Source organism: Cricetulus griseus, chromosome 3 (assembly GCF_003668045.3).
Source record: "Cricetulus griseus strain 17A/GY chromosome 3, alternate assembly CriGri-PICRH-1.0, whole genome shotgun sequence".
NCBI classification, from domain to species: Eukaryota; Metazoa; Chordata; class Mammalia; order Rodentia; family Cricetidae; genus Cricetulus; species Cricetulus griseus.
Window position 1 is genome coordinate 273,237,325 of NC_048596.1, and position 72,089 is coordinate 273,309,413.

At 48.6% G+C, this 72,089-nt stretch overlaps 1 protein-coding gene and 1 long non-coding RNA gene across 4 annotated transcripts; one reads left to right on the plus strand and one right to left on the minus strand.

The window, feature by feature from the left end:
* Positions 1-29,017: 29,017 nt before the first annotated feature.
* Positions 29,018-30,094, plus strand: Hrh2 (histamine receptor H2). The gene has a single exon (XM_035442976.1). It carries the CDS (start codon positions 29,018-29,020, stop codon positions 30,092-30,094), a length of 1,077 nt encoding a protein of 358 aa, XP_035298867.1.
* Positions 30,095-37,849: 7,755 nt separating this feature from the next.
* LOC118238476 lies at positions 37,850-51,341 on the minus strand. Of its 3 annotated transcripts, none has more exons than XR_004768908.1 (3): positions 51,193-51,341; positions 40,239-40,296; positions 37,850-38,493 (listed from the first exon to the last, which is right to left on the minus strand). It is a non-coding gene; the product is annotated as an uncharacterized LOC118238476 (long non-coding RNA). The 3 variants fall into 3 exon arrangements; XR_004768909.1 differs by having other exon boundaries at positions 37,850-38,504; XR_004768910.1 differs by lacking the exon at positions 51,193-51,341 and adding an exon at positions 50,542-51,166.
* Between the last annotated feature and the right edge of the window lie 20,748 nt (positions 51,342-72,089).

Sequence of the window (72,089 nt, forward strand, 5' to 3'; positions counted from 1 at the left end):
ATATCCCTCCCATCCAATCCATGAGCTGACCTGCTCCAGAAAGTCACCTCCTGGCTTCCTCTCCACTCCAGGCTGAATCACTCCATACCCTGAGTCTTCACAGAACAGTCTGTTTCACCAAGAGAAGCAGTGCACTAGGACAACATATGACCTACAAGTAGGGGTGTGTGCGGATGAAACCCTAGTTACAGAAGTGAGAAGTGGGAAGACCTCCATAGTTTCCATTTCCTCTTCTGCAGCCTGCAGGAAATAATAATACTTACCTTACGGGGCTCTGAAGAGAATCAGTTGAGATGATGTAAGCAAAGAACCCAGAACAATATGCAAACTTTGCACATGGCGTGCCTTCCTGTCTTGTGAGCCAGAACTGAGCATCATGTGAATTTAGAGATGCAGGGGAACAGCCAGGTCTGGGCCCCACAGCAGTTTGTAGGGTAGGAACTGGCTCCACTCCTTGAGGACACTCAGGGCTGAGACCCTCACCACATCTCAAGACTCTCTGTGCATAATGGCCAGTGAAGCCTGGCCACTGCCAAGCACACTCTCGGTCCTGCACAAACCCCAAGCCACCGATAGGAAATAACCAGTGACAAAACCCAGCTGATTCTCAGTGCAATGTTCCACAGGCTACTCCATTAAGTGTTACCACCAAAATGTGTCATTCCATGTTTTAATTGTCGCATTTGTTTGCTGGTTTTTCTCTCTCCCCTTCTCTCTCAATTTCTAACAGTCAGACTCAGCAGAGAGTACAATATCCAAAGCAGGGGCGGGGGGACCTTTTTTTCCCCCTTTCTATTTTTGTCAGCAGTGGTTTGGGTTTCCTTAGAATAAGAGGCTTCTTCCGGTGCCTTTGCCGGAAGAAGATGGTGTTGACACACTCAGAGTAAGGGGGATTGGAGCAGCAGCCTCCACAGCCCCTGTCAAGTGGGACTGTGGTCTTGTTAGCATGGGTGCCTCTACTGCATAGCTTAGCCACTTTCAACAGTGTCCCCATATGGGATGGAGCTGGGGAGCTTCAGAGCTAGGAAAAGTTGCTGTCGGGTGACTGGTTGAGAATTGCAACAAACTTCCCAGCAGGCCATTTCCCATTCCACCCCCTCCAGTGACGATGCTCCCCTGGAGGACAACTCTACTCACCCAACTTGTTAACCCCATTCTGACCAGCACCCTTGTCCCTCACAAGGTCAGCCATGCCAGTCTCCTTTCTGTCCCCTCAACTAGACCACAATCCCTACATCTAGACACTTGCTGCTCTTCCCATGGGGACATTGTTCCATCCTCTCTTATTGTGTCCAGCTCAGTTTCAATGCCAAACACACCACGCATGGTAAACACTGTTGTCCCAGATATTCCAAGTCCTATGAATCATTTAAATTCCCTTATTGGAACTTCCTGGAATGTGTGTCTCTGAGGGGTGTAGTGGACCCTTGTCTGTCTTGTTCAGCTCTGTATCCTGACACAGAAGGAGTCCAACAGACTTCAGTAGACATTTGCTGAGTAAATAAGTGGATTTAATACTCCATTTATTTATTTATTATTTTTGAGACAGGGCTTCATGTCATTCAGGCTGGCCTTGAACTTACTCCAGAGCCAAAGACAACCTTGAACTCCTGATCTTCTGGCCTCCTAGGTGCTGGGATTACAGGTCTGAATGCCATGCCTGCTTTTCTCTTCCCTTTCTTCTCTTAACTTGGGTCTCACCCAAGCTCTTTGCAGCAGACATGACTTTTACAGGCTAGGAAATGGCCTCAGAGACAGAAGCTGATCCCCTGCGACTGCTGATCTGTTGTTCCTTGCTGTGTGACAAAGCACAGCACAGCACACTTGCCTAAAACAAGGCCCTGCTCTCTCTGTGGGCTGATGTAGTTCTTACACCGCTCTGGCCCGAGCTTGCTCTGCCTTCACCTGACAGTTCTAGGCCAGGTGAGCGTCACTCTCCAGCTTTTCTGTCATCTTAAGCATCTGTACACAGTGCAATGGCTGGAACACCACAGGGGTTGCAGAGGCAGAGCTCAAACTGCACAGCTCCTTGATCCAGATCCTAGAGCAGGGTGGGAACATGGGAACATGCTTCACTGCCCACTGCACAGAAGCCTGGGCCAGACTGTCATGGTCATGTTGGAACAACCATTCTTCCTAACCACCAAGTGCTAGAGCCAGCCTGACTCTCCCTGTGACTCTAAGTACTGAAGGGACCATGACTGTCCATCAAGATGGGATGACCTGGGTCTAAAGAATTGGCTCAGCAGTTAAGAGCACTGGCTGCTCTTCCTGAGGACCTGAGTTTGAGTCCTACCACCCACACAGTGGCTCACAACCATCTGTAACTCCAGTTCCAGGCTATCCAATGCCCTCTCCTGGTCTCCATGGACACCAGGCACACACATGAGATAAAGACATACATACAGGTAGACCATTCCAGCATATAAAAATAAAAACTAATATCTTAAAAGAGAGAGAGAGAGGTCAGATGACCTCAGGAATGATAAGGGCTTTCAACAGGCTTAGTTCTTTCTAATAGTACTTGTTCTCTGGGGACGCAGGTATGGAAACAGCCTCTTCCAGAACGTTCTTCTAATGGTGTCCTACAGACGCCAGAAAAGAGACAAAGAGACAGGGGATTCTAGCCAAAGCCACTCCCACCAACACATTAGTACCCGTACAAGTTACAGACCATTATGGTCTTGCTGAGAGGGGGCACTAAATGCGTGTGGGCGGTGGCCTCAGTCATCACGGAGAGGCAAGCCTGCAGATCACTGGGGACCGGAGGAGCCTGGATTTGAAAGTGACTACCACAGGAAGTGTGGGCGGGTTGGAAGCCCAGGAGAAGAGACACCTGATCCTACTTGCACTTTTTAGAGATGGCCTGGGCTACTTTGTAAATGATGAGCGAACAAGAGAAGCATCGGTCCAGAACGCCACCTTGGAGCCAGGCTGGTTTGGCACAAGGGGACTTGGCAAATCTATCCCTAGTGAGCAGACGACATACAAAAACTTCCTCTACTTTCCTGCCACCGCCCTGGCAGAGGCTTTCTCCTTTGCTTTCCATGCCTCTCTGAGGTGAGTAGGACTCCTTAGAGTCACTCACAGAGGAGGAAGTGGGCTTATAAATGGAGACACCTGCCCGGTGCTCCCCACAGGACCTCAGTAGAGGTGACCACGGGGCTGTGCCACCAGCCTAACAGAGGGAGGCAGGTGGTCCCGGGTATCTGGGGCATCTGTTGTGAGGCCGGCGCCTTCAGAAGTTAGACAAAGGGAAAGAAGGTTTTCCTATTTCAGATACATACTACTGCCTACTCCACCTTAGGCTGCGTTGGCTTCCTATGTGCACAGGATTTGCTTACCCTACCCCCAAAGCCCCACCCCGTCCCTATTCTTTCCACCAGAACCCAGGGCTGACTGGGCTCTTCCCATGCTCCGTTCTCAGACCTCTGCCTTTCCAGGTCCCACCATCCTCCAGGATTTTCTCCCAAAACTGGTTTTTCTGTCACATTTTTCAAGCTTGGAGAGGTCAGCTCCTGGGAACTGGGGTGAAGGAGTGGGCCGGTTTCTGGCTTAAGAGTTCTCAAGCCAGAGTGGGCCGTAGGTGGGCACCTCCTCTCACACCATCAAGGTGCACACAGGTGGGCAGGGTCTCAGGCCAGGGAGCTGCCCCAGGTAAGGGCGGGAGGAAGCCATTGTGTGTGTCGGGAGTGGGGGCAGGATGGATGACCCTGTGAAAGAAGGAAAGAGGCAAGGGAGAAAGTGTCCAGAGGAGGAAAGGGTGGGAGAGGAAAGAAGGAGGGAGAGCGGGAGAGGAAAGAGAGAGCAAGAGATGGAGGGAAGGAGGAGAAAGAGAGGAGGAAAAAGAGGAGAGAGGAAGGGATGAATGTGGGAGAAAATGCTGAGGGAAGGAGCGGCTGTCAGAATAAGGAGGAGCGAGCTGGGGGCGGGGACGAGGAAGTGGGTGTTAGGCGCACGCCACCAGCTCCATCCTTGCCCCAGCCAGTGCAGGCGCGCGCGCAGACCTAAGCGACCCGGTGCTGGCAGCGCACAGCGGCAGCACCAGGTAAGGTAAGGTGGCCGCCGCCTCCCGGGAGACATCTCCTCGGGATGGGGACGGGGGCGGGGGGGGGGTGGCGCGATGACCAGGCTGTGGCGTGGCCGCTTTAGCTGCCTGCTTCAGAATCCTCTGGGTGCATTGTGACCCCGTGCCCAGTTCGACCTCAGGTTGCAAACAGCAAGCACCTGACCTTGAGCTGGCGCCTCTACCTGGGTTTCCTCTCTGTAACCCTCAAGGGTCATACCCACCACCAAGGGGCATTAAGAGCTAGGTTTGCAGCCCCATCCCGCCGAGAGAGGGATATTGGGGCAGCCTCACACGCCCCTAACCGTAAGGGTGGATTTGAAAGTCTACCTGCGCCTAAAGGGTCGCTTTGTCCCTCGGTCTGGGCGATGGGGGTTGCGTTGCTGCCCTGATGTATGTGTGGGAGCTTGGAGAGACTTTCGGATCACGGAGCACCAGTGGAGAGCCTGGAGCCGACAGGAAGGAGCCTCTCTAGTTTCTCAAGAACAGGTCGCCTTGCCTACATCCTCCTGGGGCTGCTGCCCCATAATGGGGAACGAGGACCCCGCCTGCACTAGACTGGGAGGGACTCCTCCATCCAGGACATCTGGTAGCCGTTGTCTGGTATGGGAAGTGGCCTTGACTCTGGCTTTGGCCTCTTGAGCAACCCAGTGTGACCTTGAGCCCGGAATCCTCAGTTTCCCAGTCTGTCACTCACTCTGACTACAGGGTGATATCAGCTGCTGGTGCTATGCTGGCCCTGGCCATAAAAATATGACCATGAGATGCATAGCACAGGGCCCGGCATCCAGCATGTATCTATTCCTGATCAGCTACGGTCCCCTGTTTGTTCTGTGTGTAGTGGAAGAGTAGCTACACACTTACTGGAGGTGACTGATGACTGTCGGTGAGAGTCGGGTACCCTTACCAAGCATGGCCTCTAGGGGTGAGGAAGGAAGGAAGGTCACTACTAAGTGTCCCACAGAAAGCTGACACCAGGCTGACTGGCCTCCTTTCCATGCTGTATCACCCTGTTCCAGTCAACCTCCCCCGCTTTAGTCTCAGCCCAGACAGTTGTCCTGGTTCTGAAGCAGGCAGGTCCCCTCTGTCCTGGACTAATAGTGAACTGCACTAACTGCACTGGCTCAGGTCTATAGTAACCAACTGACATGTAAGAAGGATGCGTCAGAATTGGAAGGACAAGACAGAAGTCAAAAATCTGACAGATGCAATCTGGCAAACACTCCTTGTAGGAAGTCTCTCTCTCCAGAAGAGCCAGAGACTCTCCCAGCTGTCATGTCCATGGGGAAAGCAAGCCCAGCTGTGGCCCCACCAACACCCAAAGAAGTAAAAGCAGGATTAAGCTGCATTCTGAAGGATTTAGCTCATCCTTGGAGGAAAAAAGAAATCCCTGATAATGGGGTAAGGGTCTTGGCAGGCCAAAAAGGATCTTTGCCAAAAATGGTTTTAAGCAGGAGTACATCCACATGAAATGATGGGGATGAGAACAGAGAGTCTATCAATCCCCAAGATAATCATCAAAAATCAGAGTGTCTAAATGTCCCACAGCAGGGGTTGACATGTCTTTACTAAAGGCAGAAAGTTTTGAATAGATGGCAACAGCCTTATCCATTGCAGATACAGATATGGCATGGCCCCAAATTTGTGGCAAAAGCTTAGGCAAACGGGGGGGGGGGGATCAAAAGAAGGTTAACAGCGTTTGCCCGGGGAGGCAGGATTGGGTGTAGGGTTGGTCCTTGGGCTTTCCTGATTTTATGCAAGGGGCACATACTCCGGTAATAGGCACAGGGACCGCCGTGGCTTCCAGAGCTATAGTCATGCTGACAAAAGTGGGGGAGAGAGTGAGGATGTTTCTGGTGTGGACCTATGAATGGATGCTCTGCCCTGAGGCTCCCAGGTCCTCTGCAGCAGGTGTCCCTAGAAGCAGAGTTTGCCAGATTGAGTTTGTCACCATCTTTTGTTTCCCTATCTTCTATCTGACCCCCACTGTCCCCAGTTCTCGTGTGCCCTTTATCTCATTGTGAGTTGGATAATACAGATCTGAGAATTTACTCCCCTGCTCACAAACAGGTCCAAAGTCCTCAGACTGGCATGCATGGTTCTTTGCTTCATCCTTCTAGATGTGCACCTCTCTATGGACCCCTGAGGATGGAGACTATGGAACCCTAACCCTAACCCTACCCTGCCTTTTCTCACCACTCCCTATACAAAGCTAGTGTGAGCATTTTTGTCAGTGACAGAACACATGCTAGCCTGTGTGGAGACTTGTCAATACCACAGAAGGAGAAGGATCACTAGTGTCAACAGCACCTGACACCCTGTGTGCTCCCCAACACCTGAGTGGCCATCCCACAGCCCTGTGAGAAGCAATGTCCTAGCCCACATAGGTTATAAAATGACTCCCAAGTGACTACAAAATGATAATCTCTGTGCTGGACTCCAGGGACCCAGCATAAGGCACCTTCTCTGCAGGGAATGCACAGAGAATGGAAATGGTATCCCTGGAGTCTGTTTGGAGAACTTAGGAAACTGGAGACCCCAGGGAGGGACACTGAAATGATTCTGCAGGAGTCACCAGCAAGGAAAGTGGAGACCCCAGGGAGGGACACTGAAATGATTCTGCAGGAGTCACCAGCAAGGAAAGTGGAGACCCCAGGGAGGGACACTGAAATGATTCTGCAGGAGTCACCTTAGGAAAGTGGAGACCCCAGGGAGGGACACTGAAATGATTCTGCAGGAGTCACCTTAGGAAAGTGGGGACCCCAGGGAGGGACACTGAAAGGATTCTGCAGGAGTCACCAGCAAGGAAAGTGGTTCTTGACTGAGACCATTTTGCACTTCAGGGGACCTTTTCAACAACTGCCAGTTTTGAGTGTCACCATGTCAGGAGGGATGCTCTGGCATCTAGCTGTAGAGACCAGGGACTCTGCTGAGGAGTAGTCCACAGTGTACTTGCGGTCCTTCGGCACAAAATGACCTTGACCCAAATGTGGACCATGCTGGGGTCCACAGACCCTGGGGTGGAAGAGATCACTCCTGAACAAGGATCAGCACCTGCAAGATGTCCACAGCACACCAGGAGCCCTGTGTGCTGGCCACTCCCATCTAGTGTCTGCTCTGCTGGCTGCCTAGCTCCCATGCGTCCACTCCATGCCTCCAGAAACCAGGGTGGGTGGTCTTTTTGTGTAAACTATAAACTTTTACACTGTAAAATCCACCCATTTAAGCTGCACAAGTCAAGGGTTTGAAAGCAGGTACTCAAAACCTGACCCATCATATAGATGAATAGTATTGGTATGTCCATAGTTATCAAATTTTAAACATTTTCACCGTCACCGAAAGAAACATGTACACCTTAACAGTCACGGTCCCCTCCACTCTTCACATACTCCCCACCAGACCCAGCCACTAATCTGCTTTCTATCTCCATAGACCTTTCTGGTCTGGACATCTCAGATCAATACTCTCACAACATGTGACCTCTTGTGACTTGTGGCTTCTTCTACCTTGTGAAATGGCTCTGTGTCCATCCTGTTGGAACGTGTAACAGTCATGAGTGCCTTTTCAGAGCTGACTAATACTCCCTCGTATGGGTGCCGCCTTCTATTCACCGGCTGATGGGAAGTTGGGCTGCACCCACTTTAGGGCTGTTTCGATCCGTGTTGCCGTGAGCACTTGGGTACAGGCCTTTTGGAAAGACACAGACTTTTTGCGGAGTGTGTACGTGGGAGCAGAAGCATGCACTGATTTGGGACTGAGCTCCCCTGAAGCCGTTTGTGCCTGCTGTTCAGTGTCTGTAGGAACATTCAGGAGAGTCTTCTCACTTCACTGTCTTCCTTAGACCTCACGGCAAACTCCACGGACATCTGGCTACCGGGCAGCCCGTGACCTTGGCTGTGTCTCTCCTCTCTCTGCTGGCCTCAAAACCAGCTCACTCCTTCTCCAGTCTTTGCACCTCTGTCCGTGTTGCCCCTTGTCCATGTCCCTCTACTCATGTTGCCCCAGGGGTAGCCGCATAGAGGCCCTGCCTGGCATCTCAACCTCCAGGCTAGCCCAGACTCCCTAGCACGTCTCAAACTTTCCTTTGCTCATTTCCTACATGATAAAATCTCAACGAAGTGCTTCAGGTGTGAGCACACATTTCCTCCCTCTCTGTGATTCTGGGCAAGTAGATGTTCCTCTCTGGGCCTCAGGTGACCAATCTGAAGAAACCACAGGGACCTATCATTGCCTGCCCCAGAGGGGTTTTCCAACTCAACCCTTATTTGACAGTGTAGTGAGAAAGGTGTGGGCCTGCCAACAAGGAGAGAAGGCTGGGTAGGCCCACGTTAGTCATGGATTGGAGCAAGCAGAATGGCAAATTGCTACCAGACTCGTGGGAGCATTCCCCTGGAGTATATGGGAACTTTGGCCTGGTTTCCAGCCTCAAAAACCAGCAGGGGTAACCATAAATACTTCTAGCTCCAGAACAAACTTAATGTCATCATGGTCACTAACTGCCAATTCTAAAACTTCCCACTTCTCCTGATAGAATGGCCTCCAAACGGCCAATCCCTCCCTGAGCATCAGGGCTATCCATTCTTTCACTGAGGCATTCAGGTGGCACTCTCCATGGTTGCCATGTGACCAACCCTAAGCAGTTCACAGAAGACAGAGATGGGTGAACATGGCACCTGCCCAAGGATGCCTGTTTAGCGGGGAGGACAGGGGCAATGATAGCAAGGGACAGTGCAGTTCTTCAGGCATGCACAGCACCCACACTTCAGAGGAGTCACCTCCAAAGATTTCTAAAACTGCCCTGGAGGTGTAGGGAGTGCAAAGAGTGGCTGGGTAATCTACCCAGGCAGAGACAGGGAAGGTCCAGAGCCACTGGGCTGCAGAGTTTCCAGGCATTCTTAAGGCAGCTAGAACAGCTAGGCTTCATCTGATGTCCACAGGGGGTGGACAGAAGTCCACAGGACATAGATCACTCACTGCTGAGTAGGCTGTGGGAGCCACGTGGGAGTCTAGGCTCCCACAGAAGTAATCAGGTTTGCATTTTCCAAAAGGCCATTCCTCCAGGTAGTGTAGAGGAAGGTGGGCTGGAGGAGGGCACAGACCTGGTACCCACTAGGATGCTCTGACCCTCGACCATTGATGAGGGCCAGACAGGCAGCCAGAGAAGAGAATGGATTCAGAAGCTGCTTGAGAGGTCAAATCACCATGGGGGGTTATGGGTAAAAGGAAAGGAAGGAATGTGGGCGGAGAGCAACAGCAGGGGGAACAGGCCAGGCCCCTGCAGTCTGGGCTACCACGGAAGCCCTGAACACAAAATTCCAGATTTTTGGAGATGGGGATGAAGGAAACCTGAGGGGTAGTTCAGACCCAGGCATCTGAATGGCAAAGAAACAGGAATGAGAATGCAGAGAACAAAAGATGATGGAAGCCTTCTGGGAATCGGAAGGACAGACAGTGTCGTGGGAAGGTGGGGGTGGGGTGGGGTGGGGGGAACTGAGGCCTCGTCACAGCCAAGAGCAGGAGGCCTAGCTGCAGAGCTACTATGGGATGTTTCCAGAAGCAAAAGTACTCCTTACCCAGGAGAAAGCCCCTGGCTAGAGTCAGACACCACTCGCCTCAGCTCCCACGCCCAGAGAGGAGCATATGCTATCTTGCTACTCTAGCAGAGGGGGATGTCAGCCTCCCAGAAACTACTGCCAATGAATCTGGCCCCAAGCTGAAGTGAAACTCTCAAGCAATAATGACCTCTGAAGAGGCATTTAGAAAAGGGAGGTGTCAGCCAGGGAGCCTTCCAGACTCTGCAGGACACAGGAGGACATGCAGAGATCACGTGTCCAGGGGACTTTCACACAGCCCACGAGATGTTTGTGTTATTTTTTTTGAATGAGCCAAATGTTTCATGTTTACTAGCAGATATTAATTATGCATAACAATGGGTTTTATGGCGACTTTTCCATGCGTGTGCATGCTGTGTTTCAATTATATTCACACACCCATGACCCTCTTTCTGGTCCCTTTCCCACTCTCACTAATCCCCTTCCTCTTTCCGACTGGGCCTTCTTCTGCTTTCACATTTGTGATTTGGTGTGTGTGTGTGTGTGTGTGTGTGTGTGTGTGTGTGTGTGTGTGTGTCCCAAATACATGTCCCAGTGGTTTTCACTGGGGTTGTTTATAGGAACATGGGGAAGGGTTTGTTTACGTGGGAAGCTTGCCAGTGGTTATACCACGGAAGAAACGGTTCCTTCGTACCAAGTAACCTTAACTGTGCAGGTTCTGGGTGCTGTGGAGCCCTGTGTGCCCCTTCCATGACAGACAGCCAATGGCTCAGTCCTGTATCTGTCTTGTATCGATAAGCCTGGCTACTGTGATTTCAAGAGTGCAACAGCCACACCATGCCTGGCACAGTGCTCGGCACCTCCCTGCTCTCCCCACCCCTTGCTTGGGCTCTTGCATTCTTTCTGCCCTTTCTTCCAAGAGGCACCCTGAGCTTTGGGGTGTTATAAACGCCTCCTTTATGGTGGGACATTTATCTGTTGTTTAGTCTCAGTGTTTCAACATTACGAGTCCCTGTAGTCACTGTCGGCTGTGCAGGAAGAAGCTTTGCTGACCGAAACTGATAGCAGTACTCGTCTACAGTATGAGCACAGCAGCGCACAGGCATTTGTGTGGGCACACTGCATCCATTCAGCAAGATTAAGCAACTGTTTCTTCACTGGGACTTATGCCTTCCCCAGGCACAGACTTTTGGTGGGTTTATAGTAACAGAAGTGAATTGCCTCCTGTAGAGTGGACATCTAACCTAATCAAAAGTCTGTTAGTTCCCTTCATAGCAGCCTTGCCTCTAAGCCACCTGGGAGCTCATCCTGCCTGCCTGGTTATGTTGTTGCACGAAGGGTCCACAAAGGATGCTGATGACAACATTCCCCCGGTGACCTGCACAACACCTTCCAACACTGAGGGCTAGCACAGCGAGGAGGAAGCTTCCAGACTAATTCCAGCTTGATTTCTCTGTGTCCTGCAATCGAGGCATGTGTGAGCCAAAATTTTAAAGGAGAATTCACTGGAAATTAAGGCATCTTGTTTTAAAGCCAAAAGATCTGAAATCGTGTCCAGTATTCTAGCTTCTTTTGAAAAGTGTAATGAGGCAACTCTGGGCCCAGAGTGACCATAGCTGTTTAGGGGCCACCCCTTTGGACACGGCACCCCTATCCCCCCTCCCAGCACACACAGTGGATGTGAAGGTACACAGCCCACACACAACCTATGTGGACTCTATGGACAAAAGGATTAGAATTGATCCTGGGCAGGACTGATGAGGTTTTTCACGCAACTCATAACATCATGTCATTTTTCTGCTGTTTGCTTTTGAGACACACTATCTAATCCAGTGTGGCCTCAAATTTGCAATTCTCCTGCACAAGGCCTCCAAATACTGGGATTACAGGTGTACACCACAATCCCTGAATTAACAAGCAACTAAAAATCACAAGACTTGTTTACTTCCTGAATTTCTCGTTAATATTTTCAGGCTGTAGATGATCACAGGAGAAGGGGAAACAGGACAGATAAAGGGATCCACTGTATTTATTTAAATTATTATTAGATTCATATTATATATGTTTTCATATTTTTACCCAAAGGGAAACAAGTATATGCTATCCTATAGTGCATGTATTCGCTAGCATTAACTCTCAATGGAGAAAGACAATATTAATTGCTATCAGTAACCACCCTTCCCCCCAAAACAGTTACTATACTCTAATTTTTCTAGGCATTAGTTTGGTGGCATTCTCCCCTGCTTCACATTGACAGGACAGAAATTCATAGAATCTTTACATGTCATTTGAATCCTGATGAGTTTTTAAAATCTAATTATGAGGGTTTCTCCCTTATTATCATAGTTTCCAATATGTGAGAATAGTAACTACAGCATTTCAGATGCAGCATGATTGACTCAACTATTCTTCAAGTTTCAAGCATCAAATATCACTTTCAACATTTTTGTGATTTTTTATTTAAATGAAAATCAAGCTTATTTTACATGTCAATCTCAGTTCCCTCTCCCTCCTCTCCTCCCCTGCCTCCCACCAACCCCTATCCCATCTCCTTTCTGCTCCCCAGGGAGGGTGAGGCCTTCCATGGGGGATCTTTAAAGTCTGTCATGTCATTTGGAGCAGGCCCTAGGACCTCCCCCATGTGTCTGGGCTAAGAGAGCATCCCTCTATGTGGAATGGGCTCCCAAAATCCATTGGTATACTAGGGATAAATACTGATCCACTGACAGAGGCCCCCATAGATTGCCCAGGCCTCCTCGCTGACACCCACATTCAGGGGTTCTAGGTCAGTCCCAGCTATCAGTCTGGGGTCCATGAGCTCCCCCTTGTTCACTTTCAACATTTAAGCCATTGTCAAGAGTACAGAACTCTCTAGGGCATGTCCAGAAAGCAGGTGTCAGGATCAAGGCAGAAGCATGCTTTCTGGCCCTCTGAGGTGGTAGACCAGGAGCTGGAGGGATAAGAGCTGTTAAGTGAGAGGACAGAATGAGATCCCAGAGGAGAAACAACAAAAGGTGGATGGGGAGCTGAAGAAAGGCTGGCACCCATCTGGACCAGGGATTGGACTGTGTGTCAGCAACCCACACACTGATGTACTGGTGGATGCTCGGAGATACTGACCCCTTACAAGTCAAATGATGTGATGGTTTGAATAAGTGTGGCCCCAAGAGGCTCATATATTTGAATGCTTAGTCAGCAGGAAATGGCACTGTTTGTTAAGGATTAGGGGTGTGGTCTTGCTAGAGTGGGTGTGGTCTTGTCAGAGGAAGTGTGTCACTAGAAGTGGGTTTTGTGGTTTCAAAAGGCCAAGCCAGGCCCAGTGGTTCTCTCTTCCTGCTGCCTGCAGATCTAAATGTAGAGTGCTCAGCTGCTTCTCCAGCACCATGTCTGTCTGCATGCTGCCATGCTCCTCCCCACCGTGCTCCCCTCCGTGCTCCCCACCATGATAATGAACTAAACCCCTGAAGCTGTAAGCGAGCCCTAGTTAAATGCTTTCTCATGTTAGAGTTGCCTTGAGTATGATGTCTCTTCAGAGCAACAGAACACGGACTAGGACAGGTGGCGTTGCACAGGGACAACTTCTGTTCTTCCAGGTGACAGGGGAGAGGTAGGGAGACCTGAGCTGTCCCAGCCAGAGAGAAGGTGCAGGTCCGGGGAGTCTCGCTCTCAAGCCTTAACCAAGAAGCCTCCTAACATTTTCTGAGTTTCGGGTTATCTCACCCCTTTGCAGGAGGGGAAATGGAAACACCATTGCCCCCAAATTGCCCACACCTGCTCTACCCAGATCCTGCCCAAGAACCCCAAAGGGCATGATTCTGGCCTAGACACCTGACTTCTTGGGCACTCCCAGCTCTGAGAGTGGAGCCCCCAGACACTGATGGAAAGATACTTCCTGCATCTGGGGCCTCAGGCTCACTAAAAATGAGATAGAGTGGGAAAAAGGCTGCAGCCCAGCCAGTTAAAGCGGCAAGGCTGCCACAGCAGAGCATAGAGGCAATGTGTCAGGGATGCGTTAGGAAGGAGTCAGCACGGCTGTGGACAGAGCTGTCTATATCAGAGAGGGTTGGAGAGGCAGAGGACATGAGAGTTCTCTCACATGGTGAGGGAAACCAGGGCTGGACCCCCACCCCCAGGCTGTCTGTGTCAATCTCTCCAGAGAGGCTGTACCATATCTGCATTCTCATTACACACTTGAAAGACACACTGTGGCAGAGAGGCAGAGAGGGCCTGCCACTCCTCCTCAGATGCTGGTGATGACTTCACCAATGTCTGCCATCCAAGTCATGAGCCTTGTTTGCCAATTTGAGTATTTTAAAATACAGTTGTATTTATTTTAAATTTGAGCATTTTAAAATAAAACCAATTAGGGGCCAGTGTGGAGAGGCTCAAAGGAAGCGCTCACGCCAAGTATCCCTTGGGGCTTAGATTCCATCCCTGGCACTGAAGTGATAAGAATGATTTCCTACAAAAGAATTCAGGCTTCATTTCTATTTGTTGAGCATGTTACCTTTCCATTGCTACAGCCAATAGAATTACAGAAAGAACCTTGTTCCTTGTTATAATAACCAATCTGCCTCCAAGTCTTCCTGGTTGACTCCCCGGCTTCAGGGCCACGATTGTGTTCAAACAAGACCCATGGGTCCCCAACAGGACCCTCTTAGCATTTTCAAAAGGCATCAGAACTCCATCAGGGGAATCTGCCTTCTCTGCTCTTAGCCTGAGCCGCAGAACCTTGAAGATGTCATGGCCGTCTAATTGGGTAGAGACTTTCTAAGCAGCCTCATTTCCACAACTAAGGGGACTGCTACCTCAAGATGGCAAACTCCAGGCTCTCCGAAACCAGGTAGCTGACATCCAAGCCTGGTAGATCTGCTCCAAGTGACCCCCGAAGCTGGCCAATGGGGATATGGCCCTGGAATGTTTTCCAAAGGCACCAGCAGCCATCCTTCATCTCAGACAGCTGGAGATGAAGTCAGCACTTCCGACCTAGAGAGCACTCAGGGGAGCCAGGCCTTCCGTAGACATTCTCAGGGTATATCTGTCATCTTCCAGCTAGAGGGACATCATCCAGCACCAAGCCTATCTTTGTAAGTGAGGTCTACCTCATGAGACTTCTCGAGGTCTGTTCTGGAAGTGTGTGGTTTTGCTCCTTGTAAACTAAAAATAAATAAATAAATAAATAAATAAGGAAGCCAAGCCACAGCAAGCCAGAAACCAACTCTAACTAAAAATCTAGATTTTTCTATTATATCTCCTGATTGTAAAAGTGGGCATTTTAGGGCCAGGGTGGGGAGCACACCTTTAATCCCAGCACTCAGGAGGCAGAGGCAGGCGCATCTCTGTGAGTTCAAGACCAGCCTGGTCTGCAGAGTGATTTCCAGGACAGCCTCCAAAGCTGCAGAGAAACCCTGTCTGGGTGGGGGGGGGAGGTGGGCATTTTAAAAAATTGTAAGATTCTTTAAGGCCAATAACCCTCTTCAATATCTTACTGGCTTACTTTTTACACAAGCCTTTGTAAACTGAGAGGAAGGCATGTGACTGAAAGGCCTGGAGGCAATAGCCCTGTCTCAAGGAAGGACAGTCTGTCCGCCTGTGTGGAGCGCTGGACAGAGATTCCTGCGCACAGTGACTCCCGGGCTGTCTCCTGTCCCGAGTCTGGCATTAGACGATGCACAGAGCCTGTGAGCCTTGCCCTTACCTGTGGCTCCCCTTCTTCCCCCTAAACCCATGAGACCACTTCCTGAGACCACAGGGAGCCTTCAAGAGTCTACACTGTTCACAAGGGAGGTCAGTCCCCAAAGACCTGCCTCCTCAGGACAAAAAGACTCTTGTCCAGGCTCACCTTGCCGAACGCCATCTGAACACAGGCCTGACCCAGTGTTTCTCATCTCATCTGTGACTGAAAGGTGGTGTGACCAGAAGCCTCCGAGAACTTGGTATCATTATCAGAAGATCCACCAAGGGCTTATCAGGGTTGTGAGCCCTGTGTGGGTTTGGTCTCCTCAGCAGAATGGAACTTTACAAATCTCCCTTGGCCTGACGTCTCAGGAAACTTTCCCCGTGTATTACGCATTTAGAGTTTGACTACACCTTGCCTCCAAGATAGAATTCTAGCTCTGCAGTAGTTTTCCCCCTCCCACTTGACCTCACCCCTCTCCCTCACTATGAGCGCCACCGTTAGGGGACTGTCACCCAAGTGACCCCATCCAGCTTGGGCGCCCCTTCCTCTCTGCTCTCGCCCCTGCGAATCCAAGTGCGGGGCCGTCCCGCCTGCCCTGGCCCCGTTCCCAGTCCACAGACTGTTTTAGAGGGATTTGTTTTAGTCACGCTCTGCCACCCTCCATCTGGTGACCTTGGCTGCCTTCACTCCCAGACAAGGTGGGACTTCAAATAAGCTTCTGTAAGAGAGAACCAGACAGTAACCATGAGGCATGCCATCTGTGGAGGAGCCTCCATGTTCCTTACACAGCCCCGACTTCCACTTTCTTCCTCTCAGCCATGTGTGGTGATATACTACTTAGAGATAGAAACACAGCCTCACTGAAGTCAACAGTTTCCCCAACAACCCAATGGAGACACTGCTAAGCCAATATCTGACAAAGGTCAGTCTGCTGCTGTCCCACTTAATGGTGTTGGCTCTCTGGGGAGGGTGAGATAATCCCCCTGGTACAGAGCAGGTAGCCCTGGGGGCTCACCCAAGAGAGATTCGGGTGACATGGGAACAACAAATGCCCAGCTGTCTTAGAAACTCTCCTTTGACCATGAAGGAAACACCTGTCACCTCCTACCATCCCCCATCCCCACAGTCACCCTCTGGACTGACCTCTGGGGCTTCAACAGCATGGGCTGTGCTTTGCATGCCTTGTGAGGGTGACCTGCATGTGGGAGAGTGATCCTATCCATGTATATCATGGTCAGACAATTCCGTTTGAAAAAAAAAAATCAGCCAGTTCAAGGGGGGGGAAATGTCAGATTAAAAAAAAAATAGGCGTGGTATTTTGTAAATCTGGCAAAGATCGAAATGGGGTGGAGGAGTGGATGAGGCTTTGGAAACAGAGAGGGAGACAGGATGAAACATAGGGAGTTGAATTCCAAGAGGGCTGGCTCTTGACAGAGATAACCAGCTGTGTGGCCTCCATCAAGGTGCCTGGGTTCTCTGTGTCGCATTGCAAAATGGGGTGACACTGGTATCCCTGTCCACAGCCCACAGTCCTCTTCCAGGCCTCTAGTTGAGGTAATGAGTGTGGAGTGGCTGGAGAGACGGCCTATGATAACCAGCAGGGTGAATGCTCTTGGCAAGGGTTAGCTGTTTGCTTCTGATACCTCTACCATGACCCAGCCGAATGCAAGGCTTTTTCCCTGGACAGCTAATCTGTACCCTGCTGGGAGAGCAAAATCGTCAACAAATGAGCAGAGAACAGAGCAGAAGAAGATACCTGGCCCCTGGGTGTATGGTGGCAGAGATGATGGTGGGGTGATCAGGGTGGCGGTGATGGCTGAGGTGATGAAGATGAAGGCGGGGGTGAGAGTGATGCATCCATTTGGCAGACCTGAAGGCTGTTTGGAACAGACATGTAAAGACCTGAAAGACACAGAGCTCTGTGCCTGTGAAGGAGGACTTGGAGTTTTCCAAGGGCCACAAAAAAAAGAAAGAAAGAAAGAAAGAAAGAAAGAAAGAGAGAGAGAGAGAGAGAGAGAGAGAGAGAGAAAGAAAGAAAGAAAGAAAGAAAGAGAAAGAAAGAAAGAAAGAAAGAAAGAAAGAAAGAAAGAAAGAAAGAAAGAAAGAAGTTTACAAGCCAACACACATGCTCACAAAGTTCCAGATCAAAACCACAAGAGAGAAAAACAAACTGCAAGTGATAGCTTATAATCAGATACATTGTCCTTTCTATAGAATGTGCAAAAATTGCAATGCCCCCTGGGGGGTATGGTTTTCGATAGAAAGTGTGCAGGGCCCTGGATGTGTCTCTAAATGACTTACTGAAAAAAGTTTTGTAAGAAAGCTCTCCATCAGTGGAAGTATGTAAGGAGACCAAGATGGCTGTTTCTTGGGGTGTTGTAAAAGGTCCTTCGTGAATACTAGGGAACGGCTGTGTTTGCATTCTACCCAGATCTCTCCTATTTTGTTATCTGGAAGACACGTAATTGCTTGTTTGCTTCCTTTCTTGCTTCCTTCCTTCCTTCTCTTCATGCATATAGAGTAGGGAGAAACTCAAGATGTCCTAAGCCTGTCTACTCATTTTTATGCCAAAGAAACTGAGGGTATGAAACTTGTTGGCTGTGACCCAGCAAATCGGAGTTACATCAGGACTTAGCCTGGGGATCCAAGTTTGTAGTAGGTTACCCTCCTCACTCCAGCTCCTGCCCTGGAGCTTTTGTCCCCAGGATGGCAGGGTTTTGGGCTTCTCTACCAAAGCAGGGAGACCTCAGCTTTACTTCCTTGAGAACCAAGGCTGAAGTTTGCCCTGGCTCGGTCTAGCCTCCCCCCACCCCACACCTGCGCGGCAACCCATGTTCAGGATACACTTTGACCAAGAAACTTCAATTCCTAATCAAGAAACTAGATATGGGCAGTAGCTCTGGAGCTGCAGTGGAGATTAAATGTGATAGCCTGTGTGAAAGGAGCTGTCGTGTCGCCTGGCTCTTCACAGTGCCTGAGAACTGGGGCTTTGCTATGTGATGATGGCTGTTCAAATTGTATTTGGCCACTCCAGCTATTGCCTGTCAGGGAGCAAGATAAAGAGGCTCTTAGATCCTACACTAGCCAGAGTTCACATTCCAACAAGGGGTGGCAACAAGTAGGGGAATAAGCCAGGCAGGTGTAGGCAGAAGGCTGAGGCAGGAGCATCAAGAATTCAAGGCCATCCTCTCTTACACAGTGAGTTCAAGGTCAGCTTGGCCTTGAGATTGTGTCTCAGAAAAATTAAGTAATGCAAAAATGTGCCATGCAAAAGTCTAGGTGGGGTGACTGTGACGGTGGTGGAGAGTCGGGTGGGCCCCTCTTCAGAACTGATCCTTGTGCTGGGGCGATGAATCTGTAGCTGCAGAGTAACGCAGAGTTGGTGGCAGCGGTAAACAAGGAGACAGAGAGAGGAGAGAAGAGGGATATGGATTTCTGGGGCAGGACACACAAGGCTGCCCAGCTGCTGGGTGCTGGTGATGAAGGATGGTGGGGAATCAAGGGGACCACCAGAGCAGTCAGTTCTCTGAACAACGAGGCATTTGAAGGCTGGGCAAGAGCAGAATAGAAAAAAAAAAAAAAAAAAGACTCAGGAACCATTTCCTGATTTCTGTGTGGCCGTACACAGCGCAGAGAAGTCTATAGTCAGAAACTAGGCCAGTGGCCACCAGAGGCCGGAGGGGGACCAGCAAGGATAGATTCTCCTTACAGGCTGCCGTGTTTGGGAAGCCAGGAGAGGGGACAGTTGACAATGTGACAAAGGTACCAAACGTGGCTGAAGCAGCGACTTATGCAAATTTCACTTCGAGTGGGGGGAAAAAGAAGGTGAAGCAGAAATAATAGCTTTCTCAGACAAAAACCTAAGGGGCCTGGCCCCTAGGTGTGACTTGGCCGCCTCCTTGCACTGCTGCCAGATGCCAAGCCGATGTCACTGAAAAGGAAACTCGACAGCCGAGCTGCCCAGACTCTGGATGCATGTGGGAAGCCGTGCGTGGATGCTCACAGTCTCTGACCTAAACCTTGTTCAAAGCTGTGTGGCTTTAGACAAGTGACTTGCCCTCTCTGAGCCTCAGTGTCACTACCCATCAGGTGGCAATAGCATTCGTGCCTGCCGTAGACGGGTTAGCATCTGCATGTGCCTGGCCTGTGGTAGGTGACTGGCATGTGGGAAATGGCCACTGTCTAGGCTTTGAATCCAAGTCACCTTCTCTCTCTATGATCCATCCATCATACTAGAGAGGCCTCTGTGACGCTGACGCCCTGCTGTGGGCTGATGGGACCTTGGCTGAGAGGCAGCAAGGCTCTTTCTATCTGGGCCAAGAGCAGCAGCTAGAGACCTTTGTCTAAAATTCCAGGTGGCATTCAGATATGCTCACTTTTGGGCCTGTTTGTGGGGGACACAGTGTTTGGAACAACTGTGGACATGAGGACAAGAGAAAGCCCACTCTCATTTTAGCCTCTTATGGCCAGAAGAAACAAAATGGGAGACAAAAGCCCCTATAAGACTAGGCCTTCCCACTAAGCAACAAAGCCCACCAGATGTCTTCTTGCAATGCAGGCTATGACCAAATGTCCCACCCACTATGTATGAGGAAGCAGCTGCCGATCTCACCACCCAAAAAATGAAAGACTCCCATGGCCATGATTTTCAGGAAGGAAGCTGCAAACACAGGCAGTCAGGCCAAGCGGCCTTTGTCTGCTGAAAAGCTAAATGCAGAGTGGCTAAGAATAGGGGCTGTGGAGGCAGACAGATCTGGGCTCAAATCCTGACTTTCCCTCTTCCTGGTTTTGAGATTCTGGGCAAATGCCACAACTCCTAAGCTCTGCTCTCTGCCTTTGTCAGGTGGGGAAAATAAAAATCTTTCACCTGACAAAACTGCAAAGAATAAATATAACAGTGCTTAGCCCAGGCCAGCCATGAGGTAAACACTCTGGTCTAAGCTAGTTCCCCAGGGGACCAGACTTGCTGACTGCTCCGGGAGGGGACCAGCCTCACTGTTCAGGGAGGCCTGGCGCTCTGTGTCTGTTACCCGCTCCCTGGATGGTCTTGAACTTGTTCAGTGAACTGTCGATGGCACCCTGCTGCCTTCAGAACTAAGTCTAAACATCTGAGGGCTCCATCCTCAGCTGCGTTTTCCTCCTGATGATGAGCTGGGAAGATTGGCAGGGGCTGGATCTCACAAGGAAGGCAGGCAGTGTCATTTCTACTCTGACGAAAGAGGAACCTTTGTGGGGCATGGCACAGTCACACACACGACCCTGTGGCTGTGGACCTCATGGAGGGAAGGAGAGTGGATTAGAAGCTCAGAGGCAGTTGACTTCTTACAAAGCGGCCCCTGTCCCTAAGCTAGAGCCCTGTCCAACCCTGCCTCCATGCACTGCTTAAGGCGACCTGATCACCTATTTCTGTTCTGGCATGGTGTCCTTTCTGCCTGGCACACACCCCTTTCCCTTTTCCTCATGACAAATCATGTGTCTATTGGGTTTTGACTAGATGACATGCAGGATGAGAAGTCTGGGAAGGCCCTCAGAAAAGGGTAGAGAAAATGGAGTCTTCCACCCTGATGTGGCTACCCATCCCCTCCCCTCCCTGGAGGCATGGGAGCCCTTCTGTGTAACCTGGAGGCTCCCCCATCCGCCCAGGTTCTCTAAGCTAGTCTTGTTGATTGACAACTCCCTCACAGTCTCTTGTGCGCGGTTTCCCCTCTTTGATTTTTTTAAGACAGGATTTCTCTGTGTAACAGTCTTGGCTGTCCCAGAACTCGCTTTATAGACCAGGCTGGCCTGGAACTCACAGAGCTCCACTTGCCTCTGCCTCCTGAGTGCTGGGATCAAAGGTGTGTGCTACCATGCCTGGCTTCTTGTGTGCACTTGCATTCTTTCTAGACTCTAATAACACATGCAGTGTTGGGGAAACCCCAAAACCAGCCTGCAGAAGCCCAGCTGCTGGCTCAGTAGTGAGGGGGCGTTGATGTGGCCGTCACGTTGATCCCAGCCACTAAGCCGCCGAAGCCACAGGGTAGCTTGAGCCGTCAATTCAGAGACAGCCTGGACAATGCAGGGGGAGTCTCATCTCAAAATAAACCAGCAAGTAATTAATAATTGTGGTGATGATGATGATGATGATGATGATGATGATGATGATGGGTGTTTGTAGACCAAGAAAACGCTGCTTTTCTCAAAGTGTGTGTTCTGTACACATACAGGAGAAACACACACACATACCTTTACTCGTACCCCCATACACACACTCTCATGCACAGAAGCTCACAGTAACTTACATACACACCAACACACATACACAAATGTACTTACACACACATACACATATGTACTTACACACACATGTACTTACACACACATACATATGTACTTACACACACATACACATATGTACTTACACACATACACATATATACTGACACACACATACACATACGTACTTTCACATACACACATGTTCTTACACACACATGTACTTACACACACATACACATATGTACTTACACACACATGTACTTACACACACATACACATATGTACTTACACACATACTTTCACATATACATTCTCATTCTGGTGCACACTCTGACACATACACACACTCTGAATCACACACTAACACGTATGCTCACACACACACTCTCACATACACACTCAGAGCTGCCCCTACTTCGGGGGCAGTTCCTCTGTGTCTCTTTAGCCCTCTCAGCCCTTACACCCATCTCTCTTGTTGAGTTCCCGAAGAACCGGGACCTGCCGCATCGTTTCCATTTGTGTCCTGTCCCTTGCCTCAGTCTTCTGCATATGAAGCTAAGTCCCAAGTCCCAGCTCAAGGCAGACCTCCATGCCAGCATTTCCCGACAGCCCCAAGAGGGCAGAAGCACTCCTGCTAAGGCCTGGCATGATTTCTGCCATGACCCTCTGAGCACCAAGTCACCTTGCCAATCACCATATGAGGTGGCTGCTCTGAGGCCTGGGAGGCTCCATTCTTCCTTAACAAATGAAAACCATGGTGCTTGAACAGCTACCTGCTTGGGCGTCCATTTCAGAACGCTTCTTAGGAGTTGGCTCTGGGGTGCTTTTAACCCTCTCCACCCAGGAACATGGGACACTGCCCTCTGGAGACCCAGTGACATCAGTGTCTGATCACCTACAGTGATGGCTAGGGACATTCACTAGTGCCTGTCATGCAGACCTGATGGGTGGCATGAAAACAAGGCCCAGAAGTCCTGTTCCTGCCTTCCCCATTATAACATCCTCTACTCGCTGTCCCTGTCCCCCGCTGCAAGCTTCCCACGCATCCTAGGTTAAAGGACACCATCTCCCACCGCAAGCTCCTTGGGGGGGGTCTGCTCTCCATGTGGGGTCTGCTTGCCCTCCATTTTCAGTGTTAACCTCATTTCCATTCCCCTTGACTCTCTCCACTTCCCCTGAAGAGAGCTTGGTACAACTGCAAGTCTACTGTGGCTTCTACAATTCACCCCTAACCCATAGCCTGGGCTCCGTGTCTGATGGGCTTGCTGCTCTGCCCCGAGACCCCAGCACAGGGCCTATACCTCGAGGGTTCTCAGGAAGCGTCCGGAGCATGCGTGGCGGTTGGGCCCAAAACACATTTGGCATGTGGGGCTCCAAGGGTTCCTTTATGTTCATCATCTTCACACCCACCAAGTGGAGAAGGAAGTACTGTCATTCTGGGACACCTTTGTCACTCTGAAGAGACCACATCAGAAGTAGAACTCACATCTGTCAGTGTCAGAGTCCTTCCTGTCACTTCTGCACACCCCTGTTTCCCGCAGCACTTTCCTAGAATGAGAACCAGGCCACTTACACCACAGAAAGGATGCCCAGTGAACCCCATGTTCCTTTCCTCCTGTAAGTTGGTGCTGGAAACATGCGCCGTTGAGCCTTAAGTGACCCTGCCCACCAATCTCTGGCTGCCTGTGTGTCAAGCCTAGCTTCCCACATGGTCGTGCTGGTGGTGAAAGTTTCACAGAAGGAAAAATGCTGTTTACCACAGAGGCAAAGCCCTGAGCCAGCTTCATCCAGTCGGACTGGTCCAGCCTGTCCCCCAGCCCATCTGCATGCCTGCTCATTGTCCCCTCTGGCATTTCTCCTGGGTTAGTAGCAGTGAGGTGGACGTTGGAGCATCAGACCAATCTAGATTTGTCCCCCACCCTCCGTGTCTCCAGACATAATGAAATGGTGTTCCAGATATCACCCCAATTCCATTTTTGAGGAGACAGTTCAGACAGTGGATTCCCCCAGGCCTCTCCAGGAGGAAAGCTCTCACCAGGCCCTGAAAACTCAGAACTCTGAACAGAAAGCACTAACCAGAGGCAGGCAAGTAAATGAGGGGTTTGGACGATGGAAAAAACTACCTCCAAGGACCAGGAGGTGACAGGAGGCCAGGTCTTGGAAGGAGAGTAAGAACACCCTGGACAAGAAAGGGCTGGAGGGCATGCCGGGCAGTGGGAACAGCTCCTGAAGAGGCCTGGGGTCAGAATGGCCCTGGCACTTTTCAGAAGCATGAAAAAGTGGATCCTGACACAGCTGCATTCCTCAGAATGCTGGGAGGCACAACGTGCATTCAACAGGCAGGAACTGACAAGAGTCTTGAATGGCCAGCCAAGAGCCTATACTAAGAGATGGCAAAGGCAGGTCATGGGAACTGACCAGAGCAGACCTCCCCACACACAGCCCAGCATGGCTGAGTGGGTATAACAGGTACCCAAGAGATGCTCGGAGGTTCCAGCCTATGGTTGCTTCTGAGTACTGCTTGCTTATGGAGGCCACCTGGGATGAGAGGCACACAATGAGTTTGCTAACAAGGTGGCATTGGCCAGGGACTCTGGTAATTAAGTCAGACGCTTCCCCCCTGTGTGTGTGTTGGGGGCATGCTCTGCATGGGTGAATTCAGGAAGCACCTCTTTCAAATGTGTTAAGGCAATTATGAGAAGCCGCTGAAAGGAAATATATAAATACACAACTGAAATATTTGTGGGCAGCCTGTGAGGTGACAAAGGAAATGTCTGAGTGAATAGCAAATCTTTCTTACACGTACAGAGAGGTAGAGTCAAACTGCTTGAATTTGTATCAAAGAAAAACAAGATGTCATGCATATTGTTTTTTTAAACTTTACACAACTGCTTGGGAATATTCAATACAAAATAAACATATTCTCACCTGTCCATTCAGACACAGCCATCGGGCTCAACGAGCCCCAAAGATGAGCATTAAGGTGGGTAACAACATGTAACTACTCCACACTGTACACACTTCTCCCTTTATATGAGCAATGGGAAAGCATGGACGGATGGTTGGATGGTGAGATCTAATTGGCAAGGCCAGTTGAAATCTAATCAAAGAATGAGCACTAAGGGCAAGCCAAAGGAACTGGAGCTGCGTGCGTTAATCAGCTTCCCACACTATGACAAAATACCTGAGCTAAACAAGGAAATAAGGTTTATTGGGGCTCATAACTCCTGAGGTTTATGCCCATAGTCTCCTAACCCCAGAGCTTTGGGCTTTCGACACCCAGCATAGCACATCATGGCAGGGAGAGCCATGACAGAAAGGTTCACCTCGTGACAGCCAAGAAGCACAAATGGAGACAGGAAAGGATCAAGACCCAGCAACACCTTCAAGCTTTCATAAGCTTATCCTACTGACCTCCCCATTGGCCCTATCTTCTAAAACTTCCACCATCTCTAGTAATACCACAGGCCGGTGGCCAAGCCTTTGACACATGGCCTTTGGGGGCCACTTATCCAAACTGTAGCACTGCACTTGAATCTAGGCTCTGCCAGTTATCAGAGGAATGACATCACTTGGTTCTTTGTCCACACACTCCTCAAAGTCAAATGGAGACAATCTCTCTCATTCCTAGAGCTGTTCGTAGGATTCAGAATTTTGTCTGCTATGAGCAACACCACCCAGGCCAGGCCTGTTACACAGTGCAGACTCACTGTGGTTTATGGATCTAACCCCTCTTCCTTGTGGAAGCTCAGGTTGTCCCCACACTTTTGCAACTCACAAGCCTGCCAGCACAGATATCATTGTCCACGCACCTGCCGTTACGTGGCCTCAGGCTAGTAACAAGCAAAAGAATTAAATCTTAAGTGCTCTGAAGAGACACTTGGTATAAGTTGGAAATTTAAAAAGAGAGGAGATTATAGCGTGAGGTGTATGTGTGTGGAGCTGTGTCCTGCCTATATACACACACGAAGGACAGGGGAACTGTGGAAGGCCCCCCTCAACCCAAATGTCACAGCAGTTACCTCCTGGGTGTGTGAGCTAGGCTGTGTGGCAGCTGAGCGCATTGCTCCTGAATGCATCCAGGATGCTGGCTTACTGCAGTAAGCACTGAGCCCATGGGCAGTTTGAAGGTTTAGGAGAGTGTCTATTACATCAGCAGCTGGGGTGACAATGAGAACTCTACAGACAAAGGACCTCCTGGAAGTTGACCCACAAGTAGATGATATAATCCTTTAGGGTGGGTCATTCATTCTACTCACAGGACTTGGGGTGGGATGGGATTAACCCAGCACAAACTCCCCGGCCTTTCGAATGCTTCCTGAAAACTCTGGGAAGCCTTACACTGAACAGGAAGACAGCGAAGTGGATCCTGGGAAGACTCACAAAGAAAGAACCATCGCTGGTCACCTGTGCATCCCTGGTACCTGGAACACTCCAGCACACCCAAAGTCCCCAGAGAAGAGATTGTCGAAGAAAACAGGAGGGAGGGAAGGAAAGAGTGAGGGAGAGAGAAAGGGAGGGGGACTTCTAATTATATTGAGAGCAGTCTCACCCAGATTTGAAGACTCTCTCAAACATTAACTTGAATACCAGCCCAATGTCAAAATGTCTACAGTCAGCTGTCAAGGAAATGAAGAGAAAATTATTATCAGAAATAGAGAGTCTCAAAAAAAATGTCTATCCTTATTGCTACCCCTCCAAAGTTAATTAAGTGTGGTAGTAAGACTCGAGCTGTTTGAGCTCTCCATGTAATGAAAAGCTCCTCTAGAAATAATCCCCAGAGGCTCAGCTCACTGGGCTGAGAGGTTGAGGCAACTGGAGCACCAGAGGGTGCCAGGAACCCTGATCCCTGCTCCAGAGCAGTCATCACAATCAGAGGCCTCATCTGTATTCAGACTGCACAGCAGCTCGGGGCAAGAGCATCAGAGAGGCAGGATTTATGTCCCCGGGCAATCTGCTTGCTTCTAAGAGGGTTCCGCTGTCATTTAGATTTCACAGCCTCAGTCCTCAGGAGAGCCTGCTGGCTGCTCTCAGAAAAACCAGGGGGGGGGGCTTGTGTTAAAGGGGCCATGAAACAAGGACTGCCCTTGTTTCTCATCAGCTGGAAACACAGGTTGTCATCACTAGAAGGGACAGCTATTGACTGAGTATTTGTAGGAGGGAAGGGAGAAGAAAAGAAGGGAAGGGGAGAGAAGGGAGGGGGAACTGGAGGGAGGGAGAGATCACTGAAATGCCTGAGAGCGCGATAGAGTGGTAGAAAAATCACTCACTTCCAGCCTTGCCATGCACTGTTACACAGCCTTTAGGATCGAGAGATCTGTGGACCAGCTGACCTGGAAATATAAGAGTGCACACTGCTAAGTACAAATCACTAAGACCTAGACACAGGTTTTGAACACTGAGCAAGGATGGAGTTGCCGGACCTTGGAGACAGCAGATGACACTAAGTCTACCCCTCTGCCTGCTTTTGCTCAGGAGACAAGGATGCTTTGGAATCACTGGGGGTGGGGGAATCAAGATGATTTTGTAGCAGATGAAAGCAATATGAAACTCGCAATTCCTTGTAGCTGGAGGTTTCTCTCCTACCCACCAGTTCCCGAATAAACACCCAGAGGTTTAATGTTAATTAAAATTGTTTGGCCAATGGCTCTGGCATATTACTGACTAGCTCTCACAGATAAATTAACCCATTTTTACTAATCTGTGGATCACCATGTGGCCGTGGCTTACCAGTGATGTTCTGACATCTTACCCTTCAGGCAACTACATGGCATGTCCCTGACTCTACCTTCTTTGTCTCCACATCTCTGAATTTCCCGCCTGGCCCTATTCTGCCTGGTCATTGGCCAAATCAGCTCCTTTCTTAACCAATGGTAATAAAATGTTACTATCCTCTCATAACTTTACTAAGAGCATATCAGGTACTAGATTCAGATTCTTCAGGATAGGACAGCTATTGGAGTAATCTCTGTGATTTGCCATTTACCTACGATGTGGACATTTAGTATGTGTTTCTTACTTGATATTGTTCTTGTTGTAGTTCCATTTTTATTTATGCTATTACCCTTTCTTCCTGCTGGACAATACTTGATTGTTGTTCTTAATGTATATATTTTTGTATTAGGTTTAGAACCTTCTTGTTTAGACAAGAAGGGGAAGTGTAGTGGGTATTCACTCTGCCCATGACCTTGGGATATCTGGCCTGAAGGAGGTCTTGTCTGCCTACTTGACCTCTTATAAGGAAGGAGGGAGGGGGTCGCTCACTCTCTTGGGTGGTGAAGACTGGGCCAGGTAATGTGAAGCAGTGTGTGATCGGTCCCCTGCTTCCCAAGGACTCTGGGACTGGATTTACCATATCCTGTATTTGTGAATGTATTTTCCCCTTTTATATCTTAGTAAGTCCTTGATATCCCTTAAACAGATACACGAGGATTTCTCATTACAGTTCCTTGTCCATCACAAAGCTTGACTGGAACACAGCCCACGCACTCTTTTGCGCATGGTCCTGTGTGGCTTCTTTTATGCTACAGTGGCTGAGTTGTCAATTCAGCAGACACCCCACAGGCTACAAAGAAAGGAATACAGGCTGCCTGGTTCTTTCTCTGAAAATCTTCCAGTCCCCAGTTTAGAGTGCTCCCCACGTGTAATAAGAGTAAATTTTATGCATTTCTTTATCCACTCATTCAATGTATCATTAATCAACAGATAACAAATGCCTCCAGGTGGGGTCAGGCACCAGCAAGCAGCTGGGAGCAGATGAAAGCAGTCCTCTCCTAGACCCACCCTTCCATTTATTTCTTCCTCATGGTATTCTAGCCTTTACATCATGGTACCCTTTGCTGTCCCATCATGTGCTCTGACCATCTTGGTCTTCCCTAAGGAAGGGTACCTGGAAGAGTCCCCATGCCTCCTAGTTTCTCACCAGGTGTTGGAAGTAAGAAAGACTTACCTTGGAACAGGCCATGCTGTTGGTCTAATTATGATGTGCTAAACACTCAATCTTTGCCTCTTCAGCTGCTGTGACCCCAGAGAGGGCAGCTAATAGTCCTGACCTTATGCCATGGATGGAAGCAGGCACTAGCCATGGAGAAGGACATGACAGCCTATGTGTATGATCCCTTGCACAAACCAAAACCACCTCAAGACACAGCCACCAGTGCCTCAGCCTCCATGAGAAATCTAGAAGGTAGATGCATACTACAGACCTGGAAGGAATGTGACTTGGAAGACCAGCTGAGGACTGCGGTTTGAACCGCGAAGGCCCTAGTCTTACTTTATTCTTATTTATGTCCTGCACTTCACAAGCAACAGCTTGATTAGTACTACAACAGCATTAGGCCAGTTATTAGACCCTCCCCAACACCCCTCTTTGGCTTGGTTGGGAACTTGAAGCCCAGTGGTTGGAGCTGGAAGAGAAGTGGCCAAGGCCAAGGTTGAGTATAGAAGCTACAGGGCCCCAGAATGGAGCCCAATGGCACGATTCATTCTTGTTGCTTAGACTCTACTGTACTGAAAGTCACCATCAGTTTGATCCTCACCACCCTCATCCTCATCACCGTCGCTGGCAACGTGGTCGTCTGCCTGGCTGTCAGCTTGAACCGTCGGCTCCGCAGTCTGACCAATTGCTTCATTGTGTCTTTGGCGGCGACCGACCTGCTTCTTGGCCTCCTGGTGCTGCCCTTCTCTGCCATTTACCAGCTCTCTTTCAAGTGGAGCTTTGGCCAGGTTTTCTGCAACATCTACACCAGCCTGGATGTGATGCTCTGCACAGCCTCCATCCTTAACCTCTTCATGATCAGCTTGGACCGCTACTGCGCTGTCACGGACCCATTGAGGTACCCTGTGCTGGTCACCCCAGTTCGCGTTGCCATTTCTTTGGTCTTTATTTGGGTCATTTCCATCACCCTATCTTTCCTGTCTATTCACCTGGGATGGAACAGCAGAAATGAGACCAGAAGAGACAATGATACCTTCAAGTGCAAAGTTCAGGTCAATGAGGTCTACGGGCTGGTGGACGGGCTGGTCACCTTCTACCTGCCTCTTCTCATCATGTGTGTCACCTACTACAGAATCTTTAAGATCGCCAGGGAGCAGGCCAAAAGGATCAACCACATCAGCTCCTGGAAGGCAGCCACCATTCGAGAGCACAAAGCCACCGTGACGCTGGCTGCAGTCATGGGAGCTTTCGTCATCTGCTGGTTTCCCTACTTCACCACATTTGTCTATCGTGGACTGAGAGGGGACGATGCCATCAACGAGGTGGTTGAAGGCATTGTTCTATGGCTAGGCTACGCCAATTCAGCCCTGAACCCAATCCTGTACGCTGCCCTCAACAGAGACTTCCGCATGGCTTACCAACAGCTCTTCCACTGCAGGCTTGCCAGCCACAACTCCCAAAAACCATCCCTGAGGCTGAACAATTCTCTGCTGTCCAGGAACCAAAGCCAAGAAGGCAGATGGCAGGAGGAGAAGCCCCTGAAGCTCCAAGTGAGGAGTGGGACAGAAATCACACACCCCCAGGGAACCCCAGACAGGTAAACATCTGTGTGGGTCAGAGGAGACTTCCTCCCACCCCCACCTCTGTGTGGGTGGCACTGAGACCATTCTGTGCGCATTTTACAGAAATCATCTCTCAATGGCTCTCTTGGGTAGAACATTTGCCTTGTTTTTAAAAGGCCACATTAACGGTAAGAGAGATCTCATCAAGGGCCTCTGATTTGGGACCTGGACAAAGTGCTACTCACCCCAGAACTCAGAGGCCCTTCTTTCTAACTAAATGGTCTTTCCACTCGGGTGGCCTAAGTAGAAGGCCCAGCTCTGCCACTTAGGAGTTACGAGTGACCAGTTAGACCCTTAGAGGGTCATTCAAAAGCCATGTGCAAATCAGCTCTTCCTTGGGGAGTGTTCAAGTTAGTACGGAGGGAAAATGGCAGGGGTCAGAAGATGGGACCTCAGTGGAAACAAAAGTGTGGGCCGTGTGTGAGTAGAGCTTGGGGAAAGACAGACATAGTGGCGGGGGGGGGGGCGGTGCTAGGGGCAGGCTTTGGAAAGAAGCTTGTGGTTAGCAGATCTGGGCCTTGGACAGAAGGTTGCCATGGCCCCTTTGATGTGGGCCAGATGAGTGAGCCTGCAGATGTAGGAAGTTGCATTGATGCTTGTGGTTGGGGGAGAGAGAACAGCAAAATCTTTAAAATCTGAAAAAAACAAAAAGCCTGCAGAAGAACACTGGGTATGCCGAGTGCAAGTAAGAGTGGGCAAAGGGCATGGGACAATGACAAGATTCCACCTCTGAGAGGTGTCCAAGCTGGGAAGAGAAACAGAATCAAAATGAGATTTCAATAAACTCACTGAGAACAAAGTCACTACAAGGTGTTGAGGGAACCCATGGTGCTGTCCTGGGAGGCACTGAGCAAGCTCACTGTGTGCAGAGCCCTGTGGTGCTGTCCTGGGAGGCACTGAGAAAGCTCACTGTGTGCAGAGCCAGCTCCTGCTTGAGTCCTGAACAGAAGCTCTAAAACCACCTAACAGATGAGTTTCTCAATTAATGTGGCTTTTGTTTCTCTTCCCTGAGATCATGCCTTTATCCCTACAGACCCATTCATGCATTCATTCATCCATTTGTTCCTTCATTCATTCACTTGCAAGCCCTTGTGATGGGCTCTGAGCTCTGAGGGGCAGCTATGAGGGCAACAGAGCCTCACTAGATTCCTGGCCTTCATCCCTCCTGACCTCACAGACACCACTCCCTCCTGGGTGTGGAGGGTCCTTCATAGACGTCACACCTGTCCCTCTCTGCTCTCCCTCATTGAAAACCTCATTGATCCTGAACTCTTACTGCAATGTCAACCGTATCATCTGGCTGGCGTCAGGCCACCACTGTTTCAAATGTGGTAGAACTAAGATTCCCATCCATGCTCATCTGTCCTCCAAGCCTGGCCTCTGTCAACCAACAAATGGCCCTGCTTATGACAAATGCCTCAGACGCAGTCCTGTAGATACCAGAAGGGGAAGCCGAGGCATCAGACAGCTTTGACCCACTTGAAGTGCAGAGCAGGCAGGGAGGCTGGACGCTTTGGGTCTTATTCCCCAACTTACTTGCTCCCATAATCTCTGGGGAGATAAGACCTGTGGGCACCTAGCCTATCAACACCTCTGAGTGTGCCCTTCCTCATTCCAGCACAGCCCCATCCCCCACCCCTGTGTTTCTGTCCTGGCTCGACAATGACCAGGTGCCTCAAGGGCTGGAGTGCCAGCCAGGTACCTTTTCCTTCACCTTCCAACTCTCCTCTTTCCAAGGAGCCAGGGTTGCCTCTAGTCCCTGAGTCTACCTTTCTTCCTTCCAAAGCCACACAAGACCTTTCTAAAAATGACTTGACTATGGTCCAACCCTTCTGTTGCTTTTGGAATGAAAGTCAAAGCCTACCCAGCCACCAAGGCTCTGTGCTGGAGCCTACAATCACACTACTCTCCTCTCATGCACGCAGTTGGCACCTCCCATACTAAGAGACATTGTCCCACCTTCAACTGGGTATTATATTTGCTCCCCTACACCATAAGCTCCTGGAGACCAGGCCAGGCCCATGTTAATTCACTGTTGGACCCCTGACAGCCAGCCCTGTGCCTGGCATGCTGGCGAATGTCCAAATAAATTCTTGTCCTAGGTTTATGGGATCCCTAAGAAATGATTAACAGCTGCAGACATCAGGAAAACAGGCCTCAAAGAGGGAAATTTGGAAGCCTAGAAAAGCTCAGAGAGAGCTTGTTCCCTTTTCTTACACACGAAGTCACAGCCGACCCTCCTCCAAGCCTTCGATGCCAGGGGCAGATCTCACAGCAGTATCCAGGACCATCTGAGTCACAAAGCCTCAGGTAGAAAGTCTTCCCGGACCCACCCATAGCCACCAGCTATCATAGATGAGCCTGGAAGATTGAAGGCACATGACAATAGAGAAAAAGTGTCTTTGGGCAGGATAGCCACCCACAGACACTTCACCACCCACAGCATGGCCTTACTATGTGGGTGGGGGGAAGGGTACTTCCTGTAAGTTTGTTCTGTGGAGATAAGGCTGCAATGTCCATGGACATGCCAGAGCTTCATGTCTGATAGACACACGTCCTCAGAGGAGCAGCGACTAAGAAGGGGAGTTTTGTGCATGGCCCTAAACTTGTTGACTGGCTCAAAAGCCCAACTGTGTTCATTTCCATCATCTGACTTTCCAACATGGCCTAGATTTTTGGCTGCCTTGTATAGGACTGGTCTCCCTCTCTGTCCTGATGTCAGCTGCCTGGAAGTTGGGTAGACTCAGTATGAGTCATGGTGACTATACTTGCTGGTCGGTGTTATGGGACAGTCTGAGGTCCACTTTCCAGTCTATCAAGTGGTGACAACTCTCACTGTCTTAAAGGTGCAGGCCCTTGGCATCCCTGGCATATGGCAGACATGTGAACAAGGGTGTTTCTTTCCTTTGTCTGCCTTCCATGCCTTGCTCTCTCCTGTATATATTTCATCTTTTTTCTTTGCCTTTTTCTCCCTCTCTGTTCAGACACTATCAATCCACTCACTTAAAGTGCACACACCAGTGGTTTCTAGAACATTCATAGAAGAGTGTAACCACAGTCATAGCAATTTTGAAGCACTCATCTTCCCCACAAAACCTATTCCCTCTTGTTGTCACCTCCCAATTCCCACAGCCCATTCCTTCATCCTCTAACTCAAGGGAAGTCCTCTGTCTGTGTAGATTTTCTGATCCTGGACATTTTCTGCCTGACTTCTTTCATTTAGCATGATGCTTCAGAAATCCATTTTTCCTGTGTCTAGTCTTCCGTTATCCATTCCTTTTGTCTTTGTTTTCCTCTCCTTCTTTCCTTCTAAGACCTGTTTCTCCTTCACCAGGAAAGGTGGGGGTGTGGTGGGCACAGGGAGGACCTCTGGGCCTTTGGACACAGATAGTTGTCCATGGGCTTGGCGAAGACCCAGTGTCTAAGACCTAGCTGGCCCAGCTCCTCCCCTCTTCTTGCCACCCCCAGGTGGCTTCAAATGCATGCCTACCTCAAAGCTGCTCTGGAGAGAGTGTGGGGTTTGAGAGCCCCTCCTATCCTCAGAGGAAGTCAGGGGAAGGAGACTAGAGAGAAGTGGGGGTCCCCATCACAGCCTCAAAATCCCAAGGATAAATCATGGCCCCAGAAAGGTCAGTCCCTGGATGCAGTGCATCTGAAGATGGTGCCTTTGAAGCCAGATGGAGGTTGAGCCCACTTCACCTTCTTCCGAGACCATGCCTCTCCTCTGGTCTTTCTCCAAGGCAGGTCAGCAGGCACTGTCTTCCTAGGGCCTGCAGGGAGAGGCAGGGGCCACTGAATTGTTACCTTTTCACCACAAAGGCAAAAGACTTCACTCATCTGACAAGGAAAAAAACTTCAAAGGCTCTTTCCCTGTGGGACCCAGCTCTAGGGCAGCATGCAATTTGGGGGCACAGAGGAAGCCCCCACCTCCCGGGATCTGCTGCTCTGGGATAAACCAACCAGTGTGTCCTGTTGGGGAGAGGTTGTGTATCTTCGGGGCCCCTCAGAAGACATCCCAGCAGGAGGAAGATGGGGAAAGCTTTTCTTCGGAGTGTCAGGCTCCATATCTACAATTATAAAAGAGAAGGAGACGGATGATCTATTGCCTGTGCCTGTGCAGTATTGAGTCTATGTTCAGATGCATAAATGCTCAGCACTGTGCTGGGATTTCCTGCACCATTCAGCACAGTGTTGCCCTGCTCAGCTTCTTAACCTAGGAATGGCAGGCTGTGCCATACAGATGAGGTCCATGCAAAGCCAGGACGACTCAGAGCGTGTGAGTACACACTGTGCGATGGTCTATCTACCAACAATGAGTTTCTCAGATTGTGTCAATTGCTAAATAGCACGCGGCCGTGTCTGGTCTGCCACTATAGCTCAAAGGCAGCCATGACAAACAAATAAATGCATGAAGGTGTCTGTGTCCCAGTCAAGTATTGTTTATGGACACTAAAATGTCAGTTGCATAACATTTTCATGGGTCATGAAGCACTACTTTACATTTTTATAGGCTTTTTTATTAGAACAAGCAGTAGGTAAGATTGGGCCCATGGACTATAATTTGCCAATGCTGATAAGGGGTAAGACATGAATACTAATTCCCAGCTACACACTCTGTGATTTTAGGCATGTGCTTTGCCCTCTCTGAAGAATAGGAACTAAGATCATCTTCCTAAAAGGGTCAGGATGGATATTATCACCAGTTCACACACAGTGCCTGGCACAGCTATGCTCGTACCTGGAGAGCAGTGGATTTTATTCCCCTGCGGCCTTTTTGCATCTGAGAAGCTGAAAAGTCCGGAGCTTCAGTGGGTTTGTCTCGAGCCACTGCCGAGTTTCTCAAGTTGGCTCCTGAGCTGAGCCTCATGTCCTTCCTTCATCTGAAAGCTGGGAACTTGGATTAGTCACAGGGGACTCTTCCAACAATAACTGCATATAAATGCTTAACAAGGGAGTGAAATTATGCCCACAACCCCAACTGTGATGTGTCAAGAATCTCTGGCAGCAGCAATGAAGAATATGGTTTTCATACTAATGAATCACTTAGCGTGTAGAGGCGAATGCAACAGAATTTGTTCTTGTCGTGATTAGCTACAAGTACCAGAGCAGGGCCAGGTGAGGGCACTGACTGGGCACAAGGCAGCTCTGCAGCAAGATCTCCAGCCTTGGGAACAGGAGACCTGGCTTCCTGGTGCCTCTGCCTTTTCTGTAGGGGTGTCTGCCCGCTGTGACCCTGAGAAGGTCACATCCTTCTCTGAGTCTCAATTTCCTTGCCTATAAGAGAGCTGGTCCTGCCCCTGCAGAGACAGCAGGGACCCCAGGGGTCTTGGCTTTGGGGTGACACTGATTTATGTGACACGGAAGCTGTTTGCAGCAGAGCATTTGGGATAACGTGGCAGGGCGTCTGCATCTAAGAATCCCCTGACTGGCACCACCATGTCCTCCCTGCCTAGAGATAGGGAGTGAATGACGGCATGTAGCAAGTGTGGCAGGTATTGCCACATAACCACCAATAGGTCTTCTTGTCCTGTATGAGACCCACGCAAAGCTGCAGGGCACAGAGCAAAGCGCATTACAGCCCACGTAAGTCACAGTCCTGTGATGTTCACCCACATGCCATCACCATCCACCAACTGGCATTCAAGATAGGTGGCAGCGAAGTCCCTGACTGTATTACTTTCAATTCATGACAGATAAAAAGCCAAAATGGGGCAGAGACAAGTCCTCCCGGTCCAGACTGGTAAGCGGATGAGTTCACTGGGGTAACAGGAGCATATGCAATTCAGACAGCTGCATCCCTGAGAAGCCTTCCCCAGCTCGAGTGAGAGCACTCAGACACTACCCACTCCAGCTCCCTGGACAACGTGCAAGTGGCTGCACCACCCAAGGGTCTCCTTCTCCCAACTGATTGCTCACTGTTGTGTAAGCTCAGGAGTAAAGCCCCTTGTAAGTTTTATGACCTTCAGAGCCACCTTTCCCCCTCTTGGAGGGAATGTTAATTTTTGTTCAAATACAATCAGCAGTTGAAAGCCAGAAAATCCTCGTTCTTACTGCCATGGACTCCTGAAGTAACAACCCCGCACAGCCTCCTCTCCGTGTCCAGGTGCACATTCGGTCCCCAAATCACAGTAAAAAGATGAGTCTTGTGCACTGCCCCTGTGACGCTCAGCCTCTAAGCAGTTTTGCCTCTCTCTCTCTCTCTCTCTTTCTCTCTCTCTCTCTGCTGCTGCTGCTGCTGCTGCTGCTGCTGTTTGCTCTGACTCATTTAAGTCTTTGTTTCTTCGACTTTCACTTTTGCAAGCTCACACCTATCTATGAAGCTGACCATCCTGAGGCCCAGCACCTCGTGGAAGCTGCCTCTCGGGACAGCCAGCTGTCCTGGGCGTTACTTCCTTTCTCTAAATCTGCCTCAGTCTGAAAAGTAGACCAACGTGTCAGCACTTCCCTCTGGGTGCAGGGAAAGGGCTGTCCGCACATGCCTGGGTAACCCCTCGGGTAAGAGTCTTCCTCTTGTTCTGCACAGGGAGCAGACAGACCACGATTGCACAGATGAAGGAAAACCTTAAGTTTGCAGTGTCACACAACTGTCACGGCCATCTGTGACCCCAGTGACTCTGGACACTGAAGGCAGTCACCACAGGACTCACCCCACCTCGAGCCTCTGGGGTAAGTTCCCCAGGCTGTCTGGGCCCCTCTAGATAGACCTGTCTATGCAGGCAGATGTGGAATGTCTAGCCCGGGTCACAGCTGCCCAGCTGCTAAGCTCTTCTGGGAGCTAACAAGAATCCGTCATATCCAAAGGCCCTGGTGTATGTTTGCGGTTGTAAGCCACACCATGACAAACACCCTCAAACAGAGAACACCAGTTTTCTTTCAGACTTTTCCTAGAAACTGAATTTCTAGAAACTGAGTTCCGGCCAGAGGGAAGGGATATTTTAGACCGTTGGTTCTGCTTTCCTTGTCTTCAGGACAGGCTATAAGGACCTCCCTGATGTTAGCCACATCTGAGGGTATCACTTCCTCAAAGCCAAGTCAGCAGTGGGATCCTGGAAGCATCACTTGGTTCGGTGGTCAGCTGAACAGAGTAGAGGGTAAAGACCAAACAAGACAAAAGACCAATGGCCTATAAAGATGGCGGTAGGAATAGGGGAAGGAGAAAGAATGAGGGAGCTGAGGAGAAGGCGCTTGAAGGAAAACCTCTATCCTAACTTCAAGGCTGACACCATTGAGACACTGGAGAGCAAATTAGGCTCTCAGAACAGAGACCAGCATGGACACACGGGAGCTGGGCCCAGGCTTCGGAGCCCCAGAGCTGGCTCAAATGGGAGGCTTCACCAAGCTTCAGTTCCCAATGATGGAACAGGTGGCACGCCACTTTCCCTGCCTCCTCAGGGTGAGGTGATGATCCAAGGAAGTGGACTTCAGAATTGCATCAGATACCCTGGGGTCTTTTTCATAGCATGAGTTGGGAGGGGGTTCCCGATCTCCTTTATCTTAGATAAACAATCCTGGGGCTGGTGGCACGAGTCAGTGAGTAGACATCTGTTACACCAAGGTGATGACCTGAGTTTAATGCCCAGGATGGCTTAGAGAGCTGACTCTTGCAAATTGTCCTCTGGTTTCCATATGTGCACCCTGGTGTACACATGTGCTCGCTCTCTCTCTCTCTCTCTCTCTCTCTCTCTCTCTCTCTCTCTCTCTCTCTCTCCTCTCTCCCCCCCTCTCTCTCACATACACACACACACACACACACACACACACACACAAGCATGCACACACAAGTGTGTGCATGCATGCTAATTTTTTTTAAAAATCCAATTTCAGGAGAGGATTAGTTGGAACAACTAGACTGGGTGAACTAAAGGCTAGGACTAGGGAGGCCTGAATGAGACCCACATTCCAGAAAGAATGGAACCCTGTAGCTCCTGGCCCCCAGCTCTGCTTCATGCACCCCGAGGAGAGCCTGGCAAGGAGTATGGTGCAGCTGGGCTCCCCAGAGGCTGCATTCTTTATCCACTTTGATTCCATGGGAAAGTGACCGAAGTTCTCGGGTTCCAGGTCCTCATCTTCCAGAGATAATGTGTCCATCAACAAGTCTTCTTCTCCACACCGGAGCTGTAAAGTGAAGTGAGGTCTTGGAGATTCTCCCAGTTTTGTTTTTTTGTTTTATTTTGTTGTTGTTGTTGTTGTTGTTGTTGTTGTTTAGCACTCCAACACCAGGGTGACAAAGAGGTGGGGGATGCTGAGCAGGAGGCAGGGTTCCCACACCATCATTTCTGCTTCATGCAACATCTCACGTGCTCACACACCCCGCGCCAACCTGCTGACTGGGTCACCTTAGGCGAGTTTGTCGACTTGTCTGGACCTTTGTAGCTCCCCTATAAGAAAACTGCAGTAAATAAATAAAAATTAAAGAGAAGAAAACTGCAGTAACTCATCTCCAGCATTAGTGTGAGGGTTAACCGAGGGAGTGCATGAAATGCCTAGGTTGAGCCATGGTGTGAGTAGCTGCTCAGCCAGCGGTGGCTTTTCTGTGGTTCCCATCTGCCCAGTGCCCAGAGTTTGGACCCAGCCAGTGTGTGGAGCCTCCATCCCTGCACTCAACAGCTCCTGTCCTTGGCTAGACCTTCTTCTCTAGATACCAGAGCTGGTGCCCACCCAACAGGCTGCTGAGAGAGCCAAGCTCAGGCTCTATATGAGCATGGGATCATACCCTTCACCTTTGGGGAGGACACCTTGAAATCTGCCTAAACCCCCTTCCCTGCACCCCTAGTGGTGGGGCACTAGGTCTCGACAGGGGGTATATTAGTCAGCCTTCTCTCACTGGCGCAGAACAGCTGAGGTCACAGCTTCAAAAGAGAGGCTCCTCTTGGATTCAGAAGTCTCAGAAGCTGGCTGCACTGCTTCAAGGCTGAGGCGGCGAGTGCACCAGAGAAGGTTGGATGTGGTAATACCTTGCGTACAGACCTCCAGACCCCTATGGTTGGCTAGTGGCCAGTTCCATTATCTGACCTTCAGACAGGCTTTATTTGTACAATCAAGATATCACCACAGTTGGGGAGCAAATGGCTCATCTCATCATGCCTGAGAGGCAGAAAGAGAGAGAGGAGGCAGCTAGGCTAAATCTCCCCTTTAAGAGCACGCTATCAATGGCCTAACTTCCCTCCACTAAGCCCCTCCCCTCAAAGGTTCACACCCCACCCCACCCTGACATATACACACCACACTAGTACAGCTGGCTGACCACCAAGCCTTTAGCACATAGACCTTTGGGGGGCAGTCAAGATGCAGACAACAGAGGGAGAGGCAAGCTCCCTTCCCTCATCCTCCGAGACACTCGCAGCTCCCACACGGAATCCTGGGCCAGGGCCAGTCCAGGCCACAGGGAATTTGCCTGGGGTTGTATGGCCAGTGATCTGGTCCCAGGAATGTTAGACAATTAACTAGACCCCTCTGTCCCAATGCCTTCAGCAGCTCCCCAGGGCCTATAGTCAGCACCATCCTGCTGTGGCAAAGGGTGCTTTTCTGTCCCCTCTGCACCTTCCTGGTTCTCCTCCAGATTTTCCCCTCTCCTGTCCTCAGAACAGAAGCCCAAGCTCATACTGTTCCCTCATCCTCACACCTCCAAACATTTGGAGGGTGCTGTTGCATTCCCATCCATTGTATGAGGAAAAACACAATGCCACTTACTTCTCACACCTCAGAGCAAGAAATGGTTTCCGTTCCACACTGCTCTCGTGACAGACCTGGTCCTCACTCACAGGCACACACTCCCAGGCTCTGGACACACACATTTGCGCGTGTGCATACCCAGCCACACACGAATGCGCACTCTTAAGCCTCCCGCTCACTTGTTGACGAGAACAGGCCCACATGTTGTTCTTGGTCTACACCTCAGCTGTCAATCAGCATATGCTGTCCCTCATAAGTGGCTGGAGGTTGGTTACCCAGCCCAGACCATCGTGTTGTCTCTGAGGCTGCCTCTCAGTACCATTCTATCAGGTGCATGCAGTCTGCCTCCCAGGGAGTAACACGTCACGATAGGAAAGAGGTGTGCTTTGGAGTCAGATGGTATGAGCTCAAACTGACCTCTGATGAGAGTACTTGGGGCATCTCCACTTACCTGCAGCCTCAGTTTCATGATCTGTGAAAACTCGGCACGTGCCTCATAGCGCCTGCCACTGCGGTAAAAAAGAAAAGGGTTCAGCAACCAGCTACAGTCTCAGGTGGTGCGTCTTCTTGTCGGTCGTTTTCTGACATTAGCTTTGTGTGTGTGTGTGTGTGTGTGTGTGTGTGTGTGTGTGTGTGTGTGTGTGCGTTCACCATGGCATTCAGAGGACAACCACCTATGAGAGTTAGTTGTCTCCTTCTACCATGTGGGTCCCAGGAATCAAACTCAAGCACTGATCAAACAGAACACAGGAACCCTGCTTCCAGCTCTCCTATTTTCACCCAAGGACAGACACAGACATTCTCATACATACACTCATGCATACAAGTACAGACACACACACACACACACACACACACACACACACACACACACACACACACACATACATGTGATTCTTGAAATGTAAAAAGGAGGGAAAATCCGGCACATGCTATTGTGACACTCTTAGCTTAGTCTGGGAGACAGAGAAACAATCCAGGGGCTAGCTCAGGGAAGCAAGCGCAGAAACAGGAAGGCGTCAGTAATTCTGGAAAGAGGCGATAACTGGAGAGCCTTGAAGCAAGAGTAGAAACTGTCATCGAAGAAGAAACCAAAGGCTGGGGACAATGCTCAGTGGCGCTGGATTCCAGCTGCATTACCATGAAGGCAGAGAAGCAATGAAGGGCATGGCAAGTGTTAGGAAGAAGCCGGCAGTCAGAGACACGTGGCGAGCAGTCAGCGGTCTGTCTGGCCATTTGTCCTGCAGGCAGCAGAGGCCAGTGGAGAGGACCCAGTGCTGGTGTTCCCGGATGTTGCTGTTACTGTTATCACAGAGGGAAATTTGGGGTGTGGAGAGGAAATGACGGAGGCATCTCATGAGGAAGCCTTGATGCTGGGTTCTGACCCCTGGTGACTGGATATATTCTAACGCCTCCATGTGAAAGATTCTGACTCAAGTAACATTCATTTGGGAATGTCCTCAGTCTGGACACTGGTAAGCAAGCACCAGCAGCAGAAATTCGGTGAAAAGGGATGGGGTTTGGGTGGTAACTAACTCACAGAACTGTGAGGTCAAGGGCAGCTCGAGCATGCCCTGACCCAGTGTGGAAGGTCATCGGCTCTCAGCTCAGCTTCCCCCTGTGAACAGGCTTCATCCTCACCCTCTCCCCACAAGACCTGCAGCAGGCCCAAGCTTCTGTCTTACTGTCTTTTCATATCCAACAGAAAAGTGGCTCCCCGGCCTACTGCTCCAGCAAAAGTTTCAGGGTTAAGTTTCATTAACTTAATTAGGTCTTGGTTCTTCTACCTTGAAACCAATAGTCTTGAACCCAATGAAGAAACCAAAGCAAAGGGGAGGAGGTTGGTTCTGCCTCTTCCACATGGGCAGGAGTGGGGATCTCAAGGAAGAGTTAGAGGGCGGTTTCCAGGAGGAGACAATGAAAAGTAGAACAGCGGGTGTCATGATGACACCCGTCCCTCTGTTCTCTCTTGGAGCCCGGTTAACATCCTTTTGCTCCAGGTGTTGGGACTCACAGCAGAAATGGGCCAGGGGGCTATGAATGGGGTTGAGAATGTAAAGCTTTAGTGTCTCTGCAAACCCAGGATGGAGTCAGCACACTGTGGGAATCCCAGCATGGCCTGGATGATGGCCTAGTCTCCTGGATTTCTCACAGTTACACACGCTTGTCAAAATGCCTTGCAAAGCCTTATTTTGAAATAGAAGGTAGAAATCCATATGACAAGGGAAAGAAGAAAAGGGGCAATTTAAACGAAGCAAGAAAATAATAGGGGACATTTAAACAGGGTGGTACAAATGCAAAATACAGAGCAAGATGAAAGAAACAAATGAAAATCTTTCTCATTGGCCAATAGGTAAATTAACTAACTAAAAAATATGAAGAGCAAAGCACAGCCTCACACGTCTACAGTCCCAGCATTGGGGAGTGTGGATTGGGAGACAGAGGAGTGTGGCTTCGAGGCCTGTCTGGGCTACATGATGAGACCCTGTCTCAAAGATGGCTCAGCTGAGCTTTCTGTACAATCTTCAGAGCCATGTACGGTGGTTTGAAAGAAAATGGCCCCCCAAAGGGAATGGCTTTTCTGGAGTGGATGTGGCCTTGTTAGAGGAAGTGTGGAGAGTGTGAGAGTGGACTTTGAGGTCTCCTATGCTCAAGCTACACCCAGTGAAACAGTCTATTTCTTGTTGCCGTCTGATAAAGATGTAGCCATGTCTTCCTGCACTCCACCATGCTCACTGTCGTGATGATGATGGACTGAACCTCTGAAACTGTAAGCTAGTCACCCAATTAAATGTTTTCCTTTATACGGGTTGCCCTGGTCATGGCGCCTCTACACAGCAATAGAAACCCTAACTAAGACACCATGGAAAGTGAAAGGACAGAACTGACTCCATGAAGTTGTCCTCTGACAGCTACAAGCACACCATGCTACAAGCCTGGAATTTGCACACCCCACACGTCACACACACACCCATTAATGATAATAAGTAAGCTTTTAAAAGAAAGAAGGAGGAGGGCAAAGAAGATTGTCAGATTTGATTTTTTTAAAACAAATATTTTTATAATAAACAGATTAGCATATATGAAACAAAAATATTGACAGTATAAGGAAAACATGCATATTAAATACCATATACTAATACAAACAAAAAATCTAGCTAGCTTTATTAATATCATATAAAATAAACTTTGAGTAAAAGGTAATATAAAGAGAAATATGACTATCATATCCTGATGAGAGTTAATCTCCCAGAAAGATAATTTTAAACTTATATGTACCAAATGACCTCCCTCTAAAAACATGTAAAGTTGTCAGAAATACAAGGAGAAAATAACAAATAATTATAATATAAAATATATAATATATTGTCAACATTCAAAAATCGGGTATAGGAGAATCAATATATACATGTAATGTTTTGTAAACACAATAGAAAGCGAAATGAACTGATAAGTGCTTCTTCCCAACAAAAACAGAGCACGTTCCTCTCAAACATAAGAGGAACATGTAAAAGTTGGCTGTAGCATATGTCCTTAGTCCCATTGGCAGAGGCAGGTGTATCTCTGTGAGTTCAAGGCCAGCCAGTGCTATACAGCAAGATTCAAACTAGTCAGGACTACATATTGAGATCCTATCTTAAAAAAAAAAAAAAAAAGTTGAGTATGTACTAGAAATCCACTCATAGAGCAATACTCTAACTATGACAAAATCAAATAACAGCAAAAGAAACCTTTACTAACCTGCAAACAAATTCCCTAGTAGATTGTGGGTTGAAGGAAAACACCTCTAAGCTGTTAGGAGATGTATTTGAGTACACGGCAGTAAAACATGACCCCAAAGCACACAGAGTAGTCCTCGAGGCGGCCCTCAAAGGAAAACGCAGGTGAAAATGCTTAGAACATAAAACACAAGTTTGAAATTTAAGAACTAAACATCCAATTTGGAAAGTTAGAAGATCAAACACAACAAAGCAAATAACAACAAAGTAGACACAGGTAAAACAAAAGACAAAGCCTTAATCAAAAGAAGAGCAACAAACCCAAAAGTAGCTCTTTGGCGAATTCTGGCAAAACTTATCAAAATAAGCAAGTAAATGGCATAAAGAGTGGAGAAGGACATTTTCATAAATTTTCCTGAAATTAAGAATGATCATAACATTGGGACCAATTCCATGTCCACCAGAAGGGAAACAAAATCAGGTGGAGAAACTCAGCCAGCACCACACACAGATAGGAAGGAAAATCATTTGCCTTTGAAAGAAAATGGGAAAATAATATTGGATGCCATGAGTCACAAAAGGCATTTCCAGATGTGCTCGGGTAGGTTAAATACCAAGGGCAACATTTAAACTTATAGAAGAAAACATGGGATACTTTGATGACCTTGATATGTGAGAGGATTTCATAAACAAACCCAGAAAGGAAAATAGATTAAAATTAAGGAAAGCAGGGTAAGGGGTTGCTCAGTGGGTAAGAACACTAGCTGCACAAGCATGAGGACCTGAATTTGAATCCTCAGAACCCACATTAAAAAGCCAGGCATGGTCATGTGTACTTATAACCCCAGCATTGAGGGGTAGTGACAACTGGTTCTCCAGAACTTGCCAGCCAGCCTACCTACCCAAAAGGCTGTACTTCAAGTTCAGTGAGAGACCTGTCGCTGGGTAATGAGGCAAGAATAAAAAGTCAGCTGCAGAGAAAAACAATCATAAAACATGATACATCTACATAAAAATACATATGCAGAGCAAAATAGAAATATTTGCTGAAGGTACTGCTGAAGTTAGAATTCCTAATTTAAACGTTCTTTCAATCGTATATAGGTACTTCAAATAGAATCTGTTTGGATGATTGATGTATTTCATTCAAATGGATAATAACTGAATTGTGTAACAGAAAGATTTGCCCGAGGAGGGTTTATTTGAACTGTTCATTTGTGTATTTTTGTTATCTCTATGTTTTGACATTTCACTGTGAACATGCAATGTTTCCCAAGTGCATTATCTGGGTAATTAATTACTAGGCTCTATAGAGGACAAAAGCTGGTTACCCTCAGCCTAAGGTAGCCTCTGCAATAATTCAGCAAGCAGTGCTTTCGCAGAACCACTGGAATGTTCTTCCAAGGGCAGATACCTCCCTGCTAGCCTGGCCAAATATGTACATAGCAATAACCTCTAAAATGCCACAGGCACGACCTTACAGTCCAACTAGAGGTACAGTGTGCTAGGAGAGAGGGTCAGTGCCACCTGGGGCTCCTAGCAGCGGCTTGGCCAGAGTGGCCACACTTAGAAGGAGGCTGGGATTCATCTGTGTCTTTGTTCACAGAGCCTTGCAAAGTCAGACATCCACAGCCTCAGCCACCACGTGACAAGCAGAAGTGTGCAGGGAAGGAGAGCATTCTTCCCTGTCCTCTGTATGGAAGGAGGAGCCATGAACTTGATTACCCCACTGGATTGGCAGCAAAACTTTGGTGTTTTCCCGAGCTTCCCCAACTCATGTGAGACACGCATGAGATAGCTCTAGGCTCTATCCCCAACACCAAATGCAGCACACATCACCTGGGCCCCTACTCATAAGGCAGCCAGCCTTTCAGGTGTATTTCATAGCACTGCATTCTTACCAGTGTTGGGGAATGCAGCTATGAGGAGATCCATGTGAGAGTCAGAGAATCGGAAATGACCGTGTCAACACAGCAAGCAGAAGCAGTGCTGGGATTTGAAGGCAAAGCTCCTGAATGCTCCTACTTGCTGCTGCCCGTGAACTGCGCTAGGCAGGGAAGAGAATCTCTGCCATCCCACACTGCTATTCCAGGTCCAGAGTTAGTGGAAGCACAACAGAGAGACTCATCCCCTGGCCCCGTGGGCTTGTCTCATTGTCCACCTGCTCTAGTCTGCTTTCTGTTGCAGACCCCTATAACCAAAAGCAACTTGGGGAGAAACAGGTTTATTTTAGCTTACAGGTTACAATCTATCATGGTGGGAAGCCAAGGCAGCAACCAACAGAGGATAGCTCTAACTAGCTTGCTCGTTCTGGCTTGTTCAGCTAGCTTTCTAACAAAACCCATGCCTTCCTGCCTAGGGATGGTATCATCCATAGTGGGCTGTATCCTCTTACAGCAATTAGCAATCAAGACAAATCCCCACAGATATGCTCACAGAGGCGTTTCCTCACCTGGGGTTTCCCCTGCCCATGTTTGTCAAGTCAACAGCAAGATTAGCCATGACACCACCCCAGCTCTAACCTGCACTTGTGTCTCTGCAGGAAACTCACGCTGTCCTGCACCACATGCTCCAATAACCTCCTAACCTGCTGCAAGAGCCTGTGGGGGCTTCGTTTTCTCCAGCAACACCCAGAAGGCCCCTCAGAGGAGCAGTTGGGAGAGCCACTGTCTGAGAAGACAGAAAGGATACCATCGCAGCAAGGAATGAGGGCATTGCCCTGTGCAGCTGTCTAGATCCTGCCCAGAACACCATGATCCCAGCCCTATCACTTGGAGCCTTGTGGGCCAAGCCCCCAAACCACTAAGGACAAACTTCAGCCTGAGCCTGGGGGTTCACAGAACACACAGATCAGCTTCCCTGTGAGCGGATTCCAGACAGGTGCTTTGCTCCTTTAGGCTGAATTTTTTTGGGTTCAAAGCTCACATTGGTGCTGGACCTAGGAGTGGTGAGCAGACAGCCGGACAGATGTGTACACGTGCATGCACAGATGTGCTTTGTAGAAAACATAAACATCTGCTGAGCAGGGCAAAGGATGTTGCTCTAAAGCCCTGTCTCACTCCCTTGTGGGATCTCATTATGATCAGAAAATGAGACAAGGGGATGGGAGAGAAGGAAGAGGAGAGAAAATGCCCTCCACGAACACCTAACTAGGTGCTAGGTACTTTACCTACATGGGCCCTTATAGTTTATATATGTGTTCTTAGGGTGCGCATCACTGCCCAGACATTACAGAGGTAGAAACTGAGGGTCAGAGAAGTATGGAATGTACCTCAGGCTACTCAGCTAGAAAACGTGCCTGGGATAGAGGTACTCAGAAAGCACTTGGTGAGGGGGTAGATGTGTGGAAAAGTGGATGGATGGGTGGATGGATGGGTGATGGGTGGATGGATGGATGGATGGATGGATGGATGGATGGATGGACGGATGATGGGTGGATGATGGGTGGATTATGGGTAGTGATGGATGATGGGTGGATGGATGGACGATGGGTGGATGATGGATGGATGGGTGGATGGATGGGCGATGGGTGGATGATGGATGGATGGGTGATGGATGGATGATGGGTGGATGGGCAGATGGATGGACGGACGGACGGACGGACGGACAATGGGTGGATGATGGGTGGATTGTGGGTAGTGATGGATGATAGATGATGGATGGGTGGAAGGATGATGGGTGGGTGGAAATCCAGGCTTATGTTCATGTTCTTGAAACTACACTACACTGCCACTCAGAAGAGAAGTCATGATAGTACCTCAACTCAGCTAACCCTCCTCTAGCAAATTTTAGCCCTGCAGGAAACCCTCCATGCTGAGATATAGATATTGATGGTGCTTGTTATGAACAAGAAGTGGTGTGCAGGGCACACTTGCAGCTTAAGTGTGTCTATTGGACCCCAGGGAAGGACAGGTGGAAGTTGGGAAAATGCAAAGGGTGCAAATGTGTGGGTCGACCAGGTGCTGCCTTCTGCTGGCTACGTGAGCTGGGCATACTGTCTACCACTCTAGGCAGCTCTTTACTCCTCCGCAAATGGATAACTCTTTATCTGCAGTTAGAGAACTACTGAAGAGACTCAAGGAGGTGGAGTTGGTGAGAGCTCCAGAGAGGTGAGGGTGTTCACGGGCTTCTCTCACCTAGGACTTCTCAATGGTGTTGCCCTCCCTTGACCTCAGCCTCTCCTGAAACTCATGCTTCCTTGGGTTTCCAAGACCCTCTCCTTCCCCCCAGTGACAATATGCACCCACAGCTTTTCAGCCCTCTTTGTGACTCATTGTCCTCCACACAACCATGAGATGTGACTGTTCCCTGGGGCTCAGCACTGAGACTTCTCACTCTGGTCCTCCCTTTGGGACCTCATCTACATTCATGACTTTAGTCACAAGACATAAGATTATTTACTGATTTATAGCTGTGGGCAAGGCATTGGGCCCTGCTTCCTCCACCTGGATACTCTAACATGTCCACAGCCACACTCTCCACCGTCTCCCTCACCTGCTTCTCTAAAGTCCCCTTCTCAAGCCAAGGACACAACCCGAGCTTCCACAGCTGAGGTCAGCCTCAGCCCCTCCTTTTGCCTTGCTTCTCATGGTGAACACTCTCAAGTCTTAGCCCTCACACATATCCGCCATCCAACTGGTAATCTTCATCTTCCCTGTTTCACCTGACCCAGTTGCTGAAGTCTCCAAAAAGACAACTGGAGAAACTGTTTAGGTCTCTTTCCAACACTCTCTACCCCTGCCTCCTTCCTCCAGTCAGCCCTCCATACGACAGCCTCGGTGGGCTTTGTCAGCTTTCGTGTCTTCAGCTTCCCCGTAGCACCCCACCTTCTCTTAACTCCACCCCCATCTGCCTTAGCATTTTAATTACATCTACTATTTCTAGCAAGCAAGGCACACAGTGCTATTTGCATGGCCTGAAATGCGGTTTTGTCTTCTGGACAAGTTGACATCTTGAGATCTCAACTAAAATACCATTTCCTTAAGGTCCTCTTCCTTGTCCCTTCTGACCTATCCAACATCAGGCCTTTGCCACACAGTGTGGGACTTTCTTTAGATGCTATTGGCTGATTATGCTGTAACAGTTGGCTCTGGTTTCTTGGATACCCATATTACTTCCCTACATATATGTTCCTTCTGTTGGCCTTTGCCTGTTGGACCCTTGGAAGAGTGTTCACACCTAATAGAAGCTTATTTAAAGCTTGTCAGGTGAATGTGTAAAGAATGGCCCACACTAATGTTTTAAGAGCTAGTCTGCCAATAAACTTCAAGGCATCCTTTGGCCTGATGACTCCCAGAGACGACCATTGAGTCTCTTTGTCAAATTCCCTCCGAAAGCCCAAGAAACCCATCTAGGTGTCTTCTCAGGACTCTAGGGCCTAACTAACTGGAGACATGAGACCTCTGGTGCAAATGGACACGCCCAATCACAGAGACAATCAATCAGGGCTCAAGACCACAGTGCCCAGGGACAGCCTGCCCCTTCACAGGAGTCCTGCAAATGTGAACTTTCTGGAGCCTCTCAGGGAAGCAGAAGTGGGTGCACGATGCCTAGGAGAGGAACAGCTGTGGTGGGACTTCAAATCCATGCTCTGTGTTGTGTTACCATGCTCCAATAAAGCTGTCAAAGCAAAGGCTTCCTTGACATCTCTCTCCCCCCTCCTCCCTCTCCTCTCTCCACTCCCCCTCCCTCCCTCCTTCCCTGACAAGGAAACACTCCCAAACTTTATCACATGGTTTCTCGATTGAGAAGGGGAAAAGTCATGATAAAATTCTGGGGTAAAGGCCAAATTGCAAGTTGCCTTTAAAAGCTGAATCAGGGCTGCGGAGATGGGAAAACACTTGCCCTCCACATATGAGGATCTGGGTTCAAGTCCCCAGCCCTAATCTGAAAAGGATATGTATGGCTGTGTGTGCCTATAATTCCACTTCAGGGAAGAGACAGGAAGACCCTGAAGTCTCACTGCCCAGCGGAGCCAAAAATGAGCTTCAGGTTCAGTGAAAAAGCCTCACTCAGGGGCTAGACAGATGGCTCAGCAGTTAAGAGCACTGATTGCTCTTTCAGAGGACCCAAGTTCAATTCCCAGCAACCACAACTGTCTGTAACTCCAATTCCAAGGGATCTAACACCCTCACACAGACATACAAGCGGGTAAAATGCCAATGCACATAAAATAAAAACAAATCATTTTAAAAAAAGAAAAGAAAAACCCTGACTCAAGACAGTAAGTTGAAAACAATAAAGGAAGATACCTCATAGCCTGGCCTCCACATGGGCATCATACCTGTACACTCACACACACACATACCCACACACATGCACACACATACATACCTGCACATTTACACACATGCACACACACACACACACACATGTACACACATGCACAAAGACACAAACCCACACACATGCACATGCATACACCACACATATACAGAATAAAAAAAAAGCAAAAATAAAGAAGTTTCCCCCAATAGATATACTTCCTCTACATGTCAGAAGCCATGGAAAGCCAAACCATGGATGAGGGAATTACTTTAAGGCTACATGCTGAGATTCTGGGTGATCTGATGTCTCCATTTGTTGCTGACTTGTGAGGGCCATCATTTCCTGCTCACCTGGTGGTGAAAGTGTGCAGCAGGCACTCCGCAAGTGTGTTTGTGAAGCAGATTTTCAACCTTGCCAGAAGCTGAGATTTGTTACACAGGAGAAGAAAACATCTTCAGAGTGGAAATGTCTGTTGGTCATGGGAAGAGGCCCACAGTGAGTGCAAGATCAGGTAAGGGGCAAGGGCAAGAGAAAATGTGTAAATGTTGTGCGAAGTTCCAACACCAGAGGACCGAGGGAAGGCCTCAGAGAAGAAAGGAGGGAGGGAGGGAGGGAGGGAGGGAGGGAGGGAGGGGAGGAGGGAGGGGAGGACATGTTTGGGTAACTGGACATCAGCCAGGGAAGTGACCCTGGGATGGGAGGCAGAAAGCTGGAGGTGTCAGAATTCTGAGCTTTGCCCCACCCCCGGAAGAAACCACGAAGACACACCTTGATGAACTCTCAAAGATCTGGAGAGAAGATGGTTAACTCGAAGCCTACAGAAACCGTTCCTCTCCAACAACATTTGATAAGTCAGGAGAGAAGGTCTAGGCTGTGCAGAAGGCTTGCAATGGTGAATCCAGGAAGGTGAGCCTGTAGTTGGTGTCAGTCAGCTCCTGACAGAGTTGCTCTCTCCTCCATTTACCAAGAGTGTGGTAAATACCAGGGCAGTAGACAAACAGCCACGGTCAGATTCCCAGGAGCCACTGTTTCAGGGTCATGGGCTGTGGACTTGACTGACTCACCCTCGGCATGAACTGTAACATTCTGTGACACCCAATCTCTGTTGACCTGTGGCTATGCGCTGGGACAAAAGGATGAGAATCCATTTGAGCAGGTGCTCCCTGCCCTCCAGGGAGACGAAGGAACCAGGGAAGGACTAGGCATGCAGGAACACAGAATAAGGAATAGCAGGGCCATCAAGTCCAGGAGGCAGGCGCTGTGTGTGCACCAGGTGGGAGGATGTGGACCCAGCCTCTGGGACGTTCTCAGGAGTAATGCTCCTGACTCAACGGAACCAGTGCTATTAGAATGCCACTTCAGCTGGGCAGGTAAGCAATGCAAACCTTTCAGAATACCCAGAAGCCCATTTTCACTCACCCAGCCAGCTCTGGTCCTCAAGACCAGGATTGGAGACAGCTCATCAGCACAGACAAGGAACGGGAGCTTAACATGCTTGGGTAGTTCGCTCTAGGTCATTCAAGCAGGAAATGACTTGACCGCCGCAGACACACATCTGCCACCGGAATTTCAAGTGTTCTGGTAAAATTTATCAGCCCTCACTGGTGGCTTGCTGGGTGGCTGGAATGAGCTCCCTTCACCCCATTACCAGCCTTAAGGGACTTGTAATTTGTTATTTAGAGGTCATTGCAGGTGTCAGCAAGATGTCCCAAATTTCAAGGTCATGAGACACAGTGGGCTTCTCACACCCTGCCATGCTACTGTCCTCAGAGGCTGGTCTGGCTGCACCAGGACCTCACTCCCTGGGGCTTTGCTAAAACTCTCCTGTGTACCATAAGCCTGGCATGATTCCCAGAGAAACAGTGTCCCCAAAGGACTTGCCTTCTGGATTCTGTGGCTTCCAGATGAACCTGACCATCATTTTTCAGCTGGCATCTTGGAGCCCTTTCCCACACCCAGGCTTACTCTCCCGGTGCACCCTCCTTGAGAGAGCAGTCAGTTAGCACCCACAAAATGGGGCCAGATGAGGAAACATGACCCAGTGAATGGCACAGCTGAGACCACAGCTCAGACCTGCTTGTCAACAGTCTATGTTTTTTCTGTTTATAATTTGAATTTATTTTTAAGGTCAGAGGACAGAGACAGACTCTTATAAACAGAAATGGCTATGTAAACAAGATGGGAAAATAGCAATATCAATGGACATATCAACACAGGAAGGGAAAAATTTCAGAGTCCCACCTATAGCCAAATTTCATAGAGTCCTAGACAAAGAATTATAGGAAATGAAAGGCTTCTGGGAAAAGAAGAGTTAGCCTCTGCCAAGGATGAACCTTCTTATTGGTTATCTAATGTAGACTTGTCAGTCTCGAAACTATATATACACTACCAACAAAAGCAGACTCAGCAGGCTGTATTTATGATTATTTGTGTACACACACACACACACACACACACACACACACACACACACGTGTATATAATATATTTATATTAGGTAACAATAATAAAGCAAAAAAGGCTGTTCCCTTGATAGTAGGGAGAGACAGGGTGGGAGAGAGAAAAGTGAGGGGGAGGTGACGTTATTCTGTTTCAATTAAAAACATTAAAAATAAAAAGAACATGTAAACTAAAACATTATAGCATTATAAAGAAAAATGGCTTTCATTTGCAAGCCCCCACCCTCATCTTTCCCCCTAATATTTTTTTGATGAAGCGATACCTTCAGATTACTGCACAGAGTTTAATTAAATTTGATTTTTTTTCTTTTTTATCACTAAAGTTGCAGCATCTGTAAGGATATGAATTTAACACTATAGCTTCGAGTTTTAACCAGAACAGCAACACCAAGGTCTCCCTCATTATTTTCAGCCATGGGAGCTTGTCACCTAGTTTATATGTCTGTCTCTCTAGTCACGGATGGACACTGAGTCACTGGCAATGCTTTTATGTTTAAGCAATGGGATGCTGATAATCTGTCAGTGTTTCCTTGTTGGGGCTGTGGTGCGCATTTACCACAAGAAACCCCCCCCCAGGCTTACAAGGGCTCTACTTAGTGTGAGGATATGATGGTGACACATGGTGTAGACAGAACTACCATCTTTCCTCAGGTTAGACAGATACAGTGGAATCCCTTCTGGTGACACTGGGTGGCAGCAGCTCCTTCTCAGTCATGGGAACACCAGGGTGGGCAGCCAGCACACTGGCTTGTTAGGTGAGGGTATTGCTGAGTCAGATGGAGTCAGTGCAGCGGAGATCCAGTGTTTTCAAACTCTGGAGTTCCTGTACACACAAGTGGATTTAGTGGTTATATGCTGTCAAGGTGCCTCCAAAGAGGTGAGGTTCATTCTTAGCTGGGCTAGCAGCAGCAGGGAGGCCCTGACCCCCAGCTCCCCAGTGCACCTGTGTTTAAGAGACGGCCCTCAGGCTTCCCTTATTCCCTAAAAGTTAGAACAAGTCAATTACAGTAGAGAAAAATTAGGGAAAAGAAATTTTCACAGGTCTCCTCGGACTTAACCTGGGGTTCTCATGTCTTCAAGTCCTGCCCTCCTCCTAGATAGCTTTTAAGGAAGCTGGCTGGACCTAAGACACACAGCCATGACAGGTTATAGCAGCTAATGGTGTCCCAGCAATGCTGTATGACAAACATCCTCAAATTTGCAGCATGTGACAGTAAACACCTGGTTAACTGCTGAATCTGAAGACTTGACTAACCAAGAAGGGATAGTCCGACTTCCCTCCATGTGTCACTAGCCTCCTCTAAGACCTACGGTTTCATCCAAGCATACCGTCATGAAAATGGCAGGACACAAAGAACAGCACCAGAAGCAGGTGAGCATTTAAATACATTACTAACAAAAGCAAGTCTGTGGTCAGTCCACAGACTGAGCAAGTAATCCATTCTTCAGGTGGAACTGAGATAGAACAATAAACAATCAAATCAAAATAGCTCATCCCTATCCTTCTGAGTCCCTCCTTCACAAGGGCACATCAGACACACCCCCGGCAGACTCAGACACCTACAGGGACTATCCTCGTTCACCGGCATGAGCCTAAGAAGGATCACATCAACAATTTATAATCAGCATCAGTGTCATCCATCTATGCTTCTGCCCTGCCCTCCACAGACACATTAACCACACTGTCACTGTGCTAGAACAGTGCAGCAAGGCAGCTGTGTGGAATGATGGAGCTAGATTTGTTTTTCAGAAGGACATACTGTAACTGGAAGCTTATCTGTCCCTCCTGGTCCCGGAGCCACTTTTAAAACAATCACTCAGAAGCTTAATATCAATTACAAACTATTTGGCCTATTGCTCAGGTTTATTACTAACTAGCTCTTACAACTTAAATTAACCCATTTCTATTAATCTAGATTTTGACACATGGCTTTGTGGCGTTACCTGTTCTCTAGTACATCTTGCTGCTCAGGCAGCTTGCTGACATCTGCCCCTGACTCCACCCTTCTTCTTCCTGTATCTCTGCTTGGGTTTCCCACCTGGCTCTATCCTGCCTTGCTATATATAGGCCAAATCAGCTTCTTTATTAACCAATGGTAATAAAACATATTCATAGGATACGCAGAAGTTATCCCACAGCAATATACAACTCTGGGTTTTTATTAACAGCACTAAATGACTCAATATTTGTAAAGCTATCAAGGAATATCAGATATATAGTAGACGCTGGGTGTAGGAAGAAGGGAGACAGGGAAGGAAAGTGGAGGAGGGGGTATATGAAGGCTACCTAAGAGAGACAGGTGACAGCTGAGAGAGAAACAGCGATCTCAGAAACTGGCAATTTGGAAATAAAATTATACAACACTAAGCCTCTTCTGGCCAGATTGCTCCTGGATCTTGGCTTCTGATTCATTACTGTCCCTGCTGTCCCGGGTGTGGGAGGAAATGGGAGTGGGCATTCAAAGGGTAGCCCCCCCAGCTTCTCTGGACTGTGGGTGTGCCTGCTGCCTGGCACACTCTGAGTGCACTGTGGAAAGTTTGAGAACACAGAGAATGCAAGTGCTTCCATTCTGAGAGTGCTTTCTCCAGAGTTCAAGTGCGAGCCACAGAGCCTCCTGATCCTCCAACCTCTATGGCCAGGGCCCTGCATTAGGCTTGGTCATGTGTCTTAGCCACTTTTCTACTCTTGTGACCAAGGCAACTCATAGAAGAAGAGTTTATTTGGGCCACAGTTTCAGAGGGTTAGGGTCCATAATGATGGAGACAGCATGGCAACAGGTCAGACTCGTGGCTAAAGCAGGAAGCCAAGAGCTAAGAGCTTGTATCTTGAACTGCAAGCATAAAGCAGAGAAAAGAAACTGGGAATAGCATAAGGCTTTGAAACTTTAAGGCCCACCCTACTTCTTCCAACAAAGCCACACCTCTTAAACTTACTCAGACAGAACCACCAACTGGGTCTGAGTATTCAAATGTCCAATACTGTGGGGGACATCTCATTCAAGTCACCTCACAAAGGCATCCATAGACTCCTAACTAACCAGCTCCCAAGCCCAATTTTCTCCTCGTTGTGTCTCCCAAACACCCGAAAGTTAATGGGTCATAGTGCCTGGCTGGCCTCAAACTCCAGATCCTCAATGTCGCAGCACACAGGTTCCTCCAGTGTAAAATATGGATAATTGCAGACTGCAGGAGAATCTCAGAAGAATTCAAATGAGACTGTGCCAGCTTAGAACAACAACCCAACAGAAGGGCTTACATGGTACTTGTTGGGGTTTGAATCTCAAAATGTCCCTTCAGGGCTCATATAGAATGTTTGGGACCAACTGAACTGATTTGGTCATGAGAATGCTAACTCCATCAGGGGTAAATATACCATACAGTGAGGAGTTCTGCTGCTGCAGAACATTTTCTCTCTGAAGTTCACTAAGTGCTTTTTCTGTCTGAATACCTGTGGATTCAAGGCAGGCTCCTTAGACTGGCATTCACAGCCCTGCCTAATGTCCCCCTGTCATCCTCCAGGCTCCCACGTGTGCTAAGAACCAGGCACAGGAGACACACCCTTCCCATGAGGCTCTGCTCATTTCATGCCCAAAACACCAGACCCATGGTTATCTCGGACAAAAACCTCTAAAACATGAGCATAAATAAACATTTTCTCTCTGAAGTTCACTAAGTGCTTTTTCTGTCTGAATACCTGTGGATTCAAGGCAGGCTCCTTAGACTGGCATTCACAGCCCTGCCTAATGTCCCCCTGTCATCCTCCAGGCTCCCACGTGTGCTAAGAACCAGGCACAGGAGACACACCCCACACTGAGCTGGACATTCCTGCTTACCCAGTTCCAAGTTTTGTAAATACCACCATCCTGCATTTGAGAACAGCCCTCTCCCTTGTGGTCTCCAGAGCTCAGGCCAGGATGTGTGAACCAAGTCAGGGTGTGGTGTAAGCAGCTAAAGAATGTAGGCACCTGCAGGCAGGGCATGCAAGGAACGCAGGTGTAGACACAATTTGTTAGGAATCTTCCTTTGGCTACATCCTCCAAAAAGCAGTCCCTGCCAACATGAGGAAAACTGACAGGAGACACCCGTGTGACGACATCAAGTCGCCTGCAGTATAAAATATAAAAGTGCCAGGTAAATCACAGCCCAGTGAGACAGACCACTGCAAGATACAGAACTCTCAGCCACCTCTCCAGCACCATGTCTGTCTGCACGCTGCCATGCCCCAACACAATGATAATGGACTGAACCTCTGAAACTGTAAGCCACTGTCTCAATTAAATGTTTTCCTTTTCTCTCAGGTGCAAGAAATGTGGTCAGGGAGAAGGATAACACACACGGTGATGATTTGTTGTCTATGCAACACTGATAAGTTTGTACCTAACTTAGCAAATAGGACCTCTAAATAATGTTTCACGAGTCTGTGCCTGCCAGCCCTACTGTGAGCCAGCCCTACTGTGAACCAGCCTGCTCCCTGCTGTCCACAGCAGAACAAGCTAAGTGTCACATGTAGACTTTACATTTCAGTCTTGGATTCTAGGAACAGCTGGTGGATGGGTTGCCCCCTGGTGGCCGGGCCATTTATTCATAGACATCATAAGTCTGCAACAGTTTGGGGCCTAGCGGGGAAATCCAGAGCTTCCAAAGTATGAAAAAAAAAAAAAAAAATCCTTAGAACCAAAGACGCCTCTTTAAAACTCTCCAAAGTACAGGATTTTAATATCTACGAAACATAACTTGTCAAACATGGCTCAGCTCGGGTACATAAAAATTACTATTACCTTTAAAAATGCACAGGGGAGGATTTCATGGAGCACATGCAGAGGTCAGAAGACAGTTTGAGGGTGTCTGTTCTCTCCTACCATGTGGACCCCAGAAGCTGAACTCATGGTGTCAGGCTGGGTAGCCTGTGACTTTACCTGCTGAGCCACCTCACCAGCCCCCAAATTATTTTAATACGAGATATTTTCAGTAGTCACCTTTCCTATTTCTCCTGGTACTGCAGATTGAACCCAGAACCTCACATATAATAGACACATGCTAAACCCCTCTGCCACAACTTCTGATACAAGGACTCTCTCAGGACAGTGGGGTGGGATGATGACACATGTTCTGTGAGCCGTTTTATGGCATGTAAAATGGACAAATATGTAGTCAAGTACTTAGGGCCATTCTCTAGCCCTGTTTCTAATATATGGTCAAACCCTGGTCCTCCAGCAACCCCAGTTTGATATCCTAACATCTTAAGAATGGAAATGAGCTTAATCCCTGCCCTGTGTCCCCAACCCCTGTGTTACCACAAGATGCAATGAATAGGCCCTGTGGAAAATTCATGTCTCTACATCCCCAAAGCCATGATTTCTTTAAAAAAAAAAATCCCATTTTTCTTTACATCCCAGTTGTATTTTGATCATTTAGAACTCCCAATTTGGTGAGCTATGGAAACCAGGTGTAGTATAAGAACGTGTAACCAGTTTCCTATCCTTGACCAGAGCCCCACGCCCTGCTCCCCAAGCACTCTCAGAGCCACAGGGTAGGAGCTGAGAATACCCTCCCGACTGGTCCAGATTCCATCAGGCTCAGCACATCATGGCTTACGAAGTCGACTTCCATGTTGACTCAAGATAAAATATGCAAGCCCCAGGGTTGGAGCCGTGGCCAAAGAGAATCACACCCCTCTCTATACCTCAAACCCCGGAGATATGTGTTCTGACTCGAACTGGCTTCTAAGAGAGCCCTGGAGACCTGTTATCCATTCATGCACACCTCAGTTTTCACATCTGGATTTGGGGGAGGGCAGGGATTAAGCTCATTTCCATCCTTAAGATTTTAGGATATCAAGATGGGGTTGCTGGAGGACCAGGGTTAGACCATATATTAGGAGTGAGCATTATTACCTAGATCAAAGAAAGAATAAAATAGGCAATTTATCCAGCATCTGCCTGGAAGAACCTAGAAATATTTACTTGCTAGGAAATATTTACTTTCAAAATCACATCATGTCAAAGTCAATGACATTTTAACATGTCATCAAACATAGTACATTTCTAGGTTAAAAATGTCCTGGGGCTGGAAGTTTGGCAAGAATCCTTTCTTTAGGGACTTGCTGGCTTGGGAGAGCTCACTTTATCTTATCAGCTCAGGATAATGTTTCCTAACCCATCTGAAATGACCTCTGTTTTGAATTCAATTGAATATTACCAGCTGGTAAAATATTGATATTTGCAAAGCAGTCTGAATATAAACATCGATCCAGTTTGATTTTGTGGTCTTTTTTTTAAATTCTGTATCAACTTTTTGTGTTCTTTCTTAAAAAACTAAAATTAAAATCCAGAGGGGAAGGCGAAAACTCCAAGTAGCAGGAGGAAGTGCTGAGCTGGAGATTAGAAACTGCAAAGCCAAAGCAATAGCTCTCAAGGTTATCTAAATGTTTACAGTGATTTAAATAGAATGTGAACCCCACCCCCCAATGGGAGGAATTGAAAACCCTGAATTTCTCAAAATTCAACCCACCCATCCTTCTTCCTCCAAGCCAGGGTCATCGTCAGAAAACAAAGCTGGCGTGTTGTCAGGGGGAAAGGCAGTGTTGTGTTGTGTTGTGTTGTGTTGTGTTGTGTTGTGTTGTGTTGTGTTGTGAAACTGCGGGATGTATTACTGTTCTGTTCATTTACTGCTCTGGCAGCTGGTGTTCAGTCAGTTCTCCCTGACTAGTGAGCCCCCACTCTCATTTTAACCCTGTCCTCTCCTGTGAAGCCCTCCTGTTCAAGTCAGATGCAAATATCAAATCCCAGCGTGGCCCTCTGGGTCTCCTGTACGCCTGAGCTGCAGACATGTGACTTAGCATTGCTCCACCTGAGGCTCAGAACAACTCTGCCTCCTCTATGCAGAAGGTGGAGGTTTAGGTAGCAGTATGGCTTCTGATGCAAGGTCATAGCCAGGCATGGGCCTCTAAGGGCAGCGACAGCCTCCAGCCAGCCCAGCTCTGCACACTATTCTGAGAATTCTCAATAATCCCTTCATTAATTGCTCCCTCTCCACTGACATCCTACACCTAACTGGTGGTGTCTAATGGCATGACCATGATGGAGGGACAGACGGTCTCTCCTTTGAGGTGTGCCTTCATTACCAACTGAGAAACCAAGAGCTGAGTCCTTTGGACCTCCACAGGCAGCTGTTGTCTGTACTTTGACCAGTTGGGAGTCTGTGTTCACCACAGTCCACTGTACAGAGAAGCTTCTATGATGAGGTCTGAGGGCTGCATCAATCTATGAGTGCAGGTGTGTGTGTGTGTGTGTGTGTGTGTGTGTGTGTGTGTGTGTGTAGAAGGTAATTTGATCCTGTGTTTATTGGCAAAATAGTAATAATAGGTTACCCCTAGGCCTTATCAGCTCCCTAATCAGGGTTCTTGGCCAGGTTTACAAGACCAGGCATGAGTTCATCCTAGGGGATGGCCTTAAAGACAATCACAAGACAACTGGTTACCCCCACAACGTTTGTGCCGCAATTGCTTTGCTCCCTTGGGTGTATCTTGACAGTCCAGCCATTGTGGTAGCTTGAGGAGTTTGCATCTGGATTAGACCTTTGACTTTCTCTTCTAGCAGTCTGCATAGCACATTCAGTACTGTGGAAGCAATCCTTCGGGGAGGAAGCTTCCAGATCATGTCCAGCTTGATTTCTCCAAGTCTTGTGACCCAAGTGTGGTATCTTCAGCAATAGGATCTTACCATCAAGTCCTGGCGGGCAACATAGAGAAAATGACAGTAGCCTGCATTACTTCGGGAGTCTCTGGGACCTCGTCCTTTAACCAAACCCTGGAGGGGAGGTGCCCCATGCCCGACACTGGGCTTTGTATTGGCAACCTAAAGCTTCTGAGAGGGTGCTATCCTCCAAGTCAAATGTATTCATGTATATGGAAATAGATAAAATAGTATGCTTTCCCATGACTTTTCTAAACATTGTCAGGTGACCCCTCTCCACATTCCCTCCTCTCCCCTCCCATTTCCCTCTCCACTTAGTCCCCCCTCCTATTCCTCTTTTTCCCTTCAGTCTTCTAGAAATGACAGGACTGTTGCACTCACTAACGTCACAGCAGTCAGGGTTGATCAAGCCTGTCAACATTGCAGAACGGATGTTGAGGGAGCACAAGAGACCCTTGAGTAGCTATCAACCGTCAACGGCTGCTGAAGAAGGAGGGCCACTTGTCTTCAGGAGTGTGAATCCCAGTAGATTGCTCTAGTGGATGCCCCACACCCATGACTGTAGGGACACTGACGGGACTCAGTGGGTTACAGAGGGAAAAAGGACAAAAAGTTGGGAAAAGAGATATAAGGGGATCCGGGAGGAACTGGGGGGGGGGTGAGAGGTAAATATGATCGGAATACATTGCACGCATGCATGAAATTATCAAAGAATAAATAATAAATCACATTAATAAGGTAACTGCTTTCGGCTCTTTAGACGCCTCCCCTCTTCCCAGCGTTCCCTCTACCCCCAAAATCCTGCCTAGCTATCATCCAATCAGCTTTTTATTAGCAATGACAGCAACACGTTTTTTGCAATGTACAAAAGGATTAGTCCACACCAGCTCTGGAAGTTCAGGAAGCTAAAAGGAGATTTTATAAGCAGCAAACGTTTGCTAGGAAGGTGGTGATTCTTTTGGTGGTGGCTGCCTGCACATTGGGCAGGAAGCTTAAAACAATGCAGCTTTAATGAGCTGCCACCCACGCCTCGGTGGCCTTTGCAGTGACACCTTTGAGCTACCCATGTTCTTGTGAGTGACTCCTCATCTGCCTCTATGAGCAACACCAATGGTTCACAGTCCACAAGCTAGACTTGGGTAGAGTCATTGCTTTGGTCTGCCATTTGTGCCCAACTTTGGGTACATACATGTCAGGTCACATCTCTCGAGAAGAAGTCACCCAGCATATGGTTTGGATATTAGGGTGTCCTCCCCAAATGTTTATGTGTTGGTCCCCAGTAGGTGGATCCAATCATTGAGAGATGACTGGGTCAGAAGGATGCTGAACTAACCAATGGATTAATCCTTTGTGTATCCATAATATGGCAGCATTATTGGCAGATGGGGCTTGTTGGAGGATGTGTGTCATTAGAACTCCCACAGGGAAGGCACCCTCATCACAGACCCCTGGCAGCCACAAGGTCAATAGCATCTCCCCATTCACTTCACTGCCGTGATACTCTTCCCTGACTTCTAGCCCAAAGCCATGGATCTAGCTGACTTAAGCCTGAAAACCATGAGTCAAAATTAACCCTTTATCCTTAAGACTGTGTCTCTTGGGTATCTGTCACAATAACAACAGTCTCTCTGGGGCTGTTTCTGTTCTGGTATGTCACTGAGAGTACCTCATCTCTGCCTTTCCATGACCATCCTCAGACCCAGGTGAGAAGGGCCCTCCTTTTCATCCTGAGACAACCAACTCACTAAGAGAAATGTTTGTTTAGGCTCACAAATTTGGAGATTCCAGTTCATGGTTGGTTTGTTCCAGTGCTTCATAGCCAAGCTCACAACAAAGCAAAACAAATCACTTAGTGGCCAGGAAGCAAAAGGGAACAATCAATGCCCCAATCTCTCCTTCACCAGTTGCTCTTCTTTTTATTTCATTGAGCATATATTTATTAAACAATTTGTTCTATATTTAAAGAGCATAAGAAAACATTACAAGCACTAAAATTTATTTTGTGAGTTATTGTTTTCTCAAATTCTACCTTGACATTTTCCCAGTCATCATTGGATGATGGGTGTTAAACTGCATTTAAGTGTCACGCAATTGAACTACTGATATTATTTTTTTTTATTTAGAGAATACTTTATTAGTTTTTGTAATTAAACCCACGTAGATAAGACCTTACATATTTAATACAGTGTGTTACCCCTGTACAAATGGAAAAAAATTAAGTTCAACATTTCTAGACCAATATGGCTGTTAATTTCTGTACTATGCCAACTCAACACAGTAAACTGGGATACTTATGACTTGACTTCCTCTAACTAAACTCCACCTCTGTAAGTTGTAACCACTTCACAGTGACTTCACCCAAGAACCAGGTTGCCATCACTTCCCAGTGACATTACATAGGAACCAAGCTTCCAAAATCAGAGCCTTTGAATGCAAGATTCAAACTAGAGCAGTACTAAAAAATCTAGCTCTAGGGCTGTCTGGGCCCTTTCCCTGGAACCGGCTCTCAAGGGTGAGCCATGATGACGGCATGCACCTGATTAGAACCAAGGAGTTTTAGCCCCTAGACATGTGGAAGACCTGAGATACATTGGATGAAGCCAAGACAGGAAGAGACGGGAGACACCCTCATGCCATGGTCCAGCTCCTCTCGTCTTCTATGTTCTGGTGTAGAACCTCAAGAAGTCCAATGATATTAAAGATAAATCTGAATTTCCAGGTTACTTTTGACAGTACAAGGGGGACTCCATAATCTTAGATTCTATATCCATGGATTCAACCAACCAATGATCAAAGCCATTTGAAAAACATATCTAAAAAGAAAAGGAAAGTATGATTTGTACTGAAAACATATAGATGTTTTTATCATCACTATTGCCTGAGCAAGACAATGTAGCAGCTATTTGCATGCATCTACATTGTATAACAGATTATAAATTACATAAAGACAACTTAAAGTATATGGAAGAATTGAAGAGATTATATGCAAACACAGCACCATTTTATATAAGTGATTTGCATTTTTGTACAGGGAGATTCTAAAACTTCCGTGACATTGAAGGACAACTGCATATTTGTCAGAGAACAGAGGATAGTCGGTAATTTGTATACCAGTTAGACAATGCTGTTTAATCAACAGATTAGTCACCCAAACTGTAGTAGCTTAAAACAACACATGTGGTCGGGAGTCTTGCATCTGCTCAGGTGGCTTTTGTGCTGTAGCCAACCTCAGCCCTGGGACTACAGACCCATCTCATGGACTGTTGAGGGTGGGGCTGTTTGGCTGCCAAGCTCAGGCAATGATTGTTGGCCACCGTCTCAAAGGCTATGACTGGTGGCCTCGGCATCTCAGTGGCTCTCCCGCAGAGACCATCCCCATTTCCTTGCCAAAGACTCCTCCATGTGGCAGCTTGCTTTACCAGAGGGGAAAGCAAAGGGGTCATGAAGAGGTGGCTAGAAAAAAGGAAATCTACAAACATTGTAACTGCAATGGCTACTACTGACTGTCAACTGGACAAGACCTAGAATCACCCTTGAGCCGGGCCTCTGAGCACACTGTAAGGGAGGCTTGACTTCGTTTGTTGAAATTACTGAACTGAGAAAACCCACTTTAAATGTGAGTTTGAAATAAAATGCTCTCTGCCTGCCTATATTGGTATCTTGCTGGTTGTGTTCATCGGCTCTGTAGCTGCTGCTGCTGCTATTGTTCTTTGCTGACAGCAGACTGAACTTCTTTGGGCTTCCAATATAAACTGAAAGAACGGTAGCTCCCCAGGATCCTCCAGGCCTTTGGTGCCTGATTGGGAATGCTGAGTCATCCCTCCCTGTCATGTTCTAGCTTCTTCAGTGTAGAGATAGCCTTTGTTGACCTTCCCAGAATGTATTGTGTGAGCCAATCAACTAAGCCCTGTTTGTACTTCCTATTCCTTCTACTGGTCCTGGTCCACTAGAGAACAAAGGCAGGGCAAGACAAATGCCAAAAAACTAACAGGTCTGGGTCCACTAGAGAACCCTGACTGGAAACTACCATGAGGCAAGACCATGACATGGGGAAGTGGGCATTTAACTTTCATCTGTTTCCTGACACAGAGCACCTAAAACCCTTGGAGTTTGAGGGATTAATAAGGGTATCTTTTGTATGCTAATTAATGACTGGTATCTAGAAGCCAAGGCGTGACTTCAGGATGGGTACAAGTCTCTAAAAAGACCAAGGCACGACTGACTTTCAATCCTTTCCCCCAACCTCTGGAGAAGGGAAAAAGACTGAAGGTTAAGTTTTTTTAATTAATTTAGGTTCATGATGTATGCAATCATGTCTGAGTAACGAATGCCCTAAAAAAAATAAAAATAAAAATAAAAAAGACATGCTTCTGGAGTTTCCAGATCCCTGAGTCTGTGTGGATGCAGTGAGGGGATGCTCTCCTCACACCTCGTCCTGCCCACCTCTCCATCTGCTGCTCAGCAGCAGGTAATAACCTGGTAAACATGTTTTCCTGAGTTATGTAAGCCCCACTAACAAAGTCACCAAATGCAGGGAGGTGACCATGAAAACCCAATCTGCAGCCCGTCTGCCAGGAGCTCAGGCCACAGCCTGTGCACGAGACTGGTGTCTGCCGTGGGGGCCTGTCTCGGGGCTGAGAGCTCAGCCTGCAATAGCTACCACTCCCCCAAAAAAGACAGTGTCAGGAATGGATTGATGGTGCCTGCTCGTGCCTGCTTCAGTCTGTAGGACTGCTTGCTCAGAAAGGGGAAATCGCGCATCTCTGTTGACTAGAGTCAGGAGTTTTCAGAGTTTCTAGAGGTGAAATAAAATGATGAGGAGCTCTTTTCTTTCCTATAACCTTTATCTTAGTCACTTACTGCTGCACAAATGGGCAATTCATGAAGAATAGAAGTATGTTTGGTCACATACGACAGACTGGGGAGTCTAAGAAGCAGGACACCAGCCAACAGTGAGGACCTTGCTGCATCCTAACATGGTATCACAGGGTATCCCATGGCAAGACCAACCAAGCCTCCTATCTCAGCCCTCCTCTCCTTGGAGAGCTGTAATAAGACCATGGAGGCCCACCCTCCTGCCCACCCTCCGACTTCACTCAACCTGATTGCCGCCCAAATGCCCTTCCTCCAAATACCATTGACACATGGACTTGGACTTAAGTTTCTCACACATAACCCTAGGGACAAATGTCACAGCAACTTTGTCATGTTCTGATGATTCAGAGCAAGTCACTAAGCCACTCTACACCCAGGGTGGGGGTGGTTATACCAGGACACAAATACCAGAATGCTTCCTCGCTGCATTGGCTTGGTTCATGAGCAGACTGGCCCTTTGCTGAGAAGCCCATGAAAGCTCCTGCTCACCATGACCTAGGCCCCTGCTCTGGGGACTCAGGACGATCCCTGTGCTTCAGTCTGTGCCAAGCCCAAGGCTGTGCTGTCAGATGTGCTCCCAAGAGTTGAGTGCTCCCCAGAGCACTATGCAGCATCCTGGACAGAGAATTAAAGCCCAATTCAAAGGGAGAGCCTGGGAAGGACAGAAATTACCACCTCCCGTTTCAATTACCAGCTGAGCTAATTGCAAAAGTAATTGCAATTGAAGGGCCTAATTATAAGGCTGGGCCAGAAAAGTGGCTCCTCCTTCCCACCTCTTAGCATCCAGCCTGCTGCCTGCTGGAGGCTGAGACAGGGTGGGAACCCCATCTTGGGAGAACAGAAAGCCTGGCCTGTGTCCCAGGGGCTAGACTGATAAAGCAAAGTCAGATTCCTTCCTCCCCTCATAAGGCTACCCTAGCTGTGAGTGGACGGGGAGGGGCTTTCCCTTTGGCTTTCTGTCCAAACCTTGCACCAACTAGCCCACTCCTGGGCCACTGAGGCCAGGAAGTATAGGCACCATGTTCTTCAGGCCCAACACCCACACTTGGCCAACTCTTGCCCTGCCCTGCCCTATGAACACTGAGTGCTGTTACTGCAGGGGCCCTGCTCTCAGAATGCCCCTCCATTGACACATGAACTTGGACCCCCCCAAGTGTCCTGAGGACTGCTATCTCACGGCCCACCTTGTCCAAGATACTCAGCCTGGCCTGTCCCGGAAGGAGCTCAACTCACAGGAAGCTCAGACAGTGTTCATGAGTAACTGGGGAATGTGAGGGTTAGCTAAGGATGGCCTAGAGTCAGCAAACTTCCCTACCTGACAACAGCTCCACCTGCAAACTCCTCCCAGGAGATCCCACCCCTAAAATACCTCTCCTTGCGCTGCCAGCCTGGTCACCTTATAGAGACCAGGACCGGTTGGGGGAGGGGGGGGCCTGGGCATGCCTGGTGTCAGGATTAGGACTGGTTGGCCAATAATGCCATGCACTGGGGACCAAGCCTTCACATGTGGATCTTTGGGGGACATTCTACATCCAAACTATAGCACCCCTCCTGTCCTAGCTGGGTCTCCCATCAGGCCCCAGGATTGGCTGAAGGTGTCAAATCTCTTCACCTAGTGGACACCTATCTGTCGATCTAAACATCCTACGAGGCCAGGGCAAGGACTGTGTTCATTCTTCATCATTTCAGCCAGGAAAATGTCTCTGTAGACAGTAACGACCATATAACCCACAGGCAAACAAGAACTACAACATCTATAGTGTGTCTCAGCAGGCTAACACAGTCATTTTCCCCAAACCCAGAGGCCATGCCACCAGGATAATTTCCAACATGCCTACGGATAACCATCCTGAAAGTACCCAACTAACTGCCTAACTGCCGGCACCCTGTACGTCAGAGCATGAGAGTCCACCAGGGGGCAGTGCTGGACCATAGTACCCATCTGGCAAGCTCTCCTATCTCCTAAACCAGGCAGAAACCCACCCCATGTGAAGCTTACAGAATCTTATCTACTAGGTTAAATGGAAGGAAGCCAAGGCTGAGGAACCAGTGGGTCCCAACATTAAACCTCATCTCTACCATTTCCATCCACGCTGTGGGAATGGAGGTAAATTCTTTCCCCTTCAAGCCATGACTTCTCCATGTAAGATTGTTTTTATGCCCTTGGGAGTTTTCAGCAGCCATTCATCTGCCAAACACAAGTTTGTAATTGGCTAATTCGATGTTCGATTTCTAAACGATGCCACATTAACCCAACTTAAGCTGAAGAGAAGGGAGTTGAAAATGCCAACCCTAAAATTTTGTTAAGAAAAGCTCTGGTTTACTGCCTTTTAACAATGGTCTGAGCTTCAATCAGAAAGGACGGCCTGGGCCCTTTCTCAATTTTGTATCAAAGGAAAACGAGAGGGTACTAGAGCATAGCCTTCTGGGTGCCAAGTGACTTAACAGTTCAAAGTTTCTCACAGAAGAACAGCAGAGCAGGGACTGGCTGAGGGCATGTTTCTGCCTCTCCATGGCCCCAGTAGTCCCGGGGACTCCCACTGGGGCCAGTGCAGTCAGTACTCAGAAGGTGTGCCCTGCACCATGGTGCTTGGAGAAGATTTTGAGAAATACTGTTCCACTGTCTGCCTGAGCTTCTGTCTGCATCATCAAGAAACACAGGCTGTGAGCCCTAAACGCTGACTCGAGTAAAGTTAATCCATCAGAAAGATGCCCAGCAGCTGAGGAAAAACAGGGGTGCTAAGGGTTGAATTCAGTGCTTGCTGAAGCAGCCTATGCTTCTTTGCTCAGCCAGGTTAACCACTTCTGTGAGGAATTAATCTGTGGTCAACTGTAAATTAAAATCCCTGGTGTCAGGTCACACCCAACCCCAGCTGGCCACCCTGAAGAACACAGGGCACCCTGATGAGCAACCCCAGAACAATACCACAGATAATGGAGAAAGTGTAAATTCCCCCAGGGTGAGGGGAAGGGATCTGGGTAGCCTAAGGCTAGCCAAGCTTTCCATCACAAGCTAATACAGATAGTCTGGGTTGAGAATCAAGCGCGCGCGCGCGCACGCACACACACACACACACACACACACACACACACACACACACCCCTCTGATCACTAGGTCTGACTATCAGAAAGTATGGAAAGGTGGGCATGGGGAAGAAACGGCAAGATTCTTTCTTGGGCGTGTGCAGCGCTGGCTGAGAGGCAAGGCTTGTGGAAAACCAAGGAGAGTGAGCAAACGCATGAGTGGAAGAGAGAGACCCTCTGTGCTTGAGTCTCTGCTGCTGCTGTTCCCATAGCTTGTCGGCTGTTTGCTGTGTGAACACCAGCAGGCCCTTGAATCCTCTGAGTCCAGCTGTATCATCAGAGAAGATTGTCCTGGACAAGCTCACATGACCTTGGCTGGCTCTCTGTCCATCGGTGCTTCCCTTACAAAGAACAGGGATGGAGAGTCAGTTGTCATAACCCCACCACACAGCAATCACGTACACACTCTCTCTCAGTCACCCGGCTCCAGTGAAACAGGGCCCTATGCACCACTGGCCATTAAATGGCAAGTTCCTGGAACCAGCAGAGCCTGGCTTCCTATGAGCTGATCCCCACCCCTGCCTGCCCGTTCATTATCTGTGCGGTCCTGGGCAAGTCATAAATGTTAAAGCTCCTAGGAATCTGCTTCCCTCAGACCCAGCTCTCTACCTGCAAGCCCAGGCCACAGATTCCAGGATGAGACATCTAGGGAGAAGGTGACTCAATTCAGCCCATCCCTGCCACTGGAGACTCAGCCAACGTGTGGGTCCAGAGTCCTATTTATATCCAAAGGTGGCATTTATCAAAATCATATGTTAGTACAGAGAGAGCTGCTGTGAAATTAGGCCCACTGATATATGGGTATTCAAGCCCTATAGAAATCTCTGATTTGCACACATAAGCCTCCAAAGAAGAAAAAATAGCCCCGAGAGGACTCATTTTTGATGATGCCCTTCCGTTTCTGCTCGTATCCTGGGATCAGAATGTTCTAGAACACTATGGCCAGCACAGCACAGGTAGACAGGTACACATGAGATTTTAGCCTTCTCACCTCCCCTGGGCCAGTGCCCTTGATCTTCCAAATTACTTGAAGAGACAGATCATTAAATATTCTGCAACCACACAGTGAGTCCCAGCTTCCCTACCTGAAATCTCTATGCCCTCTCCTCCCACTGCCCATCCCCTGGGCCAGTCCCACGTGATTTAGGTTTGTTGTTATGGCAACATTCTCACTCCCAGATGCTGTTTGCATTAATTATAGCCATGTAAGATGTTGAGATAAATGGATCCAAAGTGCCCAAAACATCAGAACTTGGTTCCTTCTTCCCTTGACAGTTCTTGGTCCCTGTGGTCCTGATAAATGGAGGTTTTTGCGCGATGATCCTGGTCAGGCTTCCATCATGGTAGCCAGCTCCCCTTGAAGACAAGAGCCATCTCTTCTGGCTGTGGAAAAAAATAAATTGAGGAGAGATACATTTCAACATCACAATGCCTACCACTTCCATCCACCAGGGCAGGCCTCAGAGCACAGCTGTGGCCACATTAATGCCAAGAAAGGCGGGAACTCAGAGAAAAGCAATCTGAGGAGAAACCAGCCATCAAGAGGGATTCCCAACAGCTATCTTTAGGAGTTTCTCCCTGACCCCCACATTTCTAGTGGTCCATCTGTTGTCATCCGCACGTTCATCTGGCAAGTGTTTGTGCAGGTTTTCCCACCAAATTGACACAGTCCTTGTGCATTTGGCTTCCAGTCATCACAGAAGGTGAAGGAGCACCTACTTCTGCCCCGGTGTGATTCAAGCCAAAAAGGAGCTGATAAAGTATCAAAGGGGCATGTGTCAGACTTCTCAGAGGAAATGTCTTGACAGAGGAGAATATGTCAGCTCATAGCCAGCCTGCCCAGTGGAGTGGTGCTGATGGTGAGGAGGCCATTAGTAGAAAGCCCTTGGGAGATGGTTCTGTCTTTGGCTGATGAAGGAGGAGGTCATTACAAAACAAAGCACCCACAAAGTGGCCTGTCTGCCACTACAGTGGTTATTCCATTCCTTCTGCTGCTGTAACAAATGACCACAATCTTAAAGTAGCACAGTTCGGTCAGGAGGCCTAGAGGGGACCCAAAGAGCCAAATTATCCTACAGGCAGGGGTGAGCCCCTTGAGAGGCTCCTGGCCTCTTCCAGCACCTGGCAACTGTCTATATCTTTGCTTCTGGACATAATAACAACATCCTTCCAACCTCTTCTGTGCCCATGTCTTCTAGCCCTATCTGCATCTACATGTCACCTTTGCACTTAGGACACACTCTCAGAACAATGCTAAGATGGAATGACACTACTGTGTGAATACCGGAGAGTGATGAGTCAAACCAACTTTTGCAGTAAATTCTGTTTTTCATAAGTAAACAGAGTATACACTAAAATAACAACCATGTTACACTATAGCAAATATATAAACTGGGTCCCTTGGCTACTTATGGCTACTATCAAGTTCTGCTGCACTTGGCAATGACTGGCGGCACAATGGTTTATCCATCTCAGCCTCACGGTTATGAGGAAAGCGTTAAGCCATGATGTTAAGACAGCTAAAGAAGCACAAAGCAATGGGCTGTTCAGCTTGCTTTTATCCTGATTAGTCATTGACCAAAACACCACCATTCTGTAGCACATGCCTGGCTTACACATATAAGCCAGAGTAGCCTCCCTACATCAACCCCTAACTTAACCTTTGCTGGTCTCCTTTGCCATGGAAGGCAACATGTTCACAGGACTCAGGGATGAGGAGATGAACACCCCCAGGGTTGTTATTCAGCCTCCTGAAACTCTTCAACTCTGCCAGCAGCCACCAAGGTTGCTCAGACAGGGACAGGGGCATCTGTGCAGATGGCCACACTCAAGGACAGGCGAGCCCTTGGTTCTCAGTCAGAAGGAAAAACACCAGCATGGAGCCTGGCAGCAGGTCCTGGCCCCTGCTGAGGACAGCTGTGCATCTTTTCCTAAATCCATGTCACCTTTCTGGAAATTGCATCCCAATTTTCCTCAGGCCTCCTAAGACAGCCACCTCCTCTGTGGCACGGCCTTCGGGCCCCTCAACTCATGCATCCTTTTACCTCTGTCACCCCAGTCTTCTCTCTGGAACACAGCCCTCCATAAATCTGTCAGAACCAGATCTGAAACTGCAGGAAGGCCAGAAGTTGCTGTCTGAGAGCAAGGAAAGAGAAGTGCCATTGGCCCCTTGCCAGAGGTTACTATGACCTATTCTTCACAGGACACAAAAAGCCAGAAGGGGCTTCTCATTCTGAAATTTCTGCAAGGTCATGACCATTCCCCAGAGAAGAATCTGGGTCCCTGAGATTTGTACCCAGACACAGGAAATCAGGGAGCATCCTTAAGGGGCCCAATGCCTGAGCCCTGACCATCTCTGCCTCCTACTAATGTCAAGACACAAGGCATGCACCTCCTGTCTGGCCAGTCACTCTCCTGATGACAGTGGGATCCAGTCTACCACCTAAACTTGCCTCTTCTCCATACCCCAGGAAGCCTGTCTGGGTACTGCCCCTCCCAGATCCCCAACATACTGCCCCCATGTACATTTCCATGGAGCACTTTAACTCAAAGCATACCTGCTGTTTTCTGAGTTGCCTTCAACAGGGACACTGTGTCCTGAAGGCAAAGCCAAGATGCCAAAACCTCCAGAGCTCTCACTGAGTACAATGCCCCAGCTGAGGCCAATGAGGAAAGAAAGAGGGTACCTCTTTCAGACCTGCTGGGGGCTGGCAGGACTGACAGGAGGTTAGAGTACACATGGGCACAGTGGTCAGACCAGGTGTCCAGTTCTTTCCCATTGGGTCACCTATGCTGGGACCTCTGCCTGTAGGGGGCTGAACAAGACATTCCTCACCACAGGGACAAGTAGGTACACTACCCGGGACATTGACCGTGGCATCGGTAACCCCAGTGGAGCCAGCGATAGTCCTTGTTTCCACTTTGAATTTTTCAGTTCCTCTGAGCCGTGAGGCACCTGTAAGGGGCTGCAGCCTCCATCACATTCTAAGTGTGCAGGGTTGCAAGGAGACTGGCTCTCAGTAAATGTCTGAGGTTGAAAAGGGTGGCAGAAATAAGGAAACAAACTTCTGGACACCTACAGGGTACCGGGCCCTTTCCCAAGGAAGATGGCTCAGACAGGGTCTAACCGCCAGTTGGTACCAGAGCAGGGATTGCAGCCTAGACCACCCATGCTCTAAGGCCTCTCTTCTCAGCACTGTCAGG

Excerpts from the sequence above, each read along its gene's own strand:
- Hrh2 (XM_035442976.1), top strand. The coding sequence starts at position 29,018 with ATGGAGCCCAATGGCACGATTCATTCTTGTTGCTTAGACTCTACTGTA.